Source organism: Trematomus bernacchii, unplaced genomic scaffold (genome assembly GCF_902827165.1).
Source record: "Trematomus bernacchii unplaced genomic scaffold, fTreBer1.1, whole genome shotgun sequence".
Lineage (NCBI taxonomy): Eukaryota > Metazoa > Chordata > Actinopteri > Perciformes > Nototheniidae > Trematomus > Trematomus bernacchii.
The window spans coordinates 313,242-366,353 of NW_022987648.1; the positions used below are offsets into that span (position 1 = coordinate 313,242).

A 53,112-nucleotide genomic window follows, 5' to 3' on the forward strand; every position below is an offset into this window, starting at 1 on the left:
TGTGAGAGAGAGAGAGAGAGAGAGAGTGTGTTGTCTGTGTCTGTCTGTCTGTCTGTGTATGTATGTCTGTGAGAGAGAGAGAGAGAGAGAGAGAGAGAGAGTGTGTGAATTGTTACAGCTCAAATGCATTGCAATGACTTCCATGTTAAAAAAAGACTTTAAAAAGCTGAATATTTTGAAAAGTATAACATATTTTGAAAAAGTTGAAAGTTTCCCATCATGTGCTGAAAAGGCTGAATAGTTTGATATTTGAATGGTTCCTGCAGCTGAAATTAGGCTGAAGGAGTTAAATAAAGATTAAATCTAAGTAGTAGTGAATGAATGTTTACAAACACCTGTGTGTGTAAACCCAGAGATGAAAGGTTACCATGGTGACGACTTATGACGATTTACCAACTGCAGCACTGAGTCCCATTAAGAATGCATTGAGGATTATATCTGACAATTTTGCCACCTGTTCAAAACTATGGCTTCCTATCAAAAATTACCAGACCGTGAGCATCAGGGAACCCCAATGAACTGATATATGTTGTTTTTTTTTGGTTTTGTGTGTAAAATGTGGAGATGGAGCAGTTGTCTAAAGTGTACTTCTCTCTGTTTGAAGAAAGTTCCGGAAAGATTAACATGGTAATCAATTGGGAGCTAGTGGACTTTTTGTCTCTTCATGCCCCTCAAAGAGGCATTTTTGTTTAATATTTTTTCTTAATTCTTTTTTATTTTCCAACCTAGGAGAGGTTTTTCCTACGTTTTTCATGAAAAAATATGTATGAGGAGTGTAGGTGTTTGGAATTATGGCAAGTTAAAACATTTTTTGAGGAGAATTTGAAGCACCCCTCACTCTGTTTTGAGATCAAAGCACTCTAGACTTAACGAGCTGCTCCATCCACACTAATGTTAAAATCTGAAGAAAGCCTCTTTACCAAGCTCCAAACAAAGTTAATTATCTCAAAAAGTGTAAATGTAAGATATCAAAAATAAAAGTCAATTTTGAATAGTGAAGGTCTTGTGATAATTGAAAGTTGGAATGAAGTGTCTAGCTGCTGAAAGTATGTGGAAGGAGTTAGCATTTGGCGCAAAGTGTAGGAAAGAGGATTTGAAGGCATCTCCCATTGACTTCAATGTTAAAAAAAATAGTTTAAAAGCTGAATATTTCAAAAAGTATAAAATATTTTTAAAAGTTGAAGGTTTCCCATCGATTCCTGAACAGGCTGAATAGTTTAATATTTGAATGGTTTCTGTAGCTGAAAGTAAGCTGAAGTTATGGAGAGCCAAAGTATTGGCTGAAATAATAATAAGGGGAAGAACTAGAAAATGCATTTCCTGCAGAAAATGCGTGCGAATGCTGTAAACTGTGAATGAATTTAGCTGAAAATGCAGAAAAAGCTGAATATGTTATGAGCTGAATGGTAGCTGCTTTTAGCTACAAAAATGCAGAAAAAGCTTAATATTTAAAAGAAAAGGTTAAAAACACATGTATAGCCTTGATGTCCTGAAATAGCTGAATAATTGTAATAGTTTGAATGGTTTCTGCAGCTAAAAATAGGCTGAAGGAGTTAAATATCAGATGTAAGTAGTAGTGAATGAATTTGCATTAAGATGAGAAAAGAAAGTAAAAGGCTTGGGAAAGCAGCAGAATATTTGAACTGCAAACTTTTGAACTAACTTGATGGTGAATTATCTGTCGCCATGGCAACAGCATTTGATGACACCCCATAATATGCTTAGATGTGTTGATGGCTGCATCGTTACCAAACCTGTGAAGTTTTTGGCCATTTCGAGCATTTTCACTGAAGTTATGATAACCGTGTTTCATGGTGAGCATTGTGTTGCCATGGCAACGGCATTTGAAGAAATCTCAAAACTATCCCGTAGATGTCTTCACGGCTGGACTGTTAGCACACATGTGAAGTTTGAGCACTTTTTGAACATTTTCATAGGAGTAATACATTACATTAGGAGGTTACATTACTCTCTCTCTTCTCTTGATCACCCTCTCTCTTCTCTTGATCACCCTCTCAATCTTCTATCACCCTCTTCTCTCTCTCCTTTGAACGCCCTCTCTCTACTTCTCTCCTCTTTCTCTTGCTCGCCCCCTCTCTCCTTTGATCGCCCCTCTCTCTCCTCCTTGATCGCCCCTCTCTCTCTCCCTCTTGATCGCTCTCTCTCTCTCCTCTCTTGATCGCCCATCTCTCTCTCCTCTTGATCGCCCTCTCTCTCTCCTCTTGATCGCCCCCTCTCTCTCCTCCTCGTGATCGCCCACTCTCTCTCCTCTTGATCGGCCCACTCTCTCTCCTATCTTGATCGCCCTCTCTCTCTCCTCTTGATCGCCCTCTCTCTCCTCTTGATCACCCTCTCTCCTCTTCTCTTGATCGCCCTCTTTTCGCTTGATCTGCCCTCTCTCTCTCTTCTCTTGATCGCCCTCTCTCTCTTGATCGCCCTCCTCTCTCCTCTTATCGCCCCTCTATCTCTCTCTTGCTCGCCCTCTCTCTTCTTGATCGCCTCTCTTTTTTTTTTCTCTCTCCTCTGATCGCCACTCTCTTCTCTTCTCTTGATCGCCCTCTCTCTCTCCTTGATCGCCCTCTCTCTCTTCTCTTGATCGCCCTCTCTTCTTCTCTTGATCGCCCTCTCTCTCTCTCTCTTGATCGCCCTCTCTCTCTCCTCTTGATCGCCCCTCTCTCTCCTCTTGATCGCCCTCTCTCTCTCTCTTGATCGCCCTCTCTCTCTCCTCTTGATCCCCTCTCTCTCTCTCTTGATCGCCCTCTCTCTCCTCTTGATCGCCCTCTCTCTCCTCTTGATCCCTCTCTCTTCTCTTGATCGCCCTCTCTCTCTCTCTTGATCGCCCTCTCTCTTCTCTTGATCGCCCTCTCTCTCTCTCTCTCTTGATCGCCCTCTCTCTCTTCTCTTGATCGCCCTCTTCTCTTGATCGCCCTCTCTCTCTTCTCTTGATCGCCCTCTCTCTCCTCTTGATCGCCCTCTCTCTCTCTTCTCTTGATCGCCCTCTCTTTCTCTTGATCGCCCTCTCTCTCTCCTCTTGATCGCCCTCTCTCTCTCTCCTCTTGATCGCCCCTCTCTCTCTTCTTTTCTCTTGATCGCCCCTCTCTCTTCTCCTCTAGATCGCCCTCTCTCTCTACCTCACTTGATCGCCCTCTTCTCTCTCCTCTCTGATCGCCCTCTCTCTTCTCTTGATCGCACCTATCTCTTCTTCTTGATCGCCCTCCTCTCTCCTCCTCTTGATCACCCTCTCTCTATCTCTTCTTGATCGCACCACCTCTCTCTACTCTTAATCGCCCCTCTCTCTCTCCTCTTGATCGGCCCTCTCTCTCCTATTGATCGCCCCTCTCTCTTCTCTTGATCGCACTCTCTCTCTCTCCTCTTGATCGCACTCTCTTCCTCTTGATCGCCCCTCTCTCTGCTCTTGATCACCCTATCCCTCTTCTATCACACTCTCTCACCGCTTCTCTTGATGTGTCTGTGAGAGAGGGAGAGTGTGTGTGTGTGGTGAGAGAGAGAGAGAGAGAGAGAGAGAGAGAGAGAGAGAGAGACTGTCTGTCTGTCTGTCTGTCTGTCTGTCTGTCTGTCTGTCTGTATGTCTGTGAGAGAGAGAGAGAGAGAGAGAGAGAGAGAGTGTGTGAATTGTTACAGCTCAAATGCATTGCAATGACTTCCATGTTAAAAAAAGACTTTAAAAAGCTGAATATTTTAAAAAGTATAACATATTTTTGAAAAAGTTGAAAGTTTCCCATCATGTGCTGAAAAGGCTGAATAGTTTGATATTTGGATGGTTCCTGCAGCTGAAATTAGGCTGAAGGAGTTAAATAAAGACATTAAATGTAAGTAGTAGTGAATGAATGTTTACAAACACCTGTGTGTGTAAACCCAGAGATGAAAGGTTACCATGGTGACGACTTATGACGATTTTCCAACTGCAGCACTGAGTCCCATTAAGAATGCATTGAGGATTATATCTGACAATTTTGCCACGTGTTCAAAACCATGGCTCCTATCAAAAAATTACCAGACCGTGAGCATCAGGGAACCCAAATGAACTGATATATGTTGTTTTTTTTGGTTTTGTGTGTAAAATGTGGAGATGGGAGCAGTTTGTCTAAAGTGTACTTCTCTCTGTTCTGAAGAAAGTTCCGGAAAGATTTAACATGGGAATCAATTGGGAGCTAGCTGGACTTTTTGTCTCTTCATGCCCTCAAGAGGCATTTTGTTTAATATTTCTTCTTAATTTTTTTTCATTTTCCAACCTAGGAGAGGTTTTTCTACGTTTTTCATGAAAAAATATGTCTGAGGAGTGTAGGGTTTGGGAATTATGGCAAGTTTAAAACATTTTTGGGGGAGCACTGCTGCACTCTGTTTTGAGATCAAAGCACTCTAGACTTAACGAGCTGCTCCATCCACACTAATGTTAAAATCTGAAGAAAGTCAATTTTGAATAGCTGAAGGTGTTGTGATCATTTGAAAGTTGGAATGAAGTGTCTAGCTGAAAGTATGTGGAAGGAGTAGCATTTGGCGCAAAGTGTAGGAAAAGAGGATTTGAAGGCATCTCCCATTGACTTCAATGTTAAAAAAAAGAGTTTAAAAAGCTGAATATTTCAAAAAGTATAAAATATTTTTAAAAAGTTGAAGGTTTCCCATCGATTCCTGAACAGGCTGAATAGTTTGATATTTGAATGGTTTCTGTAGCTGAAAGTAAGCTGCAGTTATGGAGAGCCAAAGTATTGGCTGAAATAATAATAAGCGGAAAGAATAAAGAAATTGAAGTACTATAGTGGAATGCTGTGGCACAGCATTCGCACTAATAAAGATTTGAAGAACTATAGTGGAATGCTGTAAACAGCATTCGCACTAATAAGGGGAAGAATAAAGAAATTAAAGTACTATAGTGGAATGCTGTAAACAGCATTCGCACTAATAAGGGGAAGAATAAAGAAATTGAAGTACTAATGCTGTGGCATTTAAATGTGGAAACTGGGCTTATTCATCAGAATTTCGTATGACTTGACTTGACTTGACTTGACCTGAGCAATGACTTGACTTGACTTGCTTGACTCTCACCACAGTGACTTGAGACTTGCTCATGACTTGCACATGTAGGACTTACTCCCACCTCTGGAAAATACCCAACTGCACTGAGAAGCTACGGTCTGTCAGGTAAGACCTGAACCATGCAAGGGCAGAGCCTGTAATGCCTGCGGACTGTTCAAGCCGTGACAACAGGATACTGTGGTCCACAGTGTCGAAGGCAGCTGTCAGGTCTAACAGCACCAAAACAGCTGGGCTACCTGAGTCTGCGGCTAGGAGCAGATCATTCAAAACTCTTAAAAGGGCTGTTTCAGTGCTGTGCATAGGTTTAAAGCCAGACTGAAACTTTTCGTGGATGCCATGCGTGGTTAAAAACGACTGCAGCTGGGCGTAGACTACTCGCTCCAGGGGTTTAGATTAAAAAAGGTAGCTGGGATATGGGCCTACAATTTGCAAGAATGGAGGGGTCGAGATTTTTTCTTTTTAAGTAGTGGCTTGACTACTGCTTTGAAGGCTGCTGGGACACATCCTGAGCTAAGAGAGGTGTTTACAAGCAATAAAACACTTGCTCCAACTGAATCAAAAACATCTCTAAGAAAGCGAGAGGGGAATGCTGTCTGAGGTGCAGTTTGTCGGCCGCAGGTGCTTGACTACATCCGAGAGAGAAGAGAGGGATACAGGCTCAAAGTGGTCGAGGACAGCAGGGCACAGAAAAGGAGCAGGATCTGGGGTAGCACTAGTGTGGGCTAGCCTACCCTTATGAAACAAAAATATATTGTAATATATTGGTAAATATAATACAATATATTGGATCATACATTTCCATATATGGGAAAGTAGTCCTTATATTTTTAAATATATTGCAATATATGCATGGACCATGTATGGCTATATATTGATACATATTAAAAAAAATATTGCAATGAAAACAAAAACTGCACTATACATTTATATGTAATAGTTTTATTGAAACACTCATTTATCTTTCATGAGTTTACATAAAATTGAACAGATATTCATAAACAGTTATCTCACTTCGTTTTGTATAGTTACCCACTTTATATATGAACATATGTTTGATGGTAGCCTACATATAAAAAAAGTACAAATTGTCCATTGAATGATGGAAAATAATATACAGTTTATAAATATATATAGACACACACATATATGCATGCATATATATATGCATATATGCACGCATATATATATTCATATATGCGTGCATATATGCACGCATATATATATTCATATATATATATATATATATAAATATATATATATGCATATATGCACGCATATATATCTATGCATATATTACGGCCGACCGGCTATTTGGAGTGGAACCATAGACTGTATATATAAATGGACGTAGGGTCCGTGACGTCACCCATAGGATTCTGCAGAGTTGCCGAGAAGCCCTTAGTAGGCGGAGTCGGCCACTAACGGCTCGACAGTGACGTCTGAGTCTAACTCCCGCCTGCTACATCCTGCTCCAAATAAGGGCAAAGAGGCGGAGCCGAGGCGGGACCTTCTGCCTCCAGCTGGGAAGTAACAGAGCTAGCTCAAGCTAAGAAGCTAAGCTAACATGCTTCCCCATCAGCACACTGCCGTCACATTTTACGTTTCTAAGGTAAGCGGACATGAAACTATTCAGCAAAACTATAAATAATAATCTAAGTTATTGAGTTTTTAGCATAATACTTCAGAATCTTAAAATCCCTTAACGTTTGTATGCAATGTGCTAAATGCAACACTGGAATCAAGCAAATATTAATATGTTTGCATGACATTAGTTATTTATATTTTGCTATCACTTAATTATACGTTTAATACATTTAAGTTAAGCTAAGGTGCATGTGATGGTAGCTAGTTAGTGCTCTTACCTGTGAGGCCTCCTCCAAACAGCATTATAACCAGACTGTATCATTACAACTATAAGTACCAGTTCTAGATCCTTGACTTTAGACAAACAATTCAAAAGACAAAATGTATTTAAAGACCAATCTTTATTTGAAGGTGCCTCTTAACCTGGGATATTAGTTATACAGTAATAGTATTGACAATCTAAAAAAACTGAGCAACTCAACAGTCAACTTTATATTTCTTATTGTCTAAAGCATTTATTATTTTCATTTCCCCCTCATATTCAGTGTGGACGGATTGAGACAGCGTGGTGTCCAGAGAGCTGCAGAGACTTCAGGGAGAAACCTCCGTGTGATGGACGTCCTGTCTGTTGGTTTGGCCGGAGAGGACTGAGGGTCTTTCCTCAGCGAGGAGGACCAGGCCTGATGGAGGAGCCCATGCATAGCTGATACCACCTGATCAGGCCTAGTCTGTCACTTTATTTGACTAAATGTGTTTACTTATACATTTAATAGGTTTACACCTTCTGTCCATATGTGCTTTTTTATTTAAAACATGTTTGATTAACTTTTGGTTCAGATTTCAATAAATTGAATTTGTATTTGCACTCCTTTTGTCCATTATTCTTACTGAAAATGTTAGATTACACATTCACATCCGACTGAAGATTGGCCCCATTTATTTGCGTTGCAAACTCTGCGGTACAAGGTACATGTTGTGAAGCTCATAAAGTGAGGCAAATAGAATTAATCAGCTGATGGAGTGTAGATGTGGAAATAGGTGCATTCGATCAGCTGACTTCACAATAAAAGTAGTTTCTTAGTGAATGTCCTGTACTGGTCTTAACATCTCATAACAATAGCTTTTAATTTTCCTATTGGATGTTCTTCTTGACCCTCAGAGAAGGAGAAAATGTTGAGTCGTGTCTTTCAGGCATGTCCTTTCCTAACAAAAATTACAGGAAACATAAAACATATTATTGCAGAACAAGTGTGTTATTTATGAAAGAGGTGTGTTTGTGTTTAGGGGCTGTAGATATAATTATTTTGTAATTGTAATGTTTTATTTTATTTCAACAGTGAGCTACAAAGACAATCAGATTATGAATGAACAGTATGAAATTCATCAACATTGAAATATATTTTATTATCAAAATAATATTTAACTGTTATCAAAACTTAGTGCAACTGTAGAAGCTTGCTCTGTTCTCTCACTGAAATCATAACTTTTACCACGTTTTTTACAGACAATATTGAGAGATAAATAGCAGTTGTCACTAATAGCTTTGCCTTCAATACCTTAAATTAGAAAGCTGACAGTCATATTGCTTGTTAACATCTAAATGTAACCCTTTGCATGGAAAAAACCCTCAACTTCACTGATGTGTAGGTGATCTAGTATTTAGTATTGTTTAATGGAATGTATATCAGTGTATTAAAGTCAATACTTCATTTATTTAAACCAATATCTTTCTTGATTCTTTGTACAGTATGAAAAAAGAGTATTTGTACCTGTGCTGAAGTTCACTGCTGTGAGGAGTCCAGTTCTGTCTCTCACTCTCTGGTCCATCCTGTCTGCATCACCTGGAAACTTTAAACAAACAGATATATATGTAAAGAACCATGTGTACAAACAATATAACTTATTCTCTTCTGTTGAACATGTTGGATTGTGTATTGTCCGAGTCAGGGTTCTTTTTATTTTACTGTAACTTTGGAAGTTGTGTTACCAATGCTGTTGTGTTACTGTTTATTTGATACCAATTTGGTAATGCACATTTCCTGCTGAAATACATGCATACCAAGTTACTGCGTGGCACTTTGGTTTTGATAAAACAGTGTAGTTCCACTATATAAACGTTACATTCATAATCAAACGAGACAATCTGCAAGATAATGAGCTATTTGTTGTTATTTTTAATGCTTGTCCTTCACACGTTAATCAAATAAAATAAGTACCGATACATAGCAGAACAATTGTGGCGATGTTCAGCTTAATAAGCCTTGTTCAACATAATTTATTTAGCTAATACTACAGCGGGCTGCAGGCGAACCAAGTCTGCGTTTCGCTGCATTCCTTGATCTCCAGTTATAATGCCGGACTCCGCCGCCGGCCGAAGCTAACGGAGCCGCCGGGACGCGCTAGCGAGCTAGCCCCCTGCGGCTCCGTTAGCTTCGGCCGGCGTGGACTCCGGCGGCCACCACTGGGATAATTGGGTCCCCTTTTAACATTTGCTCCCGTTTAGCATTATGGGCGTCACAGCCATATACTATAAAAGGCTGAATCATAAACTAAACTGTATATATATATATATACACATGTATAAAGGGTTGCGTCCTTAGCTGGCTAATAAGCTACATAATAAGCTACATAACAAGCTAAACTAACAAGCACACAAACACCTGCTAACGGGATTAACATGTATAATATTATCATTTTACTCACCGAAAAAAGCTGAGAGTAGACTTCTTGGAAGGTCTGTTAGTACATTCAAGCGCACAGCACTACATTTCAATTGTCTGGTATTTGTAACAATATTCCCTAAAAGGCACAATCACCACGAACACGGCTAAAGGGTCAAGTACAGCAACTACAACTAACTAACGTTGTAGCCTAGCAGAGTGGACAAATTGCTGTTAGCTGACAGTGAGGCACGTACCTGTCCATCAAAGTGACCACGCCCTAATTTATGCAAAAACTTTAAGACCTAATATAAATAAAAGGGTCGTGTTAGAAAACAATTCACTCACAGATCCATAATCATGAAGGTGGAATCTAACTATATTCATAATAATATTTATTGGATCCATAGGTAGAAACATGTTTTTTTAGGCTGTGAAATTGGGCATTTTAACATGGGGCTCTATGGAAATTGCTCCTTTCTGCAGTCAGCGCCTATCGGCCAATATATGAACTGCAGTTTGTGGCACTTCCGCATTGGCGTCCCGGCTCTTCCCCAGAGTTTGCCGCTTGAGTGGAACGCACCCACGGCAGACAGCCCAAACAGTATTCGAATGCGCCACTTCCGGCTGATTTCGGGGAGCCCCCCCCCCTCTCCAGCAATAGATTGATCTGATTGGCAGATTCAAATCTGCGTTGCTGCCTCTGTCTGTTGATTCTGTCGCTGAGTGTCAAAGAGAAAGCATTCACCAGGTGCTTCGAAACGGAAAATTAAAAAGAAACGAGAGGAAAATACAGCACCAGAGTCAGGTATGTGTGTGAGCATTTAAAACTATTTTAAATTGAAATAATTCTGCATGTACACTATAAGTAGTCTAGTTGCTTAATCCGTATGTCCCGTCTCTCGGCACTACACCAGCTAACGTTAGTTAAATTAGCTATGTTAGTTCCCTCGTGTATGAGTGTATAACCGGTCCGCAGCTTTGTGAACATTCAATTTCGAAGATTTTCGATGTTACAGTCAACTGAAGTCGACCCAAAACAGCCAAAAATAGCGGACCTTTAGATCGCTAACATTTTAGCATAAGTCAATGGAGTTTAACATAGCGAAAACTAGCCCCACGGCTAACGGACATTTTCTGACTGGTGACGATGATGAGCTAGTTAAGTAATGTAACCACAGTTAGTCTATGTCTTGTAAATTCCCCTTGTTCTCCTTGATCTGCATTATATCGTTCGTGTTTTAGTCAGGCACATTTAGGGACAGCTAAAGTAGTTCAGCTACGGGTCTTCGAGCTGGTTACACATGTGCGTTCAGGACATTATTGCGCATCGTCACATGCATAATTACCATCGTCACAGAGAGAATGCGTTCGTGAAGAATGTGAGCATATATGCAGATCTTTAGTGTTGGTAATGTTATAAGATTGTATGCATAGTGTCCTGCTCAGTCAGTGTGTTAATGAGTCTTGATGTCCCGTTTTTAGTTTCTATGTTGTTCAGGAATTGAGCTAATGCTAGCTAGTTAGCTAAGTTAAGCTATGATAGTGTGTGGATGAGATGCTAACTTAGCTTTTATTAGCCGTGTGTTTGCAACGTGTCTAATGTGTTTTAGCAACAATTAGTATTGCTGTTGCTTATTATTAATAACCATCGTCTGGTTAGTTATTGTAATTTGAACCTTGTTTCTATTTCTGTGTATTTTGCAGAAACCATTCATTCATTCTCTACTCTACGTTAGGCTATGTGTTGTGGACTAATGCATTCAAGTTAGTTCACATTTTAGTTGTTATTGCCCCTGCTGACAATTGTGTGGATAATATGTAACCTACAGTCAATGGCATTTCACATTTTGCTCTCCAGTGTATGTTATTTTAATGTTGACCCATAATACTATATATCTATATATTTTACAGGAGCATTGTTGAAATTCATAGGTCGAACTAAGCCTGCAGAACCACAAGTCAAGAGGACAGAGGAGCCAGATCGCAGTGGTAAGGAACGCACTGTCATTTAATTTCACTGTCATTTTACTTTTCACATATCACTTTATTCACTATTCAGCTTAGTTATCCTTGCCATGAAGGATTGAATGGATGAATGTTCTATATTATTTTAATGACAGATTGAACCACAGCAATATTGTTTTAGAGATTTTATATGTTTAACTGCTATGCCTGTCATCTCTGCTCTGTGTCATTGTGTTGTCTCCTGGGTTCTGTAGTGCCCGGAGTCTGTCTTTTTATTTTTTTCCTCCCAAACCCATCCCCTCAGGATGCCTTTTGCCTCCTGTCAGGTCATCATTGTAATAAGAATTTGTTCTTAATTGATTTTCCTGGCTAAATAAAGGTTCTACTACTATTTATTCAGTTATTTTATTACTGGTACTGCTAATTGCATTATGCGTATTGTTGTATATTGTATATACGTATGTATTTACTACTACTACTTACAAAATTGAGGGTTGTAGCTTTGTGTCAGTACATATTTCAGGGTTTTTCTATGCCTTTGTTCATCTAAATTCTAATACTCATAGGCGACTACCACTCCTGCCGATGCCGAGGCCCAGTTCTCCCTTCCCACCACCCCAGGCTCATTGTGCTAGGTAAAACTCTCATTCAATAAAAGTAGTCTTTTAAAGGTGGGGTAGGTAATTTTGGAGAAACCAGCTCGAGATCGCTAGAATTTGAAAATACACAGCTGGAAAAAATGTGCCACTTCCTTACAGAGCCCCTCCTCCAACACACACGAACGCGCACATGACCAATGAGGGCACGAGATAAGTTTGTGCACAGATGGAAGGCTGACAGGCAGGTAGGCCATCCAGTCATTTCAGCCGGGCCGGCTAAAATGATTGGTTGTGCTTTTTACAGTACCACGGCTTCCACAGATGATATTTTTTTATGGATCTTTTGTCAAAGCACTTAAGATATTCATTGCTATCGGGATGTTAAGAGCATTCCATGGAATATAACAAAAAGTGTATCTCGAGCCGGTTTCTCAAACTTACCTACCCCACCTTTAAAGATGAATGCAATTACATTTTTTTAAGTTTTAAACAGAACTGTCACAGATGCAGATGCTTGGTCCAAATTCCATAAAATATACCAACCAGTAGCGCCACACTCAGACGAAAATGTACAAAGCCTATTCTTCCACTATTTGTATTCCCACATTATTCACCAAGCCAGCCCATGCTTTAATATAGATATTATGGATATTGTTATAATTCCTGCTGTCTTTTGTGAACTTCTAATTATTTGTAATTGTTCTGTTCCACAGATGCTGTAGTAAACCACCATCCAGGGACCAAGATATCAGATATAAGAACATCCATTAACACAAGAATTTGTGAGTAAAGGCACGAAAAAAACAAGATTGACGATCAAATAGGGTACAAGACTGTTTGGCCCTGTTCCGGACCTTGTTTTAATGAGTGATCAGCTCATGTTTAAAGTTGTCACCAGGTGAAACAAAAAACAAGATTGTTAAATAGGATAACAGACTGCTCTTTTTGGCCCTGTATGAAATAACAATGCATCATTTATTAACTATACCTATACAAAATGTAATACATTTTCCCTTCATTATGTAATAACACCTCCTTTTGTAATAATTTGCCCATTATGTAGTAAACAAGTTCAATGCAAATATGTAATACATGTCGCCACATTTTGAAATATATTATTACATATTGCTGTGGTTATTACAAAATGAGTTGCAAACAATAACATTACAACTGTTTATTTATTTATTCAACCATGAATCATCCTTAATCATAATTTAAAAATATTTCAGTAGAATATCTTTCATTGGCCAAAACTAGATCAAGTGTTACCATATTCATTAGCCAACATGTATATCAACATCAATTTTGGGATATATTTACAGTTTGGTTATGGTTACATAATGAATATTAGTTTTTTAAAAGGGCAACTCACGCATTTTGTAATAACCATTGCAAAATGTAATCATTTATTACAAAATGCAGGGAAATGTATTTTATATTGCGTTCAGGCTGTTACAGAATGCAGCAGATTATTACAAAATGTGGGTTTTATTACATAATTACATGAAAATGTTCTTGAGTCATTACATAATGTGTTGTTTATAGGCCTTTTCTTTTATTCTTTCCTTGTCCTTCTTTTAATGAGTATTTTGATAACTGTTACACATTGATAGAAAAAAACAAATTAAGCTTCTCATTATTCAGACTCAGCTCTCAGCGCTTAAGCTTCTTTTAAATGTTGATAAAACCAAGGTAATGCTCTTTTCAAAAACTAAAAAGACACCAGAGCCTGTTTTAGATATTGTAACTACGCAAGGGATAAAACTTGAAGTGGTTACCTGTTACAAATACCTTGGTATCTGGCTTGATGATTGTCTCACTTTTAAACTTCATGTCAATAACCTGCTTAAAAAACTGAGGGTTAGGCTAGGTTTCTTTTCCAGGAACAAGTCCTGTTTCTCACTTGAGGCCAGAAAAAGGCTAGTCACTGTGACCTTTTGACCTGTGCTGGACTATGGTGATCTGATCTATATGAATGCACCTGCCAATTGCCTGGTCAAGTTAGATGCCGCCTATCACAGTGCACTGAGATTTGTGACAAACTGTAAAGTATTAACCCATCACTGTACCCTGTATGCAAGGGCAGGTTTGCCTTCACTAACTGTACGGAGGCTCAGTCACTGGTACATTTTTATATACAAAGCCATGTTAGGGAAACTTCCTTCCTACATCTGCTCCCTGATCTCACGGCGAATTGTAAGTGGCTACTGCCTGAGATCGAATGCTGTGGTTTTATTAAATGTGCCAACTGCTAGGACTGTCTTAGGGAAGATAGCATTTAGATGCGCAGCTCCGCTAACTTGGAACAGTCTGAGCAATTTGGTTCCACTAAATGTTTTTTAAAGCAAGGATAGATGCTATCCAATCGGAAACTGTTGGAACCTGTAAATGTTACTAGCTATGTAAACTAGTCACTGTAAATATGCTGTATGATGTCCTTTTTTGTTTTTCTGTTATGTTTATATGTATTCATGTGGAACCTACTTGCAGCAGGTCACCCTTGAAAAAGAGATCAATGATCTCAATGGGATTCACCTGCATAAATAAAGGTTTGAAATTAAATGAAAGATTTTTTTTATCAGAACATGCATTTCTCCTCATTGTGAACATATATTGCACTCATGTTCAGAATATATGGTACGTACATGGTCTTTTATAAATCTGAATATATATAGTGCATACATGTCCCCATATAATTGTGAATATATAGCGCATACATGTCCCCATATAATTGTGAATATATATAGTACATGTCCCCATATAATTGTGAATATATTCTGCATACATGTCCCCATATAAATCTGAATATATAGCGCATACATGTCCCCATATATTTGTGAATATATATAGTACATGTCCCCATATAATTGTGAATATATTCTACATACATGTCCCCATATAAATCTGAATATATAGTACATACATATCCCCATATATTTGTTCATATATATAGTACATGTCCCCATATATTTGTGAATATATATAGTACATGTCCCCATATAAATGTTAATATATAGTAAATGTATGTTCACATATATACACAACCAATATATTATATACAGGGTTCCCGCGGGGTCTTAAAAAGTCTTAAAAAGTCTTAAATTTGATAATATGAATTTAAGGCCTTAAAAAGGTCTTAAATATGGCCAAAAAAATAAGAAAGGTCTTAAATATGATTTAGAAGGTCTTAAAAATGATCGGATTTGAAAGGTACTTCTGTGTTGCGATAGCGTCTAAATGTGTTTTGGGGGAAATGTCCGGGCTGCAAAGTAACCAGTATGGTAATAGCCTTTCAGTTCCCCCCAACAATTTGTATTGAAATAAATCAACATGGAACCAGTAATCACTAACTTTGTTTCCGCCGGCCCCTTATTGGAGAACACCCAGCTAGTAACCTAGCAACCAAGCTTCAGCTAGCGGCAGACAGAAACTCATGTATCTTCGAATAAATATGGGGAAGTGTAAGTTCAACCGTTATTGGTTGGAAAACATCGAATTTAGTGCTTGGTTGACCTTTTGCAAAATAAATTAGCGTTTGTTTGGCTAATGTAGCGTTATCTAGTGCAGCGTTAGCTAGTGCAGCAGCTCCCGCAACAACACATTGGGACCTCCGGGCAACGTTTGGGTCTACGTCAACCCTAAAAGCGGAGGTGCTGTAGACGCTAAATACCGTAGTTAAACACCAATCATACAACAGCAACGATGAAAGATTGTAGCCAAGGCAGCAGAGCTCTGAATATAGCTCTTGTCACACTCTCTCTCACACACACACACACACACACACACACACACACACACACACACACACACACACACACACTAGGGCTGCTCGATTATGGCAAACATCATAATCACGATTATTTTGGTCAATAATTGATATCACAATTATTAAATACAATTATTAATTGACTTTGAAAACATCCATTTATTGAACTTTAAAACAAATAATAATTTGGACAGTATCTTTTTAACTGTTGATTACCCTGAACGTATAATTCAACTGAAAAAATAAATTAAATAAATGATACATTTAAATAAATAATATCAAAAATAATAAATACCAATAAACAAGATCAACAAATATTTTGGAGCGCACTTCCACAAGCTACTAAACATATACAAATATGATAAATAAAAATAAATTAGACTAAAATTAATTAATCAAATATGTTGTAGTGCACTGTCACAACCTAGCAAAGCAAAATAATCTATTATGTTGTTTCGTAATTGCGATTAAAATATGATTAATTGCACAGCCCACACACACACACACACACACACACACACAAGCACACAGAGACACACACACATACACACTTTTTGTCTAACACGCTAACACAGTTCTGTACTGTTATGCTGTTATGTTCAGTCATTGTTCTTATGTTGAACATGAATACATTTATTGGACGTATTTCTTCTTTCATAGCAATTTTCCTTCATACTTTCTTGCCGTGAAATAGGTCTTAAATTCTATTCAAAGTGGTCTTAAAAAGGTCTTAAAAAGTCTTAAATTTGAGTTGGCGAAACCTGCAGGAACCCTGTATATATATTTACATATATTACTCAATATATGGAAAGCGGCAATTACTGATGTATTATCCCATATATTACAATATATTATCACAATATATTATTCAATATATATATATTGTAATATATTAACACAATATATTATTCTATATATCTTCAATATATTTTCAATATATTTTGTAGATATGAATAAATATGTTTTTCATGTTGATTATTAATCAGTATCACTTGGTGTAGCCAACAGCAAGATTTCCTTTATTAAATCTTTTCAATTAACCAGTAAATCAGAAAACAAAATAATGCAATATATTGACAGTTAATATATGGGGGAATATATTTTCTTTGCGTAAGGGTAAGAGCAGATACTTTTTCAATAAAAAATGTAAGAAACTTATCACAGAGAGTAGTCGATGGTACAATTGGAGAAACATCACAGGGATTAATGATCGAGTTGAGGACATTAAAAAGAACTTGAGGTTTATGGCTGTTTTTGGAGATTAACAGAGAAATGTGCTCTGTTTTGGCTGCTTTGACTGCCGTCTGGTAGTCGGAAAGGCAAGCACCAAGGATTTCTAAGGAGACATGGAGTTTATCCTTTTTCCATTTTCTCTCTGCACGCCTGCAAGCGCGTCTAAGAGCGCGAGTACAGTCATTAAGCCACGGCTCTGAGAGAACTTTGGTGCGTCTAAGCGTAAAAGGAGCAACGGAATCCAGTATTAGTGTACATGTCGAGTCAAACATGGAGATAAGCTCATCCGCCCTAATGCGGCTTTCACACCAGCGCTTTTCCCTTTCTAGCTCCTAGCGAGAGTTTTTCTGGTTCAGCTCCGGTTTCCCTTTTCAGCTCCCGCTCTGTTCACACTGCCCAGAGCTGCCACTGCTGCGTCATGACGTCACAGTTTACGTCGCTGATTTTCTCCCACAACAACAACGGGCCGGGGACTGCATCGGGTCGATGATCGTGTTGCTTTTAATCATACGAAGCCAGATTAAATTAAATAACGACTTCTCCAACCTTATACTTTTCTCCAGAGTGCCGTGGTTCATTGTTTATTAATGTGTTTCAGCGGCATTTACCGACCGCTGCAGTGCTGGCTGCACTTCCACGGGAGTTTATTCTCCCGTTAGCTCCAGGTTAGCTCACACGGCTCTAAAGTATTCACTGTCTGACTGTCACACAAGCAGCTGATACATATCCCCAGTTCCCCTTAAGTGAATGTGTGTCAGTCTGAATTGACGCTGTTTGGCATCACAACGCTGTTATGAAAGTTTCTCTGGTATAACATGGGTGATGTTAGCATAGCAACCGAAGCTAAACTGACTACTTGCTAAGCCGTTTTCTACAGGCACATTTTACCGGCGTATTTTTCATTATGATTCTACTTGTGATAGTCGGACATGACAACCTGTACAGCCCATGTATCTCCACAATGATCAATAACAGCGAACGGATGGTCAAAGTAAGGTTTCCTGCACGCCTCGACGTAAGCGACGCCGCGTCATAGCTCCGAAGCTCTTGCCTCTGGACCGAACATTTTTTGGAGCTGGAAGTGAACCGCATTCCGGAGCTATGACGCGCCGCCGCTGCGGTGTGAACAGGAAAAACCGGCGCTTTTCCAGCTCCAGCTCCGAGCAGGAGCTGGAAAAGCGCCGGTGTGAAAGGGGCATAAGAGCACAGTTCACCTCTAATTTACAGATCGGAGAAGTATTAAAAACATCAGAAAACTGTGAGGCAGTCAAGGGGTTAATCGAACGCAGACGATGCGCAGGAGCACGTAATTCGACTCCTGCGGAAGGGATCGAGGTTGTAAACAGAACCGGTAAATGGTATGAGATACGCGTTGCTGCACAGATTTCATCCACAGAGACAGACAGTCCAAACGATAATACTAAATCTAAAGTGTGTCCTTTTTCGTGTGTTGGGCCAGCCACGGACTGAATGAGACCGAAAGAATCGAGGAGATTTAAAAAGTCCCTAACCAGAGGTTTAGACTCGCAGCACACATGGACATTAAAATCTTCGCAAATCAAAACACGATCATATTTCACCATGATCCCGGACAGAAAGTCAGAAAAGTCAGTAATGAAATCCTTATTGCACTTTGGCGGACGATACACGATTGCGCAGAGCATAGGCGAGGCCGGGTTCAGTTCAAGAAGCTGCAACTCAAAGCTAGCATAGCTAGTGAAGTAAACAGATATGGTTCTAAACTGTATTGAAGTAAACATGTATTATTTTGAATTGTATTTTAGTGAACATGTATTGTTTGAACTGTTTTAAGTAATCACATATATAGATATTGTATTCTCACTTACAACTCACTGACCCAGAGATCCTGTTACACACACATACACCTCCTCCCACCAGCACACACACATATTCTTTTCAAGGTTCTTTCTGGGCATCAATATATCTGTGCACAATGTTTGGTTGTCTGGGAAAGAATAGTTTGTGTGAAATATTCCTTGGGAAAGTAAGGGAGTGAATATCGGTGCAGAGATAAGATTGACTCTGCCGTTGTGAACTTCCGAATCTCAGAAGAAAACATACTTTTTCTCAGAACTCTGATTCGCTGTATTGGACCCGACCAGAAGTGAATCCAACCAGTAAAAACACCTGGGGGAGTGAGCAGCTCACACAGCTCCTCCCCACGGACTCTCTGATTCGCTTCGGAGTAAAATGGGAAGGAAGAAGTCAACTCATCTCCGCCCCAAAATATGAATATGAATACTGTTGTTTTTGCATGTAAAATGCTTCCTGTTTGCTGGCTGGCTGGTCCCGATACCTGTATCGCACAGCAGTGGAAACCTGAAGACCGGAGTACTCTGTAAAACTTGTATACGTGTTTTGTTTCTTACCAGTAAAATCAGATTATTGTTATAACCTTTAATTCCGGTGTTGTGAATTCCTTTCTTTATCAAATAGAACCAGCCTCATCTAACGAACGGTGCGTAGCGGAGGGGGGGGCTTTAAGCCAACCATCCAACAGTGTTTGCTACAACACTAGTTACAGGGTGAAGCAATCGGCATTGGAGACTAGCTCTAAACACTGATGCTATGCACCCACCACGGCCGGTGGCACGGGGGGAGCTGAAGAAAGTACAGTCGGGAGGAAGAAGTTCAGAAAACGGTACATACTCGCCAGCGTGGACCCAGGTCTCCGTCAGGAACATCAAATCCAGATCACGAGAGGTGAAGAAGTAATTTAGCAGGAACGTCTTGTTTGCTATTGACCTAGCGTTTAGCAAAGCCATGCAAAGTTTTCTCTCCGGGCTGGCCGAAGGTGTAGTGCGTCTCAGCTGATGAAGATGTGCGTGTTGAACGCCGCGCGGACCGGGAGCAGTCAGTCGGGCAGGGGGAGCTGCCAGCGGAGGCCGCAGCTCCGGAAAGACAGGGCGTGCAGCGGGAGGGCCATGACATCCGAGGCGTGGATGAGTCCCAGAAGAAGCCGTCAGGTATGCTTTTTGATGGACCAGCGCACCACCACGCTTTCCCCGTCGTCTAAAGCGCTTTCGGTGAGGCAGGATGCAGGGCAACCGGCGCAGGTAGGTGGGAATATCCGACAGTAGAGGGGGGGGGAGTCGATTTACGGTTGCCAGATGTAGGTTTGGGCAGCAGTATAAACTCCAGTGAGGGTCTGAGGTGGAGGAGAGCTTGGCGATCGTAGACGAGCAGAGCAGAGACATTCTGACAAACATAAAACAAAAACAGGATAGCTAAAGGCAGAGAGCTGAGGGAGCGACATGCCGACACAGGCGCCATCTTGAAATCCTTCCCACGAGTTACAGAATCTTGTGGTGACAGCAGCAGGGATGCCTCTTTGTTCCCCAAATTCCAAAACAGTCTCACGGCATTTCGTGTTATAGTCACGAAATTAATCTATTGATTCGTGTTCACCAACACGATTTCGCCATTTTTTTCGTGTCACACAGAACGATTTTAAAAGCAATGTAAATAATAACAAATTAGAAGGAAAAAGACATTTAAAAAAATACAGATTTAAGTATTCTGACACAGAACGATTTTAGAAGCAATGTATTTATATTGGTAGTATGTTTCGTGCCTGCACCAAATAATAACAAATTAGAAGGAAAAAAAGATGACATAAAATACAGATTTCAGTATTCTGAGGCTCTGAGCCCCATTTATTTTCCTCGCGGACGGCAAAAAAACTCAGACATTATACAATTTAAAATAAAAGGGATAGGGTTAGGCTTAGGGTAAGATATTGAGTGAGAACATGTTTTTATGAACCACACAGCTTCTGGTCTTCCAAGACCCGACCGGACAAAAAGACGTGTTGCAGGCACGAAACATACTACCAATAGAAATACATTGCATTTAAAATCGTTCTGTGTGACACGAAAAAAATGTGAAAATCGTGTTGGTGAACACGAATCAATAGATTAAATTAATTTCGTGACTAATAACACGAAATGCCGTGAGACTGGGTTGCAAATTCAGCATCAAACACATCTTTAACCTGTTAAGCCCGAGAGACCCCGGTACCGGGGTACTGCCGCAACATCTTGCAGGAAACAGTGTCTGAGGGCATGTTCATTTAATAAAACTATGAATGTTTTATATCCATGTAACGGGAAGAAACTCATTTTCAAAAGAAAACCCACAATGCTAACACTGAGCCTCTGAATTAGCAACGAGCGAAAAATGCTAACACCTTACTGCAACGAAAATGACTCACAAAACCTTATTATTTATCTTTTCACCACATCCAACACATCGATTCACATCGTGAGGTGACACAGAATTGTTTGACACGACATTACCACTGAATTATACGTATTTGCGACGTTATAAGCAAAAACGGACATCAAAACAGGTGACGCTAGGTAGCTAAAAATGCTAACATTTTTACCTTGGCTCTGTAGTCTCTCCAAAGTGGTCTTCAATGGCATTAAACGATAAAAAACGCTGCTGAAGTTAATCCATAGGTTAATCTAATGTGCCTGTGTCCCTTTGAAATGATTTCTGATAATCCATAAGCATTAAAACTGCTTTTCCGTTTCCAGATGTCAAAGCTAGAGATAGGTCCACTCTGATGCAAAATTACATGCGCGAAGCCCTCACCTTTTCTCTTCACAACGTGTGTGTGGGGGACTCCCCCTTCGATTCTATTGGCTCTAACGGTCAGAAAGAGGTGTCAACCATCAAAATCGAGCAAGGGGGGCCAGAAATATGGAAAATCCACCCAAATGACCCCAGAAGTGGTTTATTTTTGCTAAATCTCTCTAAAAAGGTCAAATGTCACTTGTTTAGCATCAATCTTGATACAGGGTACTTATTATATGTTGTACTTTGGATTCCTAAAGCTTTTAGTCTACTAACCCATCATCCAAGGGAAGTTTTCACTATAAGTAAAAAAGAATTTTTGGACGGACACTATAATTTACAGTTTTTTACTATGTAAAATCTGAATTTTCTTTAAAATAAAAAACATCTATATTGATTCTGACTTTTCTACATCCAACTCACAGGTTTATCATTACTTTGAGAAAAAAGATTATTAATTTAACCCTTTTAGAAGGGAAGATATGGTCATTTGTTCTGGGAATGTCACTTTTGAGCCTGAGACCTGAAAAACAGGCTCAGGGCTTAACAGGTTAAAAGTTGTGCTTGTATGCAGCAGTGAGCTGAGCTTCAACAACTTTGCAAGAGAAGAGGTTGTTCCTTTTGTTTCCTTCAATCCGTCTCCCACCACCAGCTGCAGTGTGTGCGCAAAACACTGCAAGCGCTGTTTTTTTGCCATGGCAGCATCTACCGTTTCCTGATCTTCAAGGGAAAGGTCATGCCATAGCTCTGGGTCATCAAGATCATCCTCTTCATCAACATCTTCATCTTCTTGCTCCGTTGGGAAGCACACAGTGAACGCTTTACGCATGTTGGCGGCATTGTCACTAATTATGTAGTCTATCTTGTTTTTAATGCTGTACTCATCACATACAGCCTCAAATTGCTCACAGATTCTTTCAGCTGTGTGTGAGTGCTTTACAAAAATGGAAGACATTAAGAAAATGGTATTTAAAATCAGTCATTAAAAAGAAAAGATAATAAAATAAACATTAAAAGAAAAAATACATGGATAAAAGTTACAGTGCAGTTTAAGATGTGAATAGTTCAATTAAAAGCAGCGGCAAAAAGAAAAGTCTTCAGCCTGGATTTAAAAGTAGTAAGAGTTGCAGTGGACCTGCAGGTTTCTGGGAGTTTGTTCCAGATATTTGGAGCATAATAACTGAATGCTGCTTTACCATGTTTAGTTCTGACTCTGGGGACAGAAAGCTGACCAGTCCCTGAAGACCTGAGAGTTCTGGATGGTTCATAATTTAGCAGTAGGTCAGACATGTATTTTGGGCCTAAACCATTCAAAGCTTTATAAACCAGCAACAATATTTTGAAATCTATTATTTGACACACAGGAAGCCAGTGTAAGGACTTCAGAACAGGAGTGATGTGATCCACTTTCTTAGTGTTAGTGAGGACTCGAGCAGCAGCGTTCTGAATCAGCTGCAGCTTTCTAATAGATTTTTTAGTGATACCTGTAAAGACACCATTGCAGTAGTCGAGTCTACTGAAGATAAAAGCATGGACAAGTTTTTCCAAATCCTGCTGTGACATTAGTCTTTTAATCCTAGATATGTTCTTTAGGTGATAGTAGGCTGATTTAGTAACTGTTTTAATGTGACTGTTGAAACTCAGTCCATGACTACACCTAGATTTCTGGCTTTATCTGTTGTTTTGAACATTGCAGACTGAAGCTCAGCGCTAACTTTTATACGTTCTGCCTTGGCTCCAAAAACCATTACCTCAGTTTTATCTTTGTTTAATTGGAGAAAGTTCTGACACATTCAGTCATTGATTTGTTCAATGCACTTACTCAGTGTTTGAATTGGAGCATAGTCTCCTGGTGAAATTGTTACGTAAATTTGTGTGTCATCCGCATAGCTATGGTAACTTATTTTGTTGTTTTTCATTATCTGAGCCAGTGGTAGCATGTAGATGTTAAAGAGAAGAGGCCCCAAGATGGAGCCTTGAGGTACCCCACATGTCATATTTGTCAACTCAGATGTGTATTTACCTATAGAAACAAAGTTTTTTCTGTCCTTTAAGTAGGACTCAAACCAATTTAGAACTGTTGCCGAAAGTCCCACCCAGTTTTCTAGTCGGTCTAGTAATATGTTGTGGTCAACAGTGTCAAACGCAGCACTGAGATCTAATAATACTAACACTGAAGTTCTGCCACTGTCTGTGTTTAAGTGGATGTCATTGAAGACCTTTACAAGAGCAGTCTCAGTGCTGTGGTTTGGACGAAATCCTGACTGGAACACATCCAAAGAGTTATTTAAATGCAAGAAGTTACTCAACTGTTGAAAAACTACTTTTTCAATGATTTTACCTAGAAATGGCAGGTTTGATATGGGCCTGTTCATTACTGAAGCATCTAGATTATTCTTTTTTAAGAGCGGTTTAATGACTGCAGTTTTCAGGGCCTCTGGAAAAATACCTGAGTGAAGAGATGTGTTTACTATATGAAGTAGATCTGAGGCCATGCAAGGAAAAACATCTTTGAAAAATCCTGTTGGAATAATATCAAGGCAGCAGGAGGAGGATTTCAGAAGTTGAATAATGTCCTCTAAGTTTTTACCATTAATCTGATGGAATTGTGTCATGGTGTTTGAATTGATATTAGGTGGACATAGGGACAACACATTTGCTGTACCTGATGCAGAGACACTGACTGCTTGTCTAATTTTCTGAATTTTGTCAGTGAAGAAGGAGGCAAAATCATTGCATGCCCTGGTGGATAGAAATTCAGAGGCTACTGACACTGGGGGGTTAGTTAGTCTGTCGACGGTAGCAAACAAGGCACGTGCGTTGTTTTTGATTTTGGTAATGATGTCAGAGAAGAAAGACTGTCGTGCGTTTTTCAATTCCAAATTATAAAGGCCAAGTCTCTCTTTATAGATTTCAAAGTGAACCTGGAGATTTGTTTTTCGCCACCTACGTTCAGCTTTTCGACACTCTCTTTTTTCTGTTCTCACGGTCATGGCCTTTCTCCCTGGAGATATTTTCTTGCCAATCACTTCCTTTACCTTAGTTGGAGCAATGGTATCTATAACATTTTTAATTTTTGAATTAAAATGATCTACTAGCTCATTTACTGAGATGTTAGCAGGGGCAAGTGTGGATGAAAAATTATGAGTAAACATTTCCCTAGTATTTTCAGTTAAATATCGCTTTGTGGTTACCTCTTTCTGAACATTTTTGTGAACAGAAATAGAGCTCTCAAAGAAAACACAGGAATGATCAGAGAGTGCAACATCAGTCACCACAACCTCAGAGATATTCAGACCCTTTGAGATAATTAAGTCCAGAGTGTGCCCCTTATTGTGCGTGGGCTCCGCCACATTATGAGTCAGTCCATAGTTATCAAGAACACAAAACAGTTCTTTAGCCCCTCTGTCCTGGGGGTTGTCAACATGGATGTTAAAATCACCAACAATGACTAGACGGTCAAAGTCAATACACACTATAGACAGCAGTTCAGTAAAATCATCAAAAAAGCTTGCACAGTATTTGGGTGGTCTATAGATATTTAGGAACAGAGCTCGAGAGGAGCATTTCAGCTGAAGGGCCACATATTCAAAAGAAGCAAAGTCCCCATAAGATGTCTTCCTGCATTGAATGGAATCATTGAACAAAATAGCAACTCCACCCCCTTTCTTATGCATTCTTTCCTGACTCATAAAACTAAAGTTGGGAGGGTTTGATTCGATAAGAACAGCTGCACTGTTATTTTGTTCAATCCAAGTTTCCGTTAAAAACATAAAATCGAGATTGTGCTCAGTGATAAAATCATTGATTAAAAATGTTTTTCCTGCCAAAGACCTGACATTTAATAAAGCTAGTTTAAGTTTGTTAAATACACTATCAGTAAGATTTTTTTTGACAAGCTGTGGCTGACATGGAATCACTGCTAAATTTGATAACCTCACACAAACGTTTGAGCACTTCCTGTTTCTAAGCTGATTCACCGCTCTTAATCTATTACCTATCAACACAGATATCAGCAAAGTTACTGGCAGGCAGGGCCCCGGCATGTCCTGGAAAGAGTTGAGAGTGCCATACGCCCTTGAGCCTGGACCCAGCACATATCAGTAAGAGTTTGTTGCGTTTTGTACACACACATCCTTATCAGGCTTCGGAGACTGCAGATGCTTTCTTGAAGGGAGGGGAGGTGGTTGACGTAGGCACGGTGATGAAGACGGGGGAGATGGTGCACGTCTCTGCTTCGGTGATTTTGGTGGGCGTTGTGGAAGGGCGGGGGTAAAGGACATGCTGCCAGGGGGGGGGAGGTGGTTGACGTAGGCTTGTCTTCGGTGATTTTGGTGGGCGTCGTTGAGGGGCGGGGGTAAAGGACATGCTGCCAACCCTGCGTATCGCCTTCATGCGGTCATCGAACTCCAGGGGGGAGGGCGGGGGTGAAAGGGTTAGCGGAGAGTAGAGAGAGCTGGGGGATGAATGAAGAGTATCCTCAAAGGCGTTGACAGGGGGGGGTGTCGGGCAGTGGAGACTCCTCCATTTGTGTCATAGGTCTCCCATAATCAGAACATTCCTCAGGCGGGTGCAGTGATACTTCTTCAGGGTTTTCTGCGTGATGTGTTGTGTCTTTCTCCTGTTTTGATTCCTCTTGCCGCTTGTCCTTGGCAGAGGGAACAGATTGATGACGCAGGCAGTTGAATATGTTAGAGATAAACAATTTCACTCCTGACTTGTTCGGACAAACTCCATCTGCCTTAAGAAGATGTCTGCGATCCCAGAAAAAGTTAAAATTGTCAATAAAATGGACAGAATGGTCAGTGCAGGCAGTTGAAAGCCATGTGTTCAATGCAGTGAAGAAAGAGAACCGAATTTCTGAGTGCAACACGACTGCTATCAGTGAAAATATAGAGGGAACTAGATACCTTTCTGGTCGTTTTTTGTAAATATAAAGGCTATATTTATAGACACAATGATGACTACTGTGGAGTCTATTTTTATATAACATTACAAGACTGATTCTTATTATTACATTATATGCTTATTGTGCTCATGAGATTGCTATGAATATAAAATAAATAGACACAATCACTAATCCCAGGTTCTGATGGGTTAGATATACCAACGAAGGGAATAGTCAGAAGAAAGTTTTCAGCTTGCAATAGAAAGTAGCAGAAGCCAGATGCAGGCACTGTAGAAACAATGAGTTATTGAGGCTATGGCCTTGGCCGCCTGGGTTAGCTCCACACCCACGCATAGCTGGGAATCAGTATAACCAAGATTCCACTTTTCTGTAGAAGCTTCATCAAAACAAATTACGTATGATGGTGCCAGAGTAGGGAGGGACTTCCACAGGCCGGCCGAATGCTGATTGGAAGGTTGTGTTGCCAAGAGACTCTATCTGAGTCTGCGCACCAACCAAAGAGAACCAAGTCTAAACCATGGTATCTCTTCAGCTAGTCTTGACCAATCATAAATGTACGGGCAACGCCCTGTGTAATAAAATGTATTGTCGCACGAGGTTCGAGGCTCTTTACGGATTTGGTGGTTACAGATTACAGCTTTGCTGCCTGTGATTCCCAAAGACATGAGTCCTTGGCCAAGTAATATATATCTTTTGCTCTCTTTACAATAAATAGTTCAACTTAGAAGTTGTCTGTCTTTTCTGGAATTCTGAACCCAACACTACCTGCTAGCTAGACCGTTCCCAGTGCACAGAATCAAATCACAACAACTGGATCGCATACGCGGGATATTCATTACTTGTCTCTGGAGAATGGCAACATAACGTTATCCTAGCGGCTTGGCCCCTGTAATGCTAACATATTACATTGTGTATTCAATGCAACCGTATATTTTTAACCATAGACTGTTTATAGAACCTGCATCTATTTAGCTGGATAGACAACAGATATTTAGCTTTTAAGCTAACGTTTGCATGAGATGAACAAACAGCTAATAGTAGACTTGACTTACCGTTCTGTATGCAGTTTCAGATGGCGAACAAAGTTTGAGGTTGTTGCGTCTCCATCTGTGATGTGTGCGGCATAGGTTAAGCATTGTGCCGTTTGCTTTTTGTTTAAAACTGCGTAGTTTTTGTAGCCGAATGCGACTACCTTAGGTATCATTTTTCCGATAGTGCTGGGTCACGCAGCATCACGCAGCGTCATGGTCACGACTCTCTCCTGCAACCTGATTGGTTAATAGCTATATCATGGGGGAACTTGCCGAGGTTCAACGTTTTGGTTTGTTGCTTCGGTAAATATATTGCGAGGAACTTTTTTTTAATAAATTAAAGTATCAAGTCACCTCAAGTAAGAAGGCTCAAGTCCAAGTCAAGTCCCGAGTCATTGGTGTTCAAGTCCAAGTCGAGTCACAAGTGTTTTGTGGTTTTGTGATTTTGTCAAGTCGAGTCCAAAGTCATCAAATTGGTGACTCGATTCTGACTCGAGTCAAAGCCATGTGACTCGAGTCCACACCTTTGGTATTCACTCTGTCCTAAACGGCTTGTTGGAGCTCCTGCCCCCTGTACATGTGAAGTTGCTTCTTTTTAATTTGTGCTGTTAATAATGTATTTTCTAGATAGTAGGGCTGTCATTTTACAGTTTTACTTTTTAAAAGTGATTTAAATGTGCCACCCTGTCTGAGTCTGTGCCCCAGATTGGCCACCCCACCAACACATTTGTAGACCCGCCCCTGGGAAAGGGAACACCCCAAAAAGCATAATATGGCCTCATAACGTTTCTAAGATGGTACATTAAAAATAAAATACAAGTCCAGTGTTTCCCTGCTTTAATAATACTACAATTTCAAGAAATATGACCAACGAGAGTAGAGTGTTTGGCTTCCAAGAAAAATCAGATGACAGTTCAGACAATAATATCAGATTAGCAGTGAAAGACAGGGTGAGAGTTGGTAAGTGATTTAATCCAACAAGCTCTTTAATATGATGACAGCAGCTTCTCAACCCAAGGGATTGTAATCTATAAATATTAATCAAAATCATCTAACAATTATACATACACGTTGCACAGATTACAACACAGGAGTCAGTTTAAGTTGTTCTTTAACTAAAAGGATAAACTGAAGTAAAGAATTCCATCACCAAACAGTTCATACACTGTCCGTTTTCCAGAGTTTTAATGGCAGCCCAGTATGCCTGAATTGTGTTCAGCTGCCCTGCAACTTCTTCATAATAAGGCTGCTGGGTGGTGCGTTGGTGAATATTGTCCCCACAAAAACATGTGTCCCCCACAGAGAGTGTCGGATCACTCTGCAGCAGCCCAGGTCCTCGATCTGAAAGCCCAGGTGACGGTACCGGTCATCCGTCTCAAACAGTGTGTTGTTGGTGTACGAGCCAAAGAACTGAGGAGCACACAAATGTATCATAATGTTATTTGAACACATCATTCTCCATAAAAACAATTTTACTAAATGTATTTTTTCCAAATCTGTATTCATTTAGAAAAAGCTTCCCCAGGTCACTGTTCCAATATTTGACCTCACCATGCATGACAGTGTATGTGGGTCTGGGCTTGCCCTGCAAACCAAGTGGTTAACCACATGCTTTATCCCACCTTGTGAGGTATATAATAGTACTATGCTCAAAATACAGATCATGAATTGTAGAATGCCATAAACCCCTCTGTTTCAGCCGGATGCTGGATTTGCAGCCTAAAACAGCACAGCGTCTAGTCTTCTTGCAGAAAATAGGCAGACACACAGAGGTGCTGCAGGATTCAGGTAAGAGGGTGGGCGGGGGCTTACTGTGGTTTGTTTGTTGCTAATGCCGTACAACCTACAAAACACAAGATGACGTCAACTGTGAACCGAAAGTCACCAAATGTTCGACAGGCTTTCAAATCCTTGGATCAGGAGGGAAAGAGGGACGTTTTTTTGCTGAACCTTTCTGAGTCTCTTAATACACAGGGGAGACATTTACATTGTCCGGCAGTGGCTCAGTCAGTAGGGGCTTGGACTGGGAGCCAACCAGACCTAAATATGGAGTGTGGACTGCTACTTGGAGAGGTCCCAGTTCTCCTCCTGGGCCCTCCCGTGGTGCCCTTGAGCAAGGCAGGGCAGGGCAGAATGGGTTTTCCACATCTCAAATGAGAGAAGGCGTGATTCTCCAACCTTTGGTCGAAGTGTCTTTGGGCAAGACACTGAAGCCTAAGTTGCTTACTAGCATTGCCTTATTATATTATATGAGCTGAGAAGGACCAGTGCTGTTGCCAACAAATCGTGTTCTGTGGCGCGGCGCAATACAAAGACCACTTTGCTCCTGAGCAACACTAAGAAAAGGTATTACAAAGCAGCCCTGAGAAAACGTGTACTGTTGCATGCAGTTAGCATACATTTGGAACACGCTATTATACAGCTTTGCAACTTGAATTTGGACTCTCTTGCTCATATATACCCCATGCAAAGGATTGTGGGTCAGAATAGCCAGAATTTCACACTGCCATGCATACATGTTAGGGTTAAGAGTTCAGACTTGAGGAGATTCGGAACAGCATTCAGATTTGATTAGATGCTATCAGACCCCATTCGTAGATCAGTGTTATCTTACCGCCAGGCCAGAGGATGGCTCGATAAAGTCAGCCCAGAATCCTTCTCTCTGCAGAGCGTAGCAGATCTCCTTTGCTCCTTCAACAAACTGCAAAGTAGAAAAACTGCTTAGTCACTGATAACCCTTTTCCACCAAGGCGGTTGCAAACAAGTTTCCACTGTAAGGGCGCGGGACATTGGTTCAACTAGAGGCAAGAACTGAGAGCCGCATACCTCAGAGGCTGAGGCAGGATTTATGTAGCAACAACACTTCATTGTGAGTTCAACGAAGAGTAGAACGTTGTTAAAGAAGAGTAGCACCAAAATACAGAAAGTAGTCAATGGTATGCAGAGTTTCATACCATTACCTATGGTAGTGGTATGAAGTTAATGTTTTATAACTTTCATCATCGTCTACCATCGCCGGTCTGACTTGAGCCATGTAACTAAACAATAATTGTATTATGTCGGCATTTTTATTAGTAGAACATTAGACAGATGTTTGAAATATTGTCAATTCAATGAAACAGCAGACCACACTGATCCACCAGCTGTGTGTCCGGCAGTAGCTCAGTCAGTAGGGGCTTGGACTGTAGTGTTAATTTTGTTGACTAAAACTATGACGAAATATGTTTGTCAACGACCTTTTTTCCCATGACTAAGACGAGACGGCACCGACGTCAGTAAACAATAACTGTAACGATATCATGATATAATGCAATATCGTTGACGAAAAATTACGAGATGAAAACGTTGCCAAAATCTCTCTTTACTTTCGTTGATGAAAAAGGAGGAGACTAAATATTATCAAAGATAACGTTACATCTCTGATAGTCAGTTTTTTTCCCAGCAGTTCCATTTCCGGTGCTGCGGCTGGGCAGCAGTTGTGTGTCTGTGCTGCGCGCTGTACATTTGCATTACACCGAGCGGCACACTATGAACAGTCAGGAAGACTCGGATCTAACAAACCTTATTTAACAGAAAGGAAAATGGCAGCAACAGGGCTTGGGAGCAGTGGTCGCGTTAAGTTATAGAATATTCCCCCCCCCCCTCGCGACACGTGAGTGACGAGTTGTGTACAAACCCGACGGGTAATAATGGATTATGTTACGATACTGTCCGTCAAGATGATGGATAATGAAAAAGTCTAACGCCACCACTGCTTGGGAGAAAGAAACGAGGCACTATTTGGGCCCATTTTCTCTACAATGAGTCGGAGAAAAAAAGCGAATGTATTGGAAGGGAAGCAATGTGGCCATAAAACAGCTGGTAAAAACACCACAAACCTGACCAGATACTCTCTGCAAAGCTGCATTCTTAATAATTCAACCTGTGTTTTTCAACAAATAAGAATAAGATATAATCTTATTGTGAAATAAGTTTGACTAAAATGACAAATTATTGGTTTTGGCTAGACTAGTTTGACTGAAATGTTCAATATAATCTGATGACTAAAAAAGACTAAAATGTCAGTCTAAAAACAGTTTTCATTGACAAAAAGTAGACTAAAATAGTTAGTTTTCTTTGACTAAAACAAGACTAAAATGCTCAGACTTTTAGTCGACTAAAACTTGACTAAATAAAAACAGGATGAAGGTGACTAAATAGGACTACAACTAACAAGGACATTTGACACAGGACTAAGACCAAGACTAAATTAACACTATTGGACTGTGAGCCGTAGGGTCGCTGGTTCAACTCCCCGAACAGACTTAAAATATGGAGTGTGGACTGCTACTTGGAGAGGTCCCAGTTCACCTCCTTGAGCAAGGCGCAAGGCACAGGACAGTGGCCGGTTCCCAGAAGGGAGGGAGTGTGGAGCAAGGCACCGGACTCCCCAGCAGAGGTCACATTTTTGTGACAAATAAAGAGGATGTCAATCCTCTTCTATCAGCTTATCGATATTTCAGTGCTGGTGCCGGTATCAATTTAGTACTGGTTCCTCTTTACCAATGGAAAATGCTGCTGTACACACTCTAATGGGCCGTTCACATGAATCACATCTCAAAACGGACAATATCTTAAAGTGGACCTATCATGCTATATTTAAATGATATATTGTAGGGCCATACCTATATAAGGCATATTTATACGTTTCTGTTTTCAAAATACCAAACAGATCATGCATTTTAGCCATGCCTCATTTCGCTCTATGTGCTGTTTGCTGTCTACGGGTCTGATTCTGCTGACCACGCCCCCCTGCAGGAGAGGGGAGACGTGCTCTGATCAGCTGCTGGGCTGTCAGAAGAGGGGGAGAAAAAGAGATCTCCGTCCTCCGTGTTTTATTATATAGAGTCGTTATTCATTTGTTTTAAAGCTCAATAAATAACAAAGAAGACCTTTGAACGGCACTTTTCTAATTTTGTCCGGAAGATTTAAACTTTAACGGACATCTTGACCGGCGAAACAAACTGAAACTGAAAATCTGCCGCACGGTCCCCTCGTTCCTTGGAAGAGGTGGAGAGGTGGGTGTTTGTCATCTGCTGGTGGACTAACCGGAGAGAATTACAGTGCTTGCCTCGACGGGGAGGGATTGCATTGAATTAAAGCAGCGGGAGCAAACGCTTGCCTTGGGGAGGGAGGAAAAACAGCCACAGCGGAGAATAAACAGAAGGGTAACCATGGTAACTATGGGAGGGAAGTCTTTTTTGCTGCTTTTGTGGCAGACTACAGCACCACTTACAGGCCTGGCATATGTACTACATCGTCTCCAGCGCTTTCGAACGGAAATGGCCGTGGCTGTCTCCTCCTGATTGGTGGAGTTGGCCCAATAGCCGTAGTGCCACCGTCCTGACGTCAGGACAGTGTTCAAATCTGGATCAGTTTTTATCAGATCCGTTGCAGCCCCTTTTTTAGAGATTTGGGTATGGAGGAAAATAGAGAGGGTTGTGTTTTCTGACACTTGGTGAGTTCCCTGGAACACCGGGGACACATATTCATGTATAAAAGACGTACAAAAGTGCATTTTGCATGATAGGTCCCCTTTAATATAACTTTAAAAAACAACATCCTGCAAAAGTTCAGATAGGCTCAACCTGCCTCCCTCCCCTGAAAAGTCGACACAAAAAGTAGTCATCCAGAGCAAGGCGGACGATCCTCGCATCTCTGATGGGTACAGACCCTGAAGCCCCCTGGAACAAATCTGAGCCTGATATTGGGCTTTATAAAAAAAAACATTTGATTAATTGATTGGGATAATAGATATAGTGTGGTTAGATCAGTGAACAAAAAAAATGGAAATGGAAATCAAACTTCATATATCCATTTTTGGTTTTGCCTTTTAGGTTTAGAATGTATTAGAGAAGAAAGAACATAATCCAGTACATTTTTCAACACATGGCCCCAGTAGTCCAAGGTTGGATTCTGGCAATGTACACTCAGGAGTGTGTATACTGTGTGAATACTGAGTGTATACTGAGTGTATACTGAGTGTATACTGAGTGTATACTGTGTGTATACTGTCAGGGATGCAAACTCATCAGGTATGAAAAAGGTGACAAGGATCCGAGCCACCCGACCCCCCCCACCCCATGGAATATCGGCTTTAAAATTAGGAATAACAGAGGATTTTAGCAGTCAGAACAACTAAAGCAGCAGTGTTAATAATAACAGAAACGCCAAAGAGTCACATCTAAAGGCCCAGACACACCAGGCAGTCACCAGAGAACTCGCTTGACACCGACATCGACTGTTGCATCGGCGAGTTCTCCTGCGTCTTGGCCATGTGTCGCACTGGAACACACCGCAAAGACTTCAGCCGAGCACGTACGAACTGTGCATGCGCGAGTGGCAATAACTCTCCTTACCAGCAGGCGGCGGTAGTGTGTATTCGTCATTCAAAATAGGCAACAACCGGAAGACAGAGAAGAAGAACAGACTGATATAAACAAACAGCAAATAGCGTGTGCGTTCCATTTTCACTCTCGTCCATCGAAAACATGTTTTAGAATATAAAAATACATGAATGATGAAATGAGCACATAAAGTGCAGACATACTATAAAATCACAGTTAATAGACCTGCATCTGATGATCGCAGTGTTCTGGCGGGTGTGTAGTTTATTGAGTCAGCAATGTAGTAATGTAATAATGGCCACTTCTTGCTAAATTTACATTTCCATGTGATGCTTTTATCCGAGGCGACTCACAATAGGTAAATGAACAGCAGTAGACAGTATCTCATTTACTTAGACACTGTACTTAAGGACAATGTTGAGGTACTTGAGACTAATCCTGCAACTTTATACTGACAAATAAACCCATGAGATGAAAAAACCGGACTTGACCAAACAAATCACGGAGCTCTCAGCAGAGGACAGCCGGGGACGCTCCCGCCGATATCAGAGATGTCCCTGCTATGTGTGGGAGGTAAGAGAGGACATTTAAGGGCTATGTTTGATGTCTTTAAGTATCACCTGCTGGGGTTTAGCTGCTGTCCTGTGCCTTCTTAAATTGTTTGTTTACGTCCCTCACTTCCGTTTCGCTTCTCATTTGCTAGCTGAACAGCTGATCAGAGTGGTTTCTTGGCCCGATAGCTTGTGTCCGACACATGGCCGATTCAACATGTTGAATCGGCCATGTGTCGACCATGAAAGGCCAAATAAGGCGTGTCACGGCCTAGGGTTCGGGACACACCAAATTGACTTTGGGCGACAGGGCACGCTTTGTCGCCAGACAACCGAAGACGGCCGATATCGGCCTGGTGTGTCTGGGCCTTAATAGAAATATATAAAAGCATTTATTTTAATTGTGTAGCAGTCAGTTTATAATTTTGGCAGCACTGTTGAGCATTTTGAAAATGTATTTTCATGCCTCTGTGCAAGGCTTAGTCTTTCTATCTTTATAGCCAGTGGTGTAAAGTAACTAAGTTCATAAACTCAAGTACTATACTTGGGTACAATTTTGAGATACTTGTACTCTACTTAAGTATTTCAATGTTTTGCTACTTTGTACTTCTACTCCTCTACAATTCAGAGGTAAATGGTGTACTTTTACTCCACTCCATTTATTTCATACCTTTAGTCACTTTACAGATTTTGATGAATGATGTGAAATATAATCAAGTCTTAAATCAGACTTTAGTTCCACCTGGAGTAAATTCACAAGCTACCCTGCAGTATACAAAGTCATTCAAACTAGCTGCACCTTTACCAGCTTTGAGAACACTTTCATGATCAATCATTATAAAACATATCATATATATTATTCTGAAATGGACCAATCTGCACAATGACTACTTTTACTGTCGCTACTTTAACTATATTTTGATGATAATACTTTTCTACTTTTACTTGAGGAACATGAATTGACTTTTACTGTAACAGAATATTCCTACACTCTGGTACTTCTACTTTTACTCAAGTACAAGATCTGAGTACTTCTACTTTTACTCAAGTACAAGATCTGAGTACTTCTACTTTTACTCAAGTACAAGATCTGAGTACTTCTACTTTTACTCAAGTACAAGATCTGAGTACTTCTACTTTTACTCTAGTACAAGATCTGAGTACTTCTACTTTTACTCAAGTACTTATACCACCTCAGTTTATAGCCTATGAAAAAAACTATTAGAAAACGAAGGTTAAAGCTAATGTTAGCAGATAGTGACAAAGTATGCTAGTTAGCAGGTCTGTGCCACAGTGACTCCGGACCGCACAGTTACTGTTAATGAACGCACCGTAGCTGCTGAAGTTAGACCCTCATCCCGGAGCAGCAGAGTTCAGCCGACAGACAGGAAGACTCGAGCACACAGCTCACGCTTCATTATAATATATAAAAAAATAACACTATGCGCGTCATGATGGCACATAACAGCTAGCGGCCGCAGATTACCACCCCAGATTACCACCCCAGACCCCCCCCCATACCCCAAAAATATTTTTATTGCAGATCTACACGAATCACACAAACAACCTATTTTGGATTCAAATGGCGAATTTCGCCGAAAGGTGACAAGTTTGCATCCCTGACTGTGTATACTGTATGTATTTTTGTGTGTATACTATGTATATACTGTGTGTATACCCCGCCCAACCTGTTCTGACAAATATCAGGAAGAGGCTCACTTTGTTAAGGGTCTGCTCTCTTTCCTGTTCCACCTCTGCACTCCATGATGTCATATCGTTCTTGGTCTTCTGGGTCACTGTGACCACAATCATACCAGTGGATGGAGCCTCAGGAAACATGGACTGGAAATCTGTCATCACATTATTAGGAAACACATACACATATAACACCATGTAATGTAATGTAGAGAAATGTAATGTAACATATGACAGAAACAATCTTCTTATTAGCAATAATGTTTTGGCTCTCAGCAGTAAGAAAGAGAAAAACTAAACATTACAATTACAGAATCACTGTACCAGCTAATACACATTAAAGGAACTTAACTGTTTACTTCAGACAGCATCAAAACATTTGTTCTGCCTTTTTCTTAATAATCAGTTAACATAGATGCTCTGGATAGTTGAACACTTTAAATATATTATTGACATTTTAAACTGTATACCCCGGTTATCTAGGCTCTTGTTTTGTTTAATGTATACCCCGTTTATCTAGGCCCTTTTTGTTTTGTTTTATGTATACATGTCACACTGTAGGACTGCGGGAAACCATATTTCGATATTTCTGGATGTACAACACATGTAGAATTTTTGACAATAAAGCTGACTTTGACTTTGACTAGTTGTGTGAGGAGTGAATTATTTACCTTGTTTTAGTAGTTCAGGGCAGGACTGTATCGCACACTCCAGACTGGAACTGTCCAAGTACTGCTCCGCTCTACCAACACCAGACGGAGCTGTGTACTCTTTGTCCTGACACAAACACACACACACACACACACAAATGATAGTAAACTAACCTATTTTGTGGGTTTGCACACTTACTATATTTACAAACTGTTGGGAAAATACTGAATGTACTCTTCTAATATCAGAGTAGCACATGATAACAAAGGCCCTACGTAGCTGTGTACGTAACAGGATGTATGATTACCTAGAAGAGCGTCAGGACTGTTATAGGCATATGATAGCTATGTGACAACGATTAACATAATGACTCAGCCTCTATGGAGATAGACATATGACTGTCATGTTTATTGCTTACGCAGGCCTTAGCTAATCTGAACTAAGGTCAGAATACTGCTTTGAACCTGTATCCTGCATCTTGTGACTGTAACACTCTCTTGTATATAAGCATGTCAAGGACACTATTCTGGGAACTATTTGTCCAACGCAGCTTTGTGTGTGATGACTACTTCCATTCTTGAGAGGATAATAAATACATGTATCCTGATATTGAAGACCAAGCCGGTGACAAGTGATATTTCCCTAACAAAAACTATTTCTATTAATGTGGTGCTGTGCCCAGCTGTGTTCCATTGTGTGTGCACAGCGGCTGCTCTGCTTGTGTATCAACTATCCAGCAGCGACTCCATCAGTAAAAATAAATACAAAATGTGTTGTGTGAGATCAGCAGGACAATATAAGAAATAAAGGGTTTTTTTGTTTCCATACCACTTTTGTGTTTACGAGCACAACATCACGTCTTGTTGCACGGCATAATACAAATTTACAATAAAAACACATTTTAAACACCGAATTACTCTATATAACATTAAACTATCAACTTTTATCTGAAAAATAAAAAAAGGTGCCTGTTGTCCTAGCTTTAATCAGTTCGATATGCAGATATACAGGTCCTTGATACACACATTAGAAACAAAGCAACATTCTGCTGTCCACAGGCTGTCTCTTCATGTTAAACAGAGTGTTGATGGTGGGGAACAAAAACTAGGCCGACGGACAGCTCTAAATTGACCACATGCGATGGGCTAACCGATCGCAGTGTCTTCTATCTAGCATACCACGTGATGTCAATCTCACATATTGTCATTAAACGTTCATCCATTCCATATCCCTAATTTCAGTTTATCCACCTTAGTTTTGCACTAGGACCTTCTTTTAGATTAAGCAATCTGGTACTCTGGTGTATCTGTAACACACAAAAATGTTGCCTAAATAGAAAACTTTAATACAAAAAACTGTAGATTTTGCACAGCAAGCTTCTTTCTTTGAAACCTTGTATACAGGTACAAGAACTCTTTTAATATTAAACATTGTCAAAACGCATCAAGAGGGCTTTTTTCCTGTTTTATTGAACAATAAGAGTTTACAGTCATATATCCTGTGCCCTTCATTGTCTTGAGCAGTGATCCAATTGAGTGCAGAGAGAGAGTTCTAATGTTAGCAATAATACACTTACAGAGAACTCTCCGATGCATTGGGCCAGAATGAAGTCATGTCTCTCACTGCTGGACATTGACAACAGCAGGTCAGGGACCCCCTTGTGTGCCGGGCCCTTCCTCTGCTCTGCTAAGCCCTCCAGCTGCCAGACAAAGCCCACGTTACCAGGCAGCAGGAAGCGCTGGTCCTGGGGCCCGAAAGGCCCCATGCTCTCATCAGGCCACACTGTCTGCAGTCCTTCAGCATGGATGCACATTAACAGGAAAAAATTATTAATGAAAAAACCGGTATCCCAGATAACAAATGTTCTTACGCATTACAAAGCTTAGTTGAATATTCCATTGGTTGGTCAATTTGGACCGTAACAGAAAACCTCAATCAGTGCTGCTGTCATTTCAAGATGCGTTGCTGTCGCTGCAGTTTGGTCTTAGAGGAAGCAGTAGGATGATTTTCAAATCAAAAGTCTGAGTCAAATTGTTGATTTATTTAGTAAGCAGCAGTGCGGGATAATGTGCAGCGAGCCGAGGAAGAGACCTCACAGCTGTCTAACCCCGTCGGGCCTTTCCTGTTTCAAACATTCATGTTACCACTCAAACCACAACGATCTATGCTATAGAAGAATGAAAATAGATCATTATTCTAATTTTCTAATCAGCCTCAGCTAGCTCATGATATAGTACAACACAAAATAAACAAATACCCATGCTGGAGGGATGGATGGCTACATCAGAGCCCGAGGGTCCCGAGGGCCCCGCAGCAGAGGAGGCTCTGGCTGCACACACACGGTGCACCAACACATGGAGCCCCGGCAGGTAGGAGACCTGCGCTCTGCACAGCACCTGCACAAAACACTCTGGTCAACTCAGCCGTCTCTCGCGTTTGCTTGGTCAAATCAGCAGCTCTTATCGCGCCTTTACGGTAATCGCTGAGAAGCTTTTTTACAAGAGTAAATGCATGTTTTTTCTGCTTTATTTGCAATACAAATAATTTTTACAATAAGTTCTTAATAAAACTGACACTGTTGGACTCTGCTAACAACAATACAATGAAGTACTTTTACTGTGTACTCTTTCAGTTATTCTCTGTCAAACTCCCCTCCTGAGTACAAATTCAAGCCACTTCTGCTATATTTGATGAGGGCAACATTTTGATGAGGGACAAAATGATTTTTGGCCATAAGTTCTTAATAAAATTGGTACCGTTGGACTCAGTAATAGTTGCACTACTACCACAAGTACGATCAAGTACTTTTACAGTGTACTTTTTGAGTAATCCTCTGTCAAACTCAATACAATACAATAATTCATGTATTCTGCTATATTTGATGAGGGTCAAAAAAGATTTTTTGCAATAAGTTCTACCACAAGTACGATCAAGTATGTTTACAGTACACACACACACACACACACACACACACACACACACACACACACACACACACACACACACACACCACACACACACACACACACACACACACACACACACACACACACACACACACACACACACACACACACACACACACACACACACACACACACACACACACACACACACACACACACACACACTCACCCGGGCCATCCTGGGCTGCCTGTGTTCCTGCAGTGTTCTGGAGGTGATGTTTCTGTGGGTGGGGGAGACAAAGTTAGAACCTGAACGAAGACAGAGAAAGAACGTGTTCTCTACAAAGTGTGACTGTTGTATCTACAGGGATAAAAGCGTCTGACAAGTAACATGTAATGTAATAAGCATGTACCGCCCCACACCCTTACACTACAGTTACCCCTCTGTCTGTCTCGGAGCTCAGCAGAGTCAATCACAGTGTAGTGGGGGGGGGGGGGGGGGGGGGGGGGGGTAATACAGAGCGAATTCAGTCAGTCAAAGCCATCCATCTGCTATTCACCTTGAAGTCGCGCACGCGCTGTAGTGAAGGAGGTTCGTCTTCTTCTTCTTTGAGTGTAATTGGCAGCTCGCAACCAACGATTTAGTGCATTACCGCCACCTATTGGACTGAAAGTAACAAAAAAGTTAATATAAAACCGAACAACCACCATCTATCTCCATTATTTCAGTTGCCCTTATTAATTAAAGGTAGGGTAGGTAGGTAAGAATGGAGAAACCAGCTAGAATTTGAAACTACGCAGCCGAAAAAAATCTGCCCCTTCCTTCAGACTTCCTTACAGAGCCCCTCCTCTAGCCCAGCGCAACACCTTCGTCACACATGTTCGTTGCCACTTGTTTGTACCATTTTCAGGCGATTTGTAATCTGTTCTAGAAAAACTATGTGTTTTTTAGGATTTCAAGAAGCATATAGAACAAAGAATGGATGTATTTTATGAACATTTATCCATGCTGGAAGTAGATTTAGATGTTTTAGGAGTGAGATAGAGATTATTATCTAACATATGCATCCAATGAAGCACTGCATGAAGTCTGTTGATGATCAGAGGCTGTTGTTGGGGCTGCATAAACGTTTTTTTATTTTTGTTTTGTAGGCAGACCATGCGGGTCAGCCCGACACGCACGGACATACACTCTCTCTTGTCCTTTCTCTTTTGAGCGCTGCTCTTGTGCTTTGGTTTGCTGTACATTATAAATGCAAGCTATTACATTTGTTATAATGCTGCCGAACTTGCTGCTGCTAGCTACAGTACAGTGGTACAGGACAGGTTGATTAAACGGTTCGCTCACCACGCAAGGTATCACATGACATGAAAGCAGGGCCGGCTCTAGCCAATTTGATGCCCTAGGCGAGATTTTTGCTGGCGCCCCCCTCCCTCCCCTATAGAATATATAAAGAATAAATGAAAAAACTCTACAGAAGACAAATACACTACAAAAACAGAAACTTATTGACATAGGTAATATACATCAAAAAGGCTTCAGACTAGATCTAGGGGGTACAACTCTAAAACACCCATATGAAAAAGATCGGTTTACATTTTAATAATCAAATAAGTATGTGAACAAATCAATGCCAATAACAAATCAATGTAACTTATTTTGTTGTTGTTGTTCATTCATCTTATTTTACCTAGTTAATATTTATTTAGTAATGCACATTTTTATTTCTCCAGTTTTAAACGATATTTTTGGTTTACTGTCCTATAGTAGGCCTATACATTGAAATGATTCCAAACCTGTTTATCCCAATAATTATAAAGGAGTGCCTTGGAAATATGTGTTTACATAAATTGTGATCAAAACGTTTGAGACCCACTGAGATAACTTAGACTAAAGTTAACTATCTAAACACTGAGAGTCCTTTACCTCACTGAGCTGTAGTTATCAGCCTCCCAGTCTGTCAGGAGAGAGCTCCCCTCCACCTTTGTTGTAGAAACATCTTCTTCTTATAACAATGGCATAAAATATTATTAATATGTCAGGCAGTGGCGAGCCGTCAGGGCCCTCTAGGCCCTCTGTGAGGGCCTAAGATATTCTAAAAAATAATATTTGAAAATGTTAAAAAAAAAAAAAATTATTTTAAATATTATTTTTTATATATTTCTTTTGTTAAATTTTTCATTAGTTTTACCAAAATAACTTGATTTAATTGTATTTAAAATAACATTTCCAAAGAAATAAATCCTTCGAATCTGCCTGTTCAGTTTCTGTTGGAATGTGAAGGGTTAAATGCCGTCTCTGCGAGTTACTGTGAAGACGGGAGAGGTTAGTCAAATCATTCATCACCTCCTCCCTCCCTGACTCTCTGGACCCCCTGCAGTTTGCCTACAGAGCAAACAGGTCCACAGACGATGCCATAGCCCTCACCATCCACACTGCCCTCTCACACCTGGACCCGAAGAACAGGAACACATATGTGAGAATGCTGTTCATTGACTACAGTTCAGCATTCAATACCATTGTGCCCTCCAAGCTGGCCATCAAGCTCAGAGACCTCGGGCTCAACAGCGCCCTCTGTGACTGGATCCTGAACTTCTTGACGGGCAGACCCCAGGCAGTGCGGGTGGGAAACATCACATCCTCCACCCTGATTCTCAACACCGGAGCCCCTCAAGGCTGCATGCTCAGCCCTCTCCTCTACTCCCTGTTCACTCACGACTGTGTGGCCACACACATCTCCAACACCATCGTGATGTTTGCTGATGACACGACCGTCATCGGCCAGATCACAGACGACGACGAGACAGAGAGGAGGTCGAAAACCTGACATCTTGGTGCCAGGATAACAACCTCCATCTCAACGTCAGCAAAACAAAGGAGCTGATTGTGGATTACAGGAAGCAGCAGGGAGAGGGACACGCCCCCATCGCCATCAATGGGACTACGGTGGAGAGAGTCAGCAGCTTCAGGTTCCTTGGGGTCCACATCACTGAGGACCTGACATGGACTCTTCACACCACCACCATCACCAAGAAAGCTCGACAGCGGCTCTTCTTCCTCCGCAGGCTGAGGAGGTTCAAAATGGATTCCAGGATACTCTGCAACTTCTACAGGTGCACCATAGAGAGCATCCTGATTGGCTGCATCACGGCCTGGTACGGCAGCTGCACCGACCTCAATCGTAAGGCTTTACAGAGGGTGGTGAAAACTGCACAGCACATCACCAGGACGGAGCTGCCATCCATGGAGGACCTTTACTCCCAGCGGCTCAGGAAGAAATCACTACGGATTATCAAAGACCCCCATCACCCCAGCCACAATCATCATCTGCTACTCAGTAATATGTATCTAATATCTAATATATATCATTCCAATAACTTGTATATAGACTCGTACTGCACTATTCCACATGCTCACTTTATTTTATAACTATTTTTCTTTTTGTATTGCTCTTGCTATCTGTATTGTTATTATGTTGCATTGTTGGAGAAGCCTGTGACATAAGATTTTCAACAACATAATTACTCTGTAGCTATGTCAGTTTGACAATAAAGAACCTTGAACCTTGAACCTTGAACCTGTCATTGATGCGTTTTGCACCCCGGGCCGCTGTTTTGATATTCCGCTGAAGTATACGCTGTGACGTAATAACTCTTATTTTTTTTCGAGGGAAGGGGGGGGGGGGGTGGGTCAGAGGGCCTAGGTATAAAAGTCACGGCTTGCCACTGATGTCAGGTAGTAATAGATTTATTTATTTTCTTCTCAAGAGTGTACCAGAATGCGTAGTTTATGTTAGTATTTCAAAAAATCTCCTGGGGGAGTATCCCCCCAGACCCCCCTTCTGGGGTTGGGTTTTCAGCATGCGTGCCTTTTTATGTAATACAGTTCAGCTTTGATTCCATCATCTCATTAAAGGGATATAAGGGATATATGCACTGTACTTCACTTTAATTAATATTGTATGCTGAAAAGCGTAAAAATATATATTACAGCACGATTTTTTGTTGAATAGATTTGAGTGGTTCAAATTTCGGGTCACGATTAGAATGTAAAAAATGTGTTATCTGATCAATGAAAAGTTTAAATGTTGGGGGACGTTCTTCCAGAATAAAAGTATACATTTCTTGGCAAAATATGTAATTGTGATTAATATTCTGTAATGTTTGGGATTCAGTTTCAAGTTTGGCATGTCATTTAACAGGAAAAAACATGGATGTAGGCTAATTTCGATGTCTAAAACGGCTTTTGTGAGAGCATGAATCGAATCCCAGAAACGTTTCAAGAGATCACAATCCCAAAATAGATGCATGAATGTTTCGTCTTTTATTTTACATCTCGGACAGTTTGGAGAGTTTTCTTTGGAAATTGTATGCATCTTTATGGGTGTGAGGTAAAATGTGTTGATAAATTTGCTTCTTTGAATTTATTGCTTGTGAATGGAAAATGTATTCTTTCACAAATATTCAGCCAAGTAGTTTCATCTATCTGCATCCCTAAGTCCTTTTCCTATATCCTTTTTAAAGTTAGAAAGGATGACTGAGCTCTTTTAGAAAAAACTGCATTAAGTTGACTAATTTTACCTTTGATCGTGCTCGATGACATCAATATCTCCTCCTCTTCTAACAATCCCGATCTCAATTTATTGCCTTTGATAATTGATTGGATCACGTTCCTAATTTGCAGGTATCTGAAAAAATCCTTATTTGAAATATTCTGCTCTTAAATCATTAAATGATTTTAATGTTATATCTTTATGAAACAAATGTTTCAATTGATTGACAACAAATATTTGCTAAGATCAGGATTGTTCAAAATAGGAGAGAAGATGGAAATACCAGAGGTAACATTAACTTTTTTTGTACAGTCCCTCCAGGCTAAAAGTGTATTGACCACTGTGAAACATTTGTCCATATTTCTCACCTTATTGAAATCTTTAACAAATATAAGCGTTTCCACTGGCAACGGGTCAAATATATTGGCTTCTATCTGAACCCATAGTGAATCCTTTCTTCCCAGAGACCAAGATAGTACATTTCTTAATTGAGCTGACCAGAAGTAATGTTGAAAATTGGGAACAGCAAGAACCCCCAAGGTTTCTGGTTTCATAAGAGTAATTAACTTGATTCTTGGTTTTTTATTACACCAGATACATTTTGAGATATGTCTATTGAGAGATTTAAAATAATCAGCGGATAAATAACATGGTAACATTTGAAAAAGAAAATGACATCTCGGTAGAATATTCATTTTTATGACATTGATTCTTCCTAGCAGTGATATTGGTAATGTGGATCATTTAGATAAATCCTGTTTGATTTAGTCAATGAGCGGATTGTAATTCTCTTTAAACAGATTATCCAAATGTGGTGTTATATTTATTCCTAAGTATTTAAAGCCACCTGGTGACAAATGAAAAGAACAAGACTTTTCCAGATTTGCTGTTGGCGTCATATGTAAGAAACAAGCATTAGATTTCTTAAAATTAATTTTATATCCTGAGTATCTTCCAAATTGCTCTATCGTGTCGTGCGATAGCAAATCACAATAGCAAAGGTGACAGTGGACATCCCTGTCTTGTCCCCCTTGTTAGTGAAAAAAAATCTGAGGAACTGCAGTTAGTGATGACCGCTGCGTTAGGATTTTTATAAATTGATTTGACCCACTCTATGAACCGAGAGCCCATATTTAATCTGTTCAAAATAGCAAAAAGAAAATTCCACTCTACCCTGTCAAACGCCTTCTCGGCATCTAAAGAAAGAAGCAGAGAAGACCTCTGACAGGTGTCCAAATGGTTTATAACATTCAAAAGTCTCCTTATATTATCAGAAGAATATCTGCCCTTGACAAAACCTGTTTGATCAGGATTAATTAGTTTAGGTAAAATAGTTTCCAATCGTTTTGCTAATAATTTAGTGATAATCTTATAATCATGATCCAAGAGGCTTATAGGCCTAAATGAAGAACAATTCAAGGGGTCTTTTCCATCTTTATGTAGTACAGTAATATATGCAAGATTCATTGATTGAGGAAGTGTTCTGTTGTGAGAGAAGTTGGTAACCATTGACATAAATATAGGTTGAAGTTCAGTCCAAAACTCTTTATAAAATTCTGCCGAGAAGCCATCTGGCCCTGGGCTTTTATTTATAGGCATAGATTTAATTGCAGCCAAAACTTCTACTTCTGTAAATGATGAGTTTAGATACTCTTGATCTAATTCAGATAATGTAAGTAAATTAATGTTATGGAGATAATTGTCCAGTTAATCTTGTAAGTAATCACATTGAGATTTGTATAATTTGTTATAAAATTCATAAAAAGTCTGGTTAATCTGTTTTGGGTGGTAAGTTATTTCGTTATCTTTCAGACAAATTGCTTTTATAGCCCTTTCTGCTTGCTCCTTCTTTAATTATTGATAGGCAAGTAGTTTACTTGGTTTATTGCCAAATTCATAATTCTTTTGTCTTATAAGATTAATTTGTGTTATGATTTCATTTGTTAAGTCAATATTTAATTTAGCTCTGGCTGTATTGAATTGTTTCCAGTTTTCATCTGTTGATGCGGATTTATGAAGTACTTCACATCTGTTTACTTCTTTTTCAAGTTCTCGTCTGAGCCTAATTCTTTCACGTTTTTTAAATGATGTGTACGCATGAGATAATAAGTCCTCTTAAAGTAGCTTTTGCAGCTTCCCAGATAATATTCAGATCTATAGAGGGGTCATTGTTTTCTTTTATATACCTTATCCACACTCGCATTTTTAATTTGAATTTTTCGTCTCTAAGTAAGGAGTTATCAAATTTCCAGCGCCTAGATACAAATTCTCCACTCTCCAAGCGAATAGTTAAATGATCTGAAATATTAATGGAATCAATTTCACATTATTTTACCCTATGCATGTATTTTGAGTGAATACAAAAATAATCTATTCTTGAATAAGAGTTGTGGACATTTGAAAAGAAAGTGTAATCTTTGACATCCTGATTTAGTTGACGCCATACGTCAATAAGGCCACATTCTGCACAAAGCCCCTGAAGGACCTTTGAGGATTTAAGATTGTGGCTCTTGGACTATTATATTTATCTAATGTAGGGTTAAGAGTGCAGTTGAAATCGCTGCCCATCAGTCCTAATCCTTTACAATTTTCATTGAAGAGCAGCACCATGTCAGACATGAACATTGGTTCATCTATGTTGGGAGCATAGATATTTAAAAAGGTGATTGGGGTTCCAAAAATAGTACCGACAACCAAAACAAACCGACCATTTGGGTCCGTAACTCATTTTTCTAATTCGAATGGGCAAGTTTTGTTTATCACAATAGCTGTCCCTCTACTATGGGTTTTATATGATGAAAAATACACCTGACCTATCCAATCTCTTTTCAATTTAAGATGTTCAGTATCTGAGAGAAAGGTTTCTTGTAAGAAGACCACATCCGCTTTGTCTTTTTTAAGAAGAGATAGTACTTTATTCTTTTTTATGGGGTTTCCCAAGCCTTTAATATTCCAAGAATAGATTTTCATGTTTTGCATGGTGATTGCTGCATATCTGTGGGATTGTATTTAATACGTTGTATATTTTGGCCCCATACACGAAAGGGATTGTCACTGCTTTCATTATTTACCATTAAAACAAATGTAACAAAAACGCAAAACACAAAAAGAAAATAATATAACATCCCACCCAACTACATACTTGACTATTTGCATAAATGTTGGGCCATTCACCACGGCATCTTTTGTTTGAAAAATACATAGTGACAGCATTTAATGTTAGCCGAGAGTCACGCAGCCATGCTGCAGCTCTGTTGTTAGCACGGGACAGTTTGGCAGCAACATTAGCGGGTATTGAAATGAAAGGTACAGTGTGGAATGATTTGTGGCTCAGCCTGTCTGGCTGTTTGACAACTAATAGAGCAAAGGAACTTCAATTTAAGATAAATCATAGACTACATATTACTCCGGTGAGACGCATTAAATGAACCAAGATCTATCAAAGTTTTGTAATAAGTGCAAATAACAGAAGGCACATACATTCACTGTTTATCAGAATGTGAATGACAAAGACAGGAAACATCTACTGCTTTTTAGGCATATATCATCCCGCAAATATTACTCAAAATCATTCAAACTAATAGAAATCCTCCTGTTCTGTGCTAGGAGGTGCATTTTATTAAAGGGGGTTTCAAAATTAACGTTTATAAACAAACACATAGCCTACTGTTAAGTACATCAGAGTTTAAACCTATACTAGATCAGACCCAAGTTACACAGGAAGACATCTTATAGCAGTCAGGTTAAGCTGATGAAAAACTTCACGCTGGTTTGTAATTAAAGGAGTAGGCAGGGACGCGGGAAGTCAGTCAGAGTTGGGGGTGCGGCGTGCGGTGGGAGAAGATTTTTTTTTAAATATTGAAGTTAAAAGCATCAATCTGGTGCACTTTGAGAGCAAAATTAAGAGCTCTATGGATACATCTCTCAACACCCATATGAAACAGAACTGTAAGCAGATTTCTTTTTCTTATATTTTACAAATCACTCCCCTTTTAAACTGTATTCTTGTTTTACTGTCATATAGTATTTCATAACTGTTTTTAATTTATTCTCTCTGGCTGTCCATCTCATAATGTTCACATAGAAACTAGCTGTCAATAGGAATATCATTCAGAAGAATTATAATTTCATTCAAAAATCTGTCTCAAAAAGAGGTGTTGGGTTCAGAATTCCAGAAAAGACAGACAACTTCTAAGTTGAACTATTTATTGTAAAGAGAGCAAAATATATATATCACTTGGCCAAGGACTCGTCACGTCTTGGAAATCACAGCTAGCAAAGCTATAATCTGTAACCACCAAATCCGTCAAAAGCCTCGAACCTCGTGCGACAATACATTTTATTACACAGGGCGTTGCCCGTACATTTTTGATTGGTCAAGACTAGCTGAAGAGATAACATGGTTTAGACTTGGTTCTCTTTGGTTGGTGCGCAGACTCAGATAGGGTCTCTTGGCAACACGATCCTCCAATCAGCATTCGGCCGGCCTGTGGAAGCCCCTCCCTACTCTGGCACCATCATACTAATTTGTTTTCTCTAACGTTTCTTCAGATATAGCGGGAAACCATAATGTTGCTTCCTAGCTTTGCGGGGGAGTGCGGCTCCCATACAGAGTCAAGGCCGGTGCGATGTGCTGTTCTGACTACCTCTTTGTGTTCTCTCAGTCTCTGCACTCCACCTTGCTACTTTCAATATTGCAAGCTAAACACTTTCTCATGTAACTTTTCCCTCCGTTCCTGTCCACCCCATCAAAACTTGGGGGGGGTGATTGGGTCCATTTATTCCTAAGTCACAGCATATACAATGAGCACAATAAGCAAATAATGTAATAATAAGACTCAGTCTTTCTAATGTTATATAAAAATAGACTCCACAGAGGTTGCACATTTAAATTCAGGTGTTGTTATGGCAACGTCAGTGTCCAAACAGCCACATTTACTGCTGCAAATACGTTCAAACATGCTGTCGACACGTAAAGCAGTGGCAACTATGCCATCATTTCAGCTGACTTTTTCTCAGAAATACTGTCACATAACATCCATATATTTCAGTGCTAGGTTGATGCTTAGCTAAGCTAACTATGAACCACTTTAACTGACAGGACTCAGGATCAACTGTGTACTGTAAGGTAGCTTCTAGCTTCATGTTGAACAGTAACGGGCCGTCTCCACGGCAGCGTTAAAAAATCTTGAAACGCTTCTGCCCATTCACTTTGAATGGGGTGACGTCACTTTTTTTCGCTTTCGCCGAAATGCATTGTGGGCAGGCGAGCGGAGATTCTCAGGATTTTCAAGATCCAAAGTTGAACAATGTTCAACTTTTGAAGCTGAGGAGGAAGCGTCAGCCAATCAAATCCCGTGTACGCAAATCTGACAGTTCAAGCTCTAGCCAATCAAACGGCGTGTATGCTGGGAGAGACATACCGCAGATCATTTCCTCATATTCCAAAAAATGGAGGAGAAATTAGCGGTAGCGAATCAATCACCCGGTGCTTTATGACCAGACCTACCGGGATATAAACCGGAGGAGCCAGGCATGGAGGGAGGTGGCAGAGACAGTGGTATGTTTTCGCCTGTTTTGGGGAGTTTATATCCAGTTTACTTCGGGCTTTTTGGCTTCGTATGTCGCGGGCGGGAGATTCATGTGATTGGTTGATCGCAAAAAAATCCCCAAGCTTCAGATACGCCCACCTCCAAGATTTTTTTAACGCTGCCGTGGAGACGGCCCGTAAGTCAACATTTCCCAGAGAGCTTTCTTTGAAATCACCAGGTAACGCTAAAAAACACAACATTTAGATTGTATGACAAAGTGTTTATTTAATATATCTGGCTAGCTATAGCTACTTGCTAACGGTTTAGCTTACCCCCGCGATTCAAAGTAACGTCAACGTAGCTGTAATTTATGCTTTGCTTACATGTTCGCATAACTTGGAAGTTTACTGACATTTACATAGGCTACCTTGTTTACCTGGCTCAAGTGGTGACTCTGGGGTTGTTGTGTGAGCCACCACTTGAGAATTGTCATCTTTTTTAAGAAAAAATGTTCTTATGTCCATCTTCAAAAACTCTGAGTCCGACTGACAGTTTAAACATTGTCACAGCTCACAGGATAGGTATCTGTCAGCCAATAAGACAGATGTTTATTTACATTCAACTCTCTGGTTGGTCTGAGGCCTGTACTACGAAGCCGGATTTTCGCTAACTTCAGGGAAAACTCGGGCTTTCCGGTCCTACGACGCTGGTTCTCTTTTTAGCGGGCTAGATCTCCATGGTAACTTATGCTGAGCGGCTAACCTCCTCGGGAGGAGGTTAGGTTGCAGGCTAAGAGATCAACTCAGTGAAAGCACCGCCTGCTGACCAATCAGAGCTCCGTGTGCGGAGTTTAAAGCGATCAAGTCATATTACAGGATAGAGGAAATACAGAAAAACTGCCGTTGCAGGAAAGACGGCCGGCAAAAATCAACTGACTGTGTGAACGTGAAAATGAATAGAATATCCCCTCCCATCTTCAGAGCAATCTGACTATTATAACATTAGCGTTAAGAAAGCTTACTTAAATATCTGCCACAACATAAGTAACCGGATCAAAGTAACATTACGTACAGTCCGCGGCACTGTGAGTGCAGACGGCGATGTGTCCCATTATCATTCATATCATATCACATCATAATGTATCATATATTTCCTTATTTGAGTCAGCTTCTTGAGCCGTATCTGGCCGTGCAACACTCACAGTGTCACATACTGTAGCCCAGTGATTCTCAAATGGGGGTACGCGAACCCCTAGGGGTACGTTGGGGTACTGCAGGGGGTACGTGAGATAAAAATAAATAAAAAGGTTAATTAAAAAAATACCATGCATGATTACAAAAATAATCTTAGTACAATAAGTTAAATAGAAAACACAATGTTATATAAAATATTCCTAGAACCACTAAGGGGGTCCTCATATAAACATGTCAAATTTGTGTATTGTAGTTTATAGTTTTTCATAATATATCGTTTTGTTCATTGGTTTGTTAAATATGACTTCAATTGAAAAACTCCTTGGAAAAATCTGTTTTAATTTGTTTTCGTTATATTCTTCTTTTTCATGTATAAAGATGAAAATATCCTTAGAACATTACTATATTGTAATTATTTATATAAGCTTTTTCTATCAAACATTTCCGGGGTCGGCCCGGGGGTACTTGGCTGAGAAAATGTTTCAAAGGGGGTACATTACTGAAAAAAGTTTGAGAAGCACTGCTGTAGACTATGCAGAAGTATTATTTTAAGCAACACATTAAGTTGACGAAACACTCGAGGAGTCAAATGTAATTAAAGTCAGATCCACTCGTGTCTTGGACGGGGCAGTGATATCATAAACCTGTTAATGTACGCATTCAAATGCTTTTTCTTTTACCAGCTGTATTCACCTTGCAGGTGCAGCTATGTGGCTTTGATCCTGGATAAAGTGTTTAAGTCATGGATGTTTAAAGTTTAACTTCTTCATATTTGACTAATATTAAAGTTCACTTTTCATTCAGGAAGTATGACGCTGCGCTGTCAGTACGCTTGTCCATGTTTGTGATTGGTGGAATGCTCCAAATACCACCCCTTTCATGTGAACGCGCACCTAACTAGATAGGACACGGCTGGCTTGAGCGATCCACTTGATAACCAGCATCGTAGTACAGCTTAGCGAGAGCGCGTATGTTTTGGATTGGGCCAACCAGCTAACTCAAACCAGGTTAGGTTGAACCAGCTTCGTAGTACAGGCCTCCGGTGTCTTGCCTCTGTTGCATTCACTGAACACGGGAAATTACAATTCTGCCGTCCTCTCATGATGAGGTTCAGGTAAAACACGGTTAATGTATTATATTATTGAGGGAGAATTGTCCGGGGCTACAGAAAAAACATTCGGGGCTTTGGTCCTGTATAATAACGTCATATTAAATGCAGTCATTTGGTCTTTAGCAACAGCTTGTGAGAGCAGTGCATTCATCGATGTTCGTTTTAATGCTGCCAGTTTGTTGACGGCCTGTGTGTTGATGGGACTTCTCATGCTCCCTAAATGTTTCCCCTGCCTTTCGCCAGTTCTTAAATCCTCCTTTCACAAAACTCCCATCCCTGATCTTGTCTGCACTGACAAGCTTCTTTTCTATAGCAGAGCAACAGAAGGAGCACACCGCATTATCACTTTCTCTTATATAGTGAAGCTTTTTATAGACTGCTTACACTAAAATGCTAACTCAAAAATAGTAACTCAAAATAAAACTTTTGTATTGATTTGTTTAGTGAACTTTTTGGCGTTGCAGTTACAACTCTCCGCCAACAGATGGGGGTGCTGCAGCCCCCTCAGCACCCCCCCTTCCCGTGTCCCTGGGAGTAGGGTAGGTAATTCACTTCAGAAACACTTTTTGTTATATTCCATGGAATGCTCTTAACATCCTGATAGCAATGAATACATGAAATGCTTTGACAATAAATACATACATTTCATCTGTGGAAGCCGTGGCGCTGTAAAAAGCACGACCAGTTATTTTAGCCGGGCCAACCTGCCTGTCAGCCTTCTTCTTCTCTCGGTTTTTGGCGGATTACAAACAACTTTAAAGCTCCCATGTCATGCTTTTCCGGTTATTACCCGTCCCCTTGTGTGCTATGAAGGTTTTTATGCATGTAAACGGTGTGCAGAGTCAAAACCCTCAAAGTACACCCTGTAGCGAGTAAAACTCTAACACAGAAAATACCTCCCCAAAACGCCTCGTTGGAGATACGTCACTGCCCATTTGAGTCTTCCATTTAATTCCGGGTACGGCATGATGTCATGCGGTACCCGGAACGAAATGGACCAATCCCGAAGAGCTATGGCCACACCCAGCGGCGCTGGCCGCACCCTCTGCCAGCCTAACATTTACTGTTGGAAGCTCTGGTTCAGTTCACAATCGATCCAGTCATGCCACTGCCAAGGACCTGTTTCCT

At 40.3% G+C, this 53,112-nt stretch overlaps 1 protein-coding gene across 3 annotated transcripts; it reads right to left on the reverse strand.

The window, feature by feature from the left end:
* Positions 1 to 28,227: 28,227 nt before the first annotated feature.
* Positions 28,228 to 40,312, reverse strand: mmadhcb (metabolism of cobalamin associated Db). 3 transcript variants are annotated; one of them, XM_034134580.1, is made up of 8 exons: positions 40,157 to 40,312; positions 39,826 to 39,877; positions 38,948 to 39,086; positions 38,267 to 38,484; positions 36,711 to 36,816; positions 36,064 to 36,194; positions 30,022 to 30,108; positions 28,228 to 28,817 (listed from the first exon to the last, which is right to left on the reverse strand). In XM_034134580.1, the coding sequence occupies exons 2-8, from the start codon at positions 39,832 to 39,834 to the stop codon at positions 28,623 to 28,625; spliced, it is 885 nt and encodes a 294-aa protein (XP_033990471.1). In that variant the 5' UTR covers positions 39,835 to 39,877; positions 40,157 to 40,312; the 3' UTR covers positions 28,228 to 28,622. The 3 variants fall into 3 exon arrangements, with proteins under 3 accessions (XP_033990471.1, XP_033990472.1, XP_033990470.1); XM_034134581.1 differs by lacking the exon at positions 40,157 to 40,312 and adding an exon at positions 40,037 to 40,102; XM_034134579.1 differs by lacking the exon at positions 40,157 to 40,312 and having other exon boundaries at positions 39,826 to 40,053.
* Between the last annotated feature and the right edge of the window lie 12,800 nt (positions 40,313 to 53,112).

Coding starts and splice junctions, on each gene's coding strand:
- mmadhcb (XM_034134580.1), bottom strand. Junction 36,817..38,266: donor AATGCATCGGAGAGTTCTCT/GTAAGTGTATTA, acceptor TGTTTGTGTCAG/GACAAAGAGTACACAGCTCC. Junction 30,109..36,063: donor GAGAGCAGACCCTTAACAAA/GTGAGCCTCTTC, acceptor TCTACTTTGCAG/TTTGTTGAAGGAGCAAAGGA.